Raw genomic sequence first — 72,089 nt, 5'->3', positions numbered from 1 at the left:
CTTCTTGATCTGACTAAGTGACTTCAGGTTCAGTCAGATCAGTTTAACTAGTTAAGACTTGGAGTCGTTAGAGTAATTTCCCCGTTAGAATATTTTTCCCATGGCGGAATTGCCCGTGCCTTCCAAGCGAGGGGAGTCTTCTGGGCCCGGTCTCGGATGGACCGCCCGGGCTAGCCTCTTGTCCCAAAAATCTGCGGGCGAGGCCCCGAGTGTGGATCCCCATCCCGCACGGGAGGCGGCGGATGCCGCTTCCGTCGGCGGCGAGGCAGGGCACCGTAGAGGGGGCACGGACCTCACAACTGGTATAAGGATAAACGAGTTCATGCCAAATCTACAGACTCCTTAGTCGCTTTATTTCTAAGGAGAAGATAATAGCTCCCTTGGCAGTAAGAGAACGTTTGTATCAGGGCATGGCTATGGCCCAGTACCGCTGTCTTATGCGTCTCCCAAGGAGATTTGGATTTCTGAAGCCGAGCTGCTCTATGTACATATTGCAACTTTTATATAAATAAAGAAATGTTTTCTGGAGAAAAATTCCCTGTTGTATAAGTGATTGTTTATGGACGAACTGATAAAGAAAAATTTGTTACCGGACATATGTCATAAATCTCTAATAAGATCATTTATCTTGTTTAAGAAATTATTTTTCGAATCCCTTAAGTCTTAGGATCTCGTGGATGATATCAAAATAAAAATTTAATAATATATCATTTTTTGGCAGAATCATGAGACGAGGAAACCAGACCCTCTCTCTAAAGATGATGAGCTTGTGACCCTGACGTTCGCAAGGCTCTTCATAGAACTCAACCACCAGGACCCTTCAAAGGAGAAGCAGAGAACTTGGGCGAGGTTGTGGAGAAATGGGTGGAAGCTATGGAGGAAGAATATTTTTGACGTCACAGGCTACAACGAGCGAAGCAAAATGGATCTTGCTCCCAGGCTAAAAATAGTGGAAACAGCCAGGGTAGCATGGAGGAACCATTGTGACACCAACCGTCTGGACAGGAATACTCAGTCCTAGAACGACCTTAAAACCTATTTGAGAAAGAGATTTTATCCCCCTGGGTTTTTGGAAACCAAAATGAACGAATTCTCAGAGCTAAAGTAGGGGAGCAAAACCATCGAGGAATATCACGAGGCCTTCGCTCTTCTACTCAAATATTCACCACCTCTAGATGAAGAGCAAATCAGGTGCATTCGGGGAATGAACGAACCCTTGGACACACTGGTCAAGAATACCAAGCCAGTGTCCATGGCAGAAGCTGTCAGAATGGAAAAGGACTTTGCCAAAGCCTTCATCATGAATATCCCGCCAAAGCCAGCTCCCTCATCCTTTAAAAGATTTCAGACACCAGGAAGTTCGTCCAACTTTCCGCCTCCAAAGAGACACCAAGTTACTAACTAGAATGTGGAGACGGGAAGCTTCAAAAATGAAGGAAGACCTTTCCCCCGAAGTACATTCTCAATAACTCCGGCTCTCTCCAAAATGCAAAGGGAAGAGCTTCGAAGCGAGAACAAATGCTTCGGATGTCAGGGATTTGGGCACCAACTCAAGGATTGCCCATCTCCTTCGGTGGGCCAAGGAAGCCAGGGTCCCAGAGTTCAGAGATCAACTCCTTCATATTAGCCCACCCCCGCGCCAGAATCAGGGTAACCCAAGAAGAGTGCCAGCTCAGCCTGTAGCCTTCATGCAACAGTCTCCAAACTCCCTCCCATAATTGGAATAACCAAAGAGAGAGAGTTCCACCTTAGACTGCAGCAGCCAGAGCAGTCACCATAGCTAAGGAAGTAGAGGAAGAGAAAGGACAGATCTTTGCAGCAATAGAGCATCAAGGGAATAACCCCATCAATTCTCAGTCCTCCAGACTCTAGCAGAGTACCAAGGTAAGCAATTCAAGCTTTTAATTGATTCAGGCGGCGCAGTACTCATTCTTTTATTTCCCTAGGATGTCTGCATAAAGTCCTAAATAAAAAATGAGGGAAACCTATGCAAGTGGAATTAGCCAGTGGGGGAAGATTCTTTTCACTCACCTTGAGACTGACCTTATTCAGTTTAGCCTAGATGTGAACGTAATAGAGTACCAATTCAGAGTCCTACCCCTAGGAATATATGATGGAATCCTTGGAATGGATTGGCTCTAAAAGAATCAGGCTGACATTCATTGTCACAAAGGAACCATCTCTTTCCTTAGGAATAAAGTTCAAGGAATTGGAATTTCTGCATCCCCAGTGCTACAATTAGTCAAGGCTTCCAAATTATTAAAAGGGCTTAGAAAGAAGCAAGCTGTGTATGTCGTTAAAATGAATCTAGTAGACATAAAATGCAAGGCTAAAGAACCACAGTGGTGGTTAAGTGAGTATGCAAATGTGTTTTCTGAAGAGCTGTCTGAGATGACTCCATCTCGTGAAGATCATGAGATCGAATTAACCCTCGGAGCTCAGCCCAGTCCCTGAAGCCATAGAACTTAAGGAATAGTTAAGACAACTGTTAGGATAAGGATTCGTCAAACCGAGTGTCTCACCTTGGGGTGCGCCCGTTGTCTTTCAAAAGAAGAAAGATGGAATGTTAAGACTCTTTATTGACTATAGAGAGGACTGAATCAATTAACAATTAAGAATAAGTATCCTATTCCTAGGATTGATGAACTTCTGGATCGGTTAAGTGGGACCCAAATGTTCACTAAGATAGATCTCAAATCTGGGTACTACCAGATCATCAGAATCAAGGAGCAGGACATCGCGCAAAGACAGCATTCAATACTCGCTATGGGCATTATGAGTTCAGAGTCATGCCGTTTGGATTCACTAATGCCCTGGCAACATTCTCAATCGTCTTATGTAAGATATTCTCAGAGAATACTTGGATGATTTTGTTCTTGTCTTCTTTGATGATATCTTGGTATACTCAAAGAATGGTGCAGACCATGAAGATCATGTGCGCAAGGTCCTAGAAATCCTAAGGAAAGACCAACTCTTTGTTGTAACCAACCCTGTCCTTAAATTGCCAGATTTTACCAAACCCTTTGAGGTAGTTACTGATGCCAGTGGGTTTGCCTTAGGTGGTGCTCTGATGCAGGAAGGTCATGCTGTGGCCTATGAATCCAGAAAACTCAGAACACATGAGAGGAATTATGCCATCCATGACTTGGAGTTACTCTTAGTAGTGTATGCTCTGAAGTTGTAGAGACATTATCTTTTGGGACAAAGGTTCACCTTGATGAGACAGATCATCAAAGTCTGAAGTGGATCTTCACCCAAAGGGATCTCAACATGCGTCAAAGGAGATGGATGCAAACCCTACAGGAATTTGATTTTGAAATAAAGTATCGGCTGAGCAGAAAGAAAATGTGGTTGCAGATGCGCTCAATAGAAAAGCCTCCTTGCTTGCAATAACAGTGGTGTCAAATCCATTGATCAATGAAGCAAAGGAGAAAATCTTGCAGGACAAATTCTTTGCCCCTATTGGTACCCTTCTGATGCAAGAAAGCAAGACTCCTCAAGAAATGAGTCGAGCTCTTGGATACAAACTGGATGAAGGATGCATGTATTTTAATAATTGGCTATGTATCCCCAATGATGAGGGAATAAAGGGAAGAATTATGAGAGAAGCCCATGATAGCCTGATAGGAGCTGGAAATCCAGGGTTTATAAAAACCTATATGTCTGTGAAGAAAAGCTTCTTTTAGCCAGGACTCAAAAAGGATGTACTTGATCATGTGTGAAAAATGCTTGATGTGCCAAAGAGTCACGGGGCAGAGAGAGTCGAGATGCCAGTGAAATTGCAGCCTCTAGACATTCCAGAGATGAAGTGGGAATGCATTAGTATGGACTTTGTCACTCGATTACCTTCAGTGCAATCAATTGACAGGCTAACCAAAGTTGCCCATCTGATTCCAGTGAAAGAAACATACTCTGCAGTGGATGTTGCCAGAGTTTTCCTTAAGGAGATCTTTAGATTGCATGGTTTACCCAAGGGGATAGTAAGTGATAGAGATCCCAAATTCACATCGAAATTTTGGACTGCGTTCTTTGAAGCAGTAGGAACTTTCTTGGGTCTCAGCACAGCCTATCACCCCGAAACAGATGGCCAGACGTAAAGGGTGAATCAAGTAATAGAAGACATCTAGAAATTCTGGACTGCGTTCTTTGAAGCAATAAGAACTTTCTTGGATCTCAGCACAGCCTATCACCCCAAAACAGATGGCCAAACGGAAAGGGTGAATCAAGTAATAGAAGACATCCTTCGGTCAGTGGTGGCAGGGAACACAAGAAGTGGTTAAGTCATCTGCATCTGGTCGAGTTTGCTTACAATGCTTCTTATCATCGGAGCATTGGGATGAGTCCTTTCAAAGCTTTGTATGGACAAGATTGCCTTACACCGTTGACTTGGTCTGACCCATTGATCAGAGTTAAAATGTCTAGACAAATGCTTGATGACATGGACTAATAGATGCAATCAATCCGTAAAGATATAAAGGCAACCCAAGACAGACAAAAGCATTATGCAGATAAAAAGAGGTTGGAGAGAGAGTTTGAAGAGTCAGATATGGTCTTCATTCGAGTACGACCAAAAAGAAGTTCCTTATCCTTAGGGAAGTACAAGAAGCTCTCTCCCAGATACTGTGGGCCGTATGCTATCATAAAGAAAGTGGACGATCTAGCCTACAAACTTCTTCTACCTCCCCATCTCAAGGTACATGATGTATTCCATGTCAGTTTGCTTAAGAAGTATGACCTAGCCCGGGTCACATGCTTGATGATGATGAACAATTGATCACTCCGCTCAAGGCCAGATGGTACTCCAACCTAAGGAAATCCTTGACATTCGGGAGAAGATTCTCAGGAGTAGAGTCCTTAGAGAATTCTTAGTAAAGTGAAAGTTCTTCCCTCTATAAGACACCACCTGGGAGAAAGAAGAAGAGTTGGGGAAGGATTACCCCCACTTTGTGAGATGAGGACATCTCGCGTTTTTCAAGTGGGAGAGGATGTAAGATTCCTCCTCAACTTGAATAACTAATAAGCCTCTACTTCAATCCCTTGTAATCGTTCTATGTTTTTGAGTACAAGAAAATATTATTTTTCTTTGTTTGGCCTAGTGAGATAAAAATTTCTAGAGAGTGGTAAATCAATATTAGGATATTTTTGGATAAATAAGTTCTACAAATATATTTTTTTTTTTCCAAAACAGAAAATCAAAATAGATTTTCCAAGGTGCACTTGGAATTAATAAAAAATGATTTAGAAGACCTTAGCCTAAGGGTCAAGATTTTTTAAAAATTTTGGATTAAGGTTCCTATGGACCAATAAGATTAATCCAAGTGTTGGGATAAGATAAATCCAAAGAATAAAAGAAAATACCCAAAAATGAGTAAATGCCCACATAAGATGAAGAGTTGACTAAGTACTAGATTTATTAGTTAAAAATTATGAAGTATCAATAAAAAAATAAGATATTTTAGAGTAATCATTTATTTTTGACACATTGGTAAGGAGAAGGGGGGCCTTCAAGGAGTCACCTATTTCACATGTGTGGATGACTTTTAAAATAAAAAATAATAGGATATTTTTATCTCTCCTCTCCCCTGGATCAAACCAAATAAAAAAGGGAGCTAAACTGGTCCAAATCTTGTCCAAATTCAGCCAAACTGAAGCTGGAAAATTCTAAAACTCAATTGGACTCAATTAGTGGCCTCCCTCACACCTATAAATAGACCCTCATTCTTTTGTATTATCATCTGTGGACTAAACTATGTCGGTATTACTCTAAGATAAGCTTAATTTCTATTATCCTCTACAAATTGATGAGATTGGAGCTTCTCTCTCTCTTCAATCTTCCTTGGAGTCTTCATCAACATACCAAACCAATTGATTGGTTGGGGCCCTCTACTTTGATTAAAGAATCAAGCAATCTAGGAGGTAAAGTGTGGTTTATGGTCTTTTTTTTAAATCTCCAAATGTTTCTCTCTTCTAAACCCCTCTCAATCTTGAGAAGCATTCAATTGAATGGCTTTTTAATACAATTGAAGTTCTTTAATGAATTGTCGTGATAAAACACATAAATCTCTATTTATGCTTAAATTATAATGTTTTTTTTTAAAGAATTTCTCTCTCCCCCAAAGAATGGTCATTCCTATGACCTATTCTATATTCAAATGAAGCTTCTCATGAAGCAATTCTCTAATCTAAAAGTAATTTCTATGCTTGTCAAATTGAGGCCAAATAAGTGGCTTTTAATGCTTTTATGCTATTTAATTCATGGAAAATTTAAGGATCGAGTCCATAATTGGATATTGATCCAATTAATGGTTATTCTATCATATGATATTACTAAACTTTATGTTTTCAAAATAATTGAGAATTATTAGTAATAGCAGCGGAGCTTTGGCAAAATTTTAACACATAAATCATTTTCATTCATAATATGAAAAGAGGACTTCCACCCATATTCTAGGATTAATCATCCTAGATTAATTGAATGATTCTCATTTTATTCATGGAAAATTTGATTTTTATGTTTATGCATAAATAGTGAATTAGGAAAAAGAGAAATTTCTAGTAATCCATTTTTATGTTAAAAGAGTAATCCCCCCATGACAATGGAAATCCATGTATTCCAATGAAGTAAGAGAAAAATTGGGATTCTAAAATAATGTATATTTTATTTAAAAATAAAAGAAGGATTTTAGTTAAATTTATCTTTTCGCATAGATAAGTTTAAATGATGAAAGAGGAATTCCCACCATATTGGAGTTCAAATATTTAAATGAGGAAAGTGTAATTCCTAGTGTAAAGGAATTAATGGAGATTTTTATTTAAATTTTAAGAGGAAATTTAGTTAAATTTATCTTTTTGCATAGATAAGTTTAAATGATGAAAGAGGAATTCCCACCATATTGGAAATCAAATATTTAAATGAGAAAAGTGGAATTTCTAGCTTAATGGAATTAATGGATATTTTTATGTAATTTTTAAGAAGAATTTTAAATAGATTTAATTTATGGAAAGAGGAATTCTAATGATAATTGGATTGCACTCATTAAAATGAGAAAAAGAGGGATTTCAAGTTTATTCAAAAAAAAGGTATGATATTTAGTTAAGAAGAAGAATTTTTATTATAATTATGAAAAGATGGATTTGAATTAAATTTTATTGTCAAAAAATGAATTTCCACCATAATTCTACGTAATGAATTAAGGTTGAGAAATTATGTGATAGAAGGAATATCCTTGGATATTTTAATTGGTAAAACCACTAAATCGATATTTACCCAAATCTACATGTTTATCTGAAGGGAATCCTTGTAGAACTAAACCGAATGAATTTGGTTAGACTACGAGGGGGACGGACAGTAAACCTACTTGTCCACCTCTCGATCTGAATCAAGTAAAAACTTCGTGCCAATTCCAGTTTCTAATCACAAAGAAAAGACTACCGGAACTAAACTAGTTTTTTCTAACGCCGAACCTCACCAAGAATCTAGTTGGACAATCAGACTGAATGATGGGTAGATTACCCTGATGAGAGATTAAGGATCCTCCTTATGAAACTGGGAATTATGGAAAAAGTGTTTTTGAAACCAATCTCAAATTGGAATTTTACTTGCATTGGAACCTTTGTTTTTTTTTTTTAAATTCAAAGGACTTTTTTACGCCAGAATGCTGGAGGAAGCATTTGGCTTATGCTTTTCTAAGAGGAGGTTCGTTAGAAGACCTGGCGGGGGGAGTCGTCAAGGGACGTCGCTTGCGCGGCAAAGCCTGCCGAGGTCTTGACCAGCCTCGGTACGGTTAAAATGGTGCGCTTCCGGTACGATGGGCGAGGACCGACGAAGCGGTCCCTGAGTGAAGTGCTAGGACACCTCAAGAGGATCCTAGAGGGTTCTGACCAGGCGATGCACAAGCTCACGATTGCTAGGACACCCATGCGTAGGTCGAGGAAGATTTTGGATGGACTAAAAGGAAAGATTTTTGGGAACCAAATTTTGATACTGGATCTCGTTGGTTGGCCAGCTAGTCTTTAATGGAGAGTCCAAAGGATGTTATTGTAATACAATGGACTCAGAATTTTGGAAAATGATGATAAAAAATGTTATGATTTCTATTGAAGGATTGTTTCAAAGCCAGTCGAATCTGTTATAAATGGTAATTTCATATTGGGTGTGTACGTGGTATGCCTACCTTTATTTTTGCATGAATCGCCAGCTAGGGGGCCTGAGAACTCTTTTCCTTGGTACCTGAGCAAAAACACAACCAAATCTTTATAAAGGAATCCCACCAATACAGTGGTCGGCCTAACCCATGGTCTTGGAGGGACTGCCCGAGCTAGCCTCTCATCCATCCAACAAGTGAGATCTCGAGTGTGGATCCCCGCCCCGTGCGGGAGGTCGACGCCGCTTTTGCTGCGGCGGCGGCAGGGCACTGCAGAGGGGACAGGGACCTCACAACTGCAGTTGCCTGCATCCAGCAAGCTATCACCACCTATATTACCATTGTCGTCATCCAGGAAAAGCATTTGGCAAGACGGTTACTCTTACACCAACAAAATCACAAAACCAATTTAAACAATAATCACCACTGGCCACTTTGTTTGGGCAAAACTTATGGCACAAAGTTCAAGCATATAAAGATACAAAAGGAAACCTGGTCATCCGCTTCTCTTAGCATGTGCCAAGGCAACCTCCAATAGAACTTGTGCTTCCGGGTCAACCCATAAACTTCCACAGAGATGGCCATACCAAGGGCTCTGTAATCAAAGGGTTCAAGAGAGTTGTACATGTGTTATGGTACTTTAGTGTACCCTTGAGAGTTTCTCTCCAACCTATCTACACCCCATGCTAGAAGCTCTTTCACACATTCACTTGACCCACCTCGGCATGCTCCCAAATCCGAGGCTACTTCAAGATTATCTGAAGGCAGTTAAGATGCCCACTATTTGCAGTGTAGTGCATGCAAGTCCTCGCACGAGATGCATCAAATATGAGGAAATTAGCTCCCCCTTCCACCACAGCTCAATGCAAGCTACTCTTCCATGCTTACAAGCAAACAACAATGGTGTCTGGTTGTAATGATTCAAGGTATCCACCATAGCCCCATTCTCCAAAAGTAGCAAAAGCACATCAGGTTGGCCATGGGAAGTGTAAGGTCCCGGTCTCCACCGCGCAACGGATTCGGGGTACTAGTAGCAACGGAAATAGCACATCGTGCGCGGGGTAGGGGTCTCACACTCGGGGCCTCGCCCACGGATATCCGGACAAGAGACTAATCCGTCGGTTTGTCCAAAACCGAAACCAGAAAAACTTCCTTTACCCGGAAAGCACGGGCGATTCCACTAGGATAACTCTTTACTCTAACGTAGTCAAGATCATTACTGATCACGCTGATCCGACTGCACCTATAAAGATACTCGGTCGGATCAAGGAAGAAACTTGCACTTGGATCATTGGGATCAACGCCCATCAAGAGGCACAACCGTGGATTCCTATCCATAGAACAATTACTATCCGGCATTTACTTTATCTATCGTAATAACAGAAATTGAGTCTCGATTTACGGATCCATCAGTCCAGCCTAACCCCATCCAGTCCCATGGGTTAACCAACCGCCCAACCACTGTAGTGATGGGATCCAATTAAGAATTTGGTTAGGTTTTGTCCCGGGTACCAAGGAAAAGAGTTCCAAGGCCCCCTAGCCGGAAGTTCATGCAAACATAAAACTAGTCACACCACTTACACACCCAATATGAAATTACCTTTTTCTTAGCATCAGCTAACTTTAAAACAATCCTTTAATGAAACCATTATGTCACTGATGACAATCCTCAAAGTCTCTGGTTGAATCCTTATTTTCAGTCATTCATTCAACGGTATACTTATGGCATCATTGGCAACCAGAACGCTCACCACCTGTTCACTCACAGGGGCCTTTTCCATAGTTCCTAGCTCATAGTAACCGGCAATATATTCATATAATAGAATGGAATCTCCGTGGAAGATCAGCAAGATCAACCCACAGATCCATATAAAAGAGCCATGGACTCATCCGTTGAGGACCAGCAAGGTCAATCAACCAGATCCATGCCGGGTTTCAGAAAACAACTCTTACTCCTTGTTCCAATATCTTCCACGACGCACGTGTGGGTATCTTCGGCGACCCAGAGCCTGAGCACCGTATGGTCAGCACCCTCTAGGATCCTTCGTAGGTGACCTAGCGCTTCACTCATAGGCCGCTTCCTTGGTCCCTAATCCACCGTACTACCGGAAGCTCACCATTTAAATCGAACCGAGGCTGGTCAAGACCTCGGCCGACCTTGCTACGCGAGACGTCCTCCATTGACTCTCCGTCAGCAGTTGCAACTTTATCAGTTAGGTCTCCTTGACCTTAATCCACAAGACGGTCAAAATGCTTCCCCAGCATTCTTGACATAAAACATTCATTTACAAACAGTTCACAAAATACAGTTTTAATATCGAACTCTCGTCTTTTCCATTTTATCCTCCTTAGTCCACATTACTTATTCCACATCCCATTCATATGTATTCATCATCATCCATTCACTCATATCGATGACACATTATTTCCCATACACATTCACATTCATTATTCTACATACACATCCATGCATACATCCATTTTCACATCCTCATTCATACATCCACTTCCACATACATACATCCACATCCGTATCTACATCCATACATCCACATCCACATCTACATTCATATCCATACATCCACATCCACATCCACATTCACATTCATATATACACATACACATCCACATCCACATTCACATTCATACATACATATCCGTATCTACATCCATACATCCATATTACATCCATTCTCGCCCTACACATTCCATATACATCTTATCATATCCTATCACATCTCATACACATCTTATCACATCTCATACACCTCTTATCACATCTTATCACTTCCCATACGCATCTTATCACATATTATCACATCTCATACACCTCTTATCACGTCTTATCACATTTCATATCTTTTTATAGAATACAAGAGAATTATTAGATTTGATATAAGATTTCTCTACATTTTTATTTATGCATAAATTCCATTTAAGGAGACTAACACTTTCAAATTAAAAATCAATCTTTTATGCATCTTCCTATGCATAATTTCATTTTAAATAAAAATGACACTTTTGAATTAAAATTCAATCCTTTATGCATCTTCCTATGCATAAATTCAATTTGGATGAGAATTGACATTTTTGAATTAAAAATCCATCTTTTATGCATCTTCCTATGCATAAATTCAATTTGGATGAGAATAACGCTTTTGAATTAAAATCTTATTCTTTTATGCATCTTCCTATGCATAAATTAAATTTAGATGAGAATAACACTTTGAATTAAAAATCAAACTTTTATGCATCTTTTTATGCATAAATTCAATTTGGTAGGAATTACACTTTTAGAATAAAAGAATTTCTCTTATGCATCTAAGTTATGCATAAAATCCATTTATGAAGAAAATCACACTTTTAGTATAAAAAGAATATCTTTTATGCATACCTCTATGCATGAAATCCAATATGATAAAAGTAACACTCTTACAATAAAATAATCAACTTTTATGCATACCTCTATGCATGAAATTCAATTATGATAAAAGTCACATTTTTATAATAAAATAATCAACTTTATGCATACCTCTATGCATGAAATTCAATATAATAAAAGACACACTTTTATAATAAAATAATCAACTTTTATGCATACCTTTATGCATGAAATTCAATTATGATAAAAGTCACACTTTTATAATAAAATAATCAACTTTTATGCATACCTTTATGCATGAAATTCAATATAATAAAAGACACACTTTTATAATAAAATAATCAACTTTTATGTATATCTTTATGCATGAAATTCAATTATGATAAAAGTCACACTTTTATAATAAAATAATCAACTTTTATGCATACCTTCATGCATGAAATTCAATATAATAAAAGACACACTTTTATAATAAAATAATCAACTTTTATGCATAACTTTATGCATGAAATTCAATTATGATAAAAGTCACACTTTTATAATAAAATAATCAACTTTTATGCATACCTTTATGCATGAAATTCAATTAAAATAAAAGACACACTTTTATAATAAAATAATCAACTTTTATGCATACCTTTATACATGAAATTCAAATATGATAAAAGTAACACTTTTGATATAAAAATTTATCCATTATGCATACTTCTATGCATGAAATAAAAATGATAAAAGTAACACTTTTGATATAAAAATTTATCCTTTATGCATACTTCTATGCATGAAAATAAAAATGATAAAAATAACACTTTTGATATAAAAACTTATCCTTTATGCATTCTTCTATGCATGAAAATAAAAATGATAAAAATAACACTTTTGATATAAAAACTTATCCTTTATGCATACTTCTATGCATGAAAATAAAAATTGATAAAAGGAACACTTTTGATATAAAAATTTATCCTTTATGCATACTTCTATGCATGAAAATAAAAATGATAAAAATAACACTTTTGATATAAAAATTTATCCTTTATGCATACTTCTATGCATGAAAATAAAAATTGATAAAAGTAACACTTTTGATATAAAAATTTATCCTTTATGCATACTTCTATGCATGAAAATAAAAATGATAAAAATAAAACTTTTGATATAAAAATTTATCCTTTGTGCATACTTCTATGCATGAAAATAAAAATTGATAAAAGTAACACTTTTGATATAAAAATGTATCCTTTATGCATAATATAAAATTTTAATTTCTCCATGATTACAATGAAATTCTTTTAATTAATCTAGGATGATAATTCCTAGAATATGGTAGGAAGTCCTCTTTTCATACTTTGAATGAAATTATTTTATGTGTAAATTTTTACAAAATTTTGCCATAGCTCCGCTGCTATGAGACTGATAAATCTCAATTATTTTAAAAGATAAAGCTTATCTTTAAGGGAATGATTAGAATGATCCCTAATTGGATCATAACCCATAATGGATTGAATCAAAAATAATCATGAAATACATAAACTAAAAGCATAGAAAAAAAAACCATTAATTTGGTCTCAAGCATAGATTAATCTTGGATTAAGAAAAAGCTTTATTAAAAGCTTCATTTGGATTGAGAATGGGTCATGAGTATGACCATTTCTTGAGTGAGAGAGAGAAATTACATAAAAACCATTAGAATTTAAACATAAATGGAATTTTATGTAATTCTTTACTATCATTAATCAATTAACTTCAATAGCATTCATCAAATTATGTAACTCTTCACTACTATTCATCAAATAACTTCAATAGCATTTAAAAACCATACCAATTAAGCTGCTCAAGCTTGAGAGGGGTTGAGAAGAGAGAAACATTGAGAAATTATAGAAAAGATCAATATTCACTAATTACCTTACAACTTGCTTGATTCTTTGTTCACGGTAGAGGCCCCCAACCAATCAATTGGTTTAGTATGTTGATGGAGCCACCAATGGGGATTGAAGAAAGAGGGAAGTGTCAAAAACTAGTGAATTATTAATGAATTCACAGTTCTTGACTTAGGTGAAGTAGAGTAACAATGCATTAAACATTGTTGAGTTTCAACAAAGGGGAAGGCCTCTATTTATAGGAAAAAGTGAGTTCCTAACCAAACAAACTGATTCTAGAATTTTCCAACTCAGTTTGGTCAATTTTTGACCATTTTTAGGTCAGTTGAGCTAACTTTTTGTAACTAGACTTGAATTAGGAGAGAGGAGAGATGAAATATCTTAATTTTTATGAGTTTAAAACTCATTCAAGCATGTGAAATATGCACCTCCTTTAAAGAACTCCCCTTCCTTACATATGTGTCAAAATGGAATCATTATATCCAAAATATCTCATATTTTTAATATTGCTCATAGTTTTTTACTAATAAACCTTGTACATTTTCAACTCTTCATCTTATGTAAAATATGCACCTCCTTTAAAGAACTCCCCTTCCTTACATATGTGTCAAAATGGAATCATTATACCCAAAATATCTCATATTTTTAATATTGCTCATAGTTTTTTAATAATAAACCTTGTACATTTTCAACTCTTCATCTTATGTGAAATATGCACCTCCTTTAAAGAACTCCCCTTCCTTACATATGTGTCAAAATGGAATCATTATACCCAAAATATCTCATATTTTTAATATTGCTCATAGTTTTTTACTAATAAACCTTGTACATTTTCAACTCTTCATCTTATGTGAGCATTTACTCATTTTTGGATATCTTCTTTTATAAATTGGATTTATCTCCTCCCTACACATGGATTGATGCTATTGGCCCATAGGAACCTTAATTGGACCATAATCCAAAAATTTCTGAAAATCTAGACCCTTAGGCTAAGGTCCTTTATACCCATTTCTAATTAATTCCAATTGCACATTGGAAAGTTCTTTTTGAATTTTCAGGGAAACTTATTTTAATAAGATGAGATAATTTTTTATCCAAAAATATTAAAAATCTGAATATTCTCTCTCTAGAATATTTTCTCTCTCTAGGTTAAAACAGTTAGAAACAAGTCTTTTATATTTCTGAAGAGGGACTGATTATAGGGGAAGATGCTGGACATTTTGAGAGGCTGGGGAGGAATCTTACATTCTCTCCCACTTGAAAAACGCGAGATGTCCTCATCTCGCAAACTGGGGGTAATTTCGCAAGATGCACAAGTATGAGACTAAGAGAAAATTTTTAATTAAGATTAACCACCAAGAAAAGTCTCAAAGAGAGTAAGGGTCAAGACAAGAACAAGATTTAAACTTTATTCATTCTTGGAACATATACAGTAAAGATAGAAGAACTCTTTACACTTCCATAAGCCCGTCCATCATATGATCACAAAAGCAGCACTCACAAGCTGCGCATGTATAAGGTAACTCATCTATGGGAATAATTCTGTTGGTTATTGCCGCACCTATCTCAGTGGTATGAGGTGATCTAACAAAAGGACCTCTGAGAGGCAAGCCAAAAACGGGGTAAAGGCATATCTTCTGATGAGGAAGAAAACACGCCAGTAAGAAGACCCGCTCAGAAAACCCAAGATGTCTTGATCTCATGATGCAGTAGTATCGGGGACCCAAACCCAAGGCTTCAATAACCATGGCCAAGCGGACATTGTTACGAAAGTGCTGCTGACCCCAAGGTGTTACCCTAGTTATGTCTTGATAGGTCCGCCATTTGGTCTGAGCTACAGACGTTCCCAAGTGAGGAAAAAGTGAGCGCTCATACTGTTCTATAAAATCCTTCTTCATAGACTCGCTTGCGTCTTGAAGGTGAGAAATCATCATGGATAAAACTAATTCTTGTTGCCAAGCCATGAAGGAGATTAAGAAAGAAAGGAGATCGATGGAAGTAAGATTACTGTGAGTGACAAGTAAAAGTTACGACTTATATAAAGGAAGGAGCTAGCGTAACCTAGAAGCTAACGGTATCTTGCCAATCACTGAAGTTTTACCGTCTTTCCATGATTTGGTTTTGGCACATATTTCTATAGGAGGCATTAAGAACTGTGAGATGAGGAGATAAAAGAAGTTTGTAGGCTAAGTCACCTACTTTCTTTGGTCCACAATATCTGGGGGATAACTACTTATACTCCCCTAGAGATAAAGAAATTCTTTTGGTCCGTATTCAAATGAAGACCATAACTGCTTCTTTGAATTCTCTGACTGTCCTCTTCTTATCTGTATATTGTTTCTGTAGATCCTGGGCAGCGTTTATATCTTTATGAATTGCCTGCATCTGTTGCTCTAAGTCGCCAAGCATTTGACTGGTCATCTCGACCCTAATCAATGGGTCGGACCTAGTTAATGGAGTTAAGCAATCTTGTCCGAGAGACGGACCCTGATTAGATTGGTATGAAGGAGTTGGTCTCTGAATTTGGGTTCTAGACTTCCCTGTGCCCTTTTTATGGTAGGAGTTAGGCAGTCTTTTAACTGATGGTCAAAACCTTGGCATCCAAAACACTGGTTCTCACTTTTGAACTCATCGTTCTGAATCTTTAAAATAGGTGGGCTCCTGGTAAGGTATTCTGGGGAAAGTGTCTTCCCTTTTTAAACAGAATCTTTCTTTTATTTTAGAGAGGGAATAATTTTAATATCAGAAAGGGAGCTTCTTACTCCTGTATACCTCGAAGGTTGGGGGGAGGAATCTTACAAACTTCTACCCCACTTAAAAAGGTGCGAGATGTTCTCATCTCGCAAAGTAGAGGACAACTCTTTTTCTTAAGATCCAATTTATTCTGGGTTCCTTAGATTCTAGTCAACCCAACATAATACTGGGATAAATATTCCTTATATAGAACTCATCATTAAATAATAATTCATTTAGATCATATCATTCCTACGATAATGGTCCATTAGACCGAAAAATTTTCTTCTGAACATTCCTCCACGGGAATTTCAGTTAAGTAAGTTATCAATTTGTCATCCCTTAACTTGATCTACCGTGACAAGTGTTAACAGTAGCAATTTGACAGCACAATCCACTAATCTCATAGTGATTTATTGAAATCATTATCATCATTCTAGTTATGAGTATCATCACAGAGACTCGTCCCATTCATCCTCATTGAGGTTTCGCTCAGGTTATAATATTTCAACTAAATTTTTCAGAAATCGTCATTTTTCAATCAGAATCCAATTCAATTCATCAATTCTCAATAGAATTAAAAATCATATCAACCACATTCGAATTCATCAATTGGATAGCATTAATGCTTATAATTTCAAGTCTTAGATTTACTCGTATATACTATCGGTAAAGAGCTGCAGTTATACCCTCGGTATATACGGATAGTCATGATACTCAAAACTATAAGGTAAATACCATCATGTCTAGGTCTCAAGCAAGTCAGGGTTCTATACAATTGCGGTACTTCCAATTGAAGTCCTAATTTACCAATTTCAGTTTGAATAACAAATTGTATGAATTATATCACACAATTACAACCTTTTTGTGCGTCTTGATAACTTTTGACATAATTGGCTCCTCAGTTGATCTTATTGGAGTTCGTGTTGAAGCGGAAAAGATGAGATGCTCGAAGGCAAATGCAATCATATCTTGAGACTGGGTGAGGTCGAGAATACCAGATAAATGGGGAGCTTCCATCTATAGAAAAACAATTTCTTTGATTAAAATTTCTTCATTAAAGAAGCTTACGGAATGACAATACATTATGAAAATGCTGTTTCTGAATTCTTATTACTAATTTCAGATAAGAATTTAATTATCTTTATTAGCTTTCAATTTTTCTCTGATACCAACTGTAAGGTCCCGATCTCCACCGCGCAACGGATTCGGGGTACTAGTAGCAATGGAAATAGCACATCGTGCGCGGGGTAGGGGTCTCACACTCCGGGCCTCACCCACGGATATTCGGACAAGAGACTAATCCGTCGGTTTGTCCAAAACCGAAACCGAAAAAACTTCCTTTACCCGAAAAGCACGGGCGATTCCACCAGGATAACTCTTTACTCTAACGTAGTCAAGATCATTACTGATCACGCTGATCCGACTGCACCTATAAAGATACTCGGTTGGATCAAGGAAGAAACTTGCACTTGGATCATTGGGATCAACGCTTTTTTCCCCATCAAGAGACACAGCCGTTGATTCCTATCCATAGAACAATTACTATCCGGGATTTACTTTATCTATCGTAATAACAGAAATTGAGTCTCGATTTACGGATCCATCAATCCAGCCTAACCCCATCCAGTCCCATGGGTTAACCAACCGCCCAACCACTGCAGTGATGGGATCCAATTAAGAATTTGGTTAGGTTTTGTCCCGGGTACCAAGGAAAATAGTTCCAAGGCTCCCTAGCCGGAAGTTCATGCAAACATAAAACTAGTCACACCACTTACACACCCAATATGAAATTACCTTTTTCTTAGCATCAGCTAACTTTAAAACAATCCTTTAATGAAACCATTATGTCATTGATGACAATCCTCAAAGTCTCTGGTTGAATCCTTATTTCCAATCATTCATTCATCGGTATACTTATGGCATCATTGGCAACCAGAACGCTCACCACCTGTTCACTCAGGGGCCTTTTCCATAGTTCCTAGCTCATAGTAACCGGCAATATATTCATATAATAGAATGGAATCTCCGTGGAAGATTAGCAAGATCAACCCACAGATCCATATAAAAGAGCCATGGACTCATCCGTTGAGGACCAGCAAGGTCAATCAACCAGATCCATGCCGGGTTTCAGAAAACAGCTCTTACTCCTTGTTCCAATATCTTCCACGACGCACGTGTGGGTATCTTCGGCGACCCAGAGCCCAAGCACCGTATGGTCAGCACCCTCTAGGATCCCTCGCAGGTGACCTACTGCTTCACTCATAGGCCACTTCCTTGGTCCCTAATCCACCGTACCGGAAGCTCACCATTTAAATCGAACCGAGGCTGGTCAAGACCCCGGCCGACCTTGCTACACGAGACGTCCTCCATTGACTCTCCGTCAGCAATTGCAACTTTATCAGTTAGGTCTCCTTGACCTTAATCCACAAGACGGTCAAAATGCTTCCCCAGCATTCTTGAAATAAAACATTCATTTACAAACAGTTCACAAAATACAGTTTCTATATCGAACTCTCGTCTTTTCCATTTTATCCTCCTTAGTCCACATTACTTATTCCACATCCCATTCATATGTATTCATCATCATCCATTCACTCATATCGATGACACATTATTTCCCATACACATTCACATTCATTATTCTACATACACATCCATGCATACATCCATTTTCATATCCTCATTCATACATCCACTTCCACATACATACATCCACATCCGTATCTACATCCATACATCCACATCCACATCTACATTCATATCCATACATCCACATCCACATCCACATTCACATTCATACATACACATACACATCCACATCCACATTCACATTCATACATACATATCCGTATCTACATCCATACATCCATTCTCGCCCTACACATTCCATATACATCTTATCATATCCTATCACATCTCATACACATCTTATCACATCTCATACACCTCTTATCTGTAAAATTCCTCCCCAGCCTCTCAAAATGTCCAGCATCTTCCCCTGTAATCAATCCCTCTTCAGAAATATAAAAGACTTGTTTCTAACTGTTTTAACCTAGAGAGAGAAAATATTCTAGAGAGAGAATATTCAGATTTTTAATATTTTTGGATAGAAAATTATCTCATCTTATTAAAATAAGTTCCCTTGAAACAGAAATTCAAAAAGAACTTTCCAATGTGCAATTGGAATTAATTGGAAATGGGTATAAAGGACCTTGGTCCTTAACCTAAGGGTCTAGATTTTCAGAAATTTTTGGATTATGGTCCCATTAAGGTTCCTATGGGCCAATAGCATCAATCCATGTGTAGGGAAGAGATAAATCCAATTTGTAAAATACGATACCCAAAAATGAGTAAATGCTCACATAAGATGAAGAGTTGAAAATGTACAAGGTTTATTAGTAAAAAACTATGAGCAATATTAAAAATATGAGATATTTTGGGTATAATGACACATATGTAAGGAAGGGGAGTTCTTTAAAGGAGGTGCATATTTCACATAAGATGAAGAGTTGAAATTGTACAAGGTCTATTAGTAAAAAACTATGAGCAATATTAAAATGATTCCATTATGACACATATGTAAGGAAGGGGAATTCTTTAAAGGAGGTGCATATTTCACATAAGATGAAGAGTTGAAAATGTACAAGGTTTATTAGTAAAAAAACTATGAGCAATATTAAAATGATTCCATTATGACACATATGTAAGGAAGGGGAGTTCTTTAAAGGAGGTGCATATTTCACATGCTTGAATGAGTTTTAAACTCATAAAAATAGAGATATTTCATCTCTCCTCTCTCCTCATTCAAGTCTAGTTCCAAAAAGTTAGCTTAACTGACCTAAAGATGGTCAAAAATTGACCAAACTGATTTGGAAAATTCTAGAATCAATTTGTTTGGTTAGGAGCTCAATTTTTCCTATAAATAGAAGCCTCCCCCTTGTTGAAAAATATATAGTGTTTATGCATCGTTACTCTACTCCAACTAAGCCAAGAACTGTGAATTCATTAATAATTCACTAGTTTTTGGAGCTTCCCTCTTTTTTCAATCCCCATTAGTGGCTCCATCAACATACTTAACCAATTGATTGGTTGGGGGCCTCTACCGTGAACAAAGAATCAAGTAATTTGTAAGGTAATTAGTGAATATTGATCTTTTCTATAATTTCTCAATGTTTCTCTCTTCTCAACCCCTCTCAAGCTTGAGAAGCTTAATTGGTATGGTTTTTTAAATGCTATTGAAGTTAATTGGTGAATAGTAGTGAAGAGTTACATAATTTAATAAATGCTATTGAAGTTAATTTCCATTTATGTTTAAATTCTAATGGTTTTTATGTAATATCTCTCTCTCACTCAAGAAATGATCATACTCATGACCCATTCTCAATCCAAATCAAGCTTTTCATAAAGCTTTTCCTTAACCCAAGATTAAGCTATGCTTAGGCCAAATTAATGGCTTTTTTCTATGCTTTTAGTTTATGTATATTGATGATTCAATCCATTATGGATTGATGATCCAATTAGGGATCATTCTATTTATTTCCTTAATGATAAGCTTTATCTCTTAGAAAATTTGAGATTTATCAGTCATAGCAGCGGAGCTATGGCAAAATTTTTATAAAAATTATGCATAAAATAATTTCATTCAAAGCATGAAAAGAGGACTTCCTACCATATTCTAGGAATTATCATCCTAGATTAATTGAAAGATATTCATTGTAATCATAGAGAAATTGATTTATGCATAATTGATTTTCATGCATAGAGCTATGCATAAAAGATTATTATTTTAACATAAAAGTGTTACTTTTATCATATTTGGATTTCATGCATAGAGGTATGCATAAAAGATTATTATTTTAACATAAAAGTGTTACTTTTATCATATTTGGATTTCATGCATAGAGGTATGCATAAAAGATTATTATTTTAACATAAAAGTGTTACTTTTATCAAATTTTAATTTTCATGCATAGAAGTATGCATAAAGGATATTTTTTTATATTAAAAGTGTTACTTTTATCATTTTTAATTTTCATGCATAGAAGTATGCATAAAAGATAATTCTTTTATATTAAAAGTGTTACTTTTATCAAATTTTAATTTTCATGCATAGAAGTATGCATAAAGGATAATTTTTTTATATTAAAAGTGTTACTTTTATCATTTTTAATTTTCATGCATAGAAGTATGTATAAAAGATAATTTTTTTGTATTAAAAGTGTTACTTTTATCATTTTTAATTTTCATGCATAGAAGTATGCATAAAGGATAAATTTTTTATATCAAAAGTGTTACTTTTATCATTTTTAATTTTCATACATAGAAGTATGCATAAAAGATAATTTTTTTATATTAAAAGTGTTACTTTTATCATTTTTAATTTTCATGCATAGAAGTATGCATAAAAGATAATTTTTTTATATTAAAAGTGTTACTTTTATCATTTTTAATTTTCATGCATAGAAGTATGCATAAAGGATAAATTTTTTATATCAAAAGTGTTACTTTTATCATTTTTAATTTTCATGCAAAGAAGTATGCATAAAAGATAAATTTTTTATATTAAAAGTGTTACTTTTATCATTTTTTTTCATGCATAGAAGTATGCATAATGGATAAATTTTTATATAAAAAGTGTTACTTTTATCATTTTTATTTTCATGCATAGAGGTATGCATAAAAGATTATTATTTTAACATAAAAGTGTTACTTTTATCACAATTGAATTTCATGTATAGAGGTATGCATAAAAGTTAATTATTTTATTATAAAAGTGTTACTTATATCACAATTGAATTTCATGCATAGAAGTATGCATAAGAGTTGATTATTTTATTATAAAAGTGTTACTTTTATCATATTTGGATTTCATGCATAGAAGTATGCATAAAAGATATTCTTTTTATACTAAAAGTGTGATTTTCATCATAAAGGGATTTTATGCATAACTTAGATGCATAAGAGAAATTCTTTTATTCTAAAAGTGTAATTCCTACCAAATTGAATTTATGCATAGGAAGATGCATAAAAGATTGATTCAAAAGTGTCATTCTCATCTAAATTGAATTCATGCATAGGAAGATGCATGAAAGATTGAATTTTAATTCAAAAGTGTCATTTTCATTTAAAATGAATTTATGCATAGGAAGATGCATAAAAGATTGATTTTTACTTTGAGAGTATTAATCTCCTTAAATGGAATTTATGCATAAATAAATGTGTAAAGAAATCTTATATCAAATATAAGAATTCTCTTGTATTCTATAAATAGAAATGAGATGTGATAGGATGTGATAAGAAATGTATAAGATGTGATAAGAGGTGATAAGATGCTTATGAAATAAGTTAGGAGGTGATAAGATGAATTAAGATGTGTATGGGATGAGGTAAGAAGTGTAGGTGATAGGATAAGATGTATATGGGTTGTGATAGGGCGAGAATGGATGTGATGTAAAAGATTAGATATGAAGGCATATGGGGTTATATGAATGGGAATGTGGAAATGGATGTATGTATGTGGATGTGTGGATGTGGAGATGGGAGTGTGGATGTATGAATGTGAAAATGGATGTATGCATGAAGATGTATATGCATAGATGTGAATATGGATGTATATGCATAGATATGCATGTGGATGTATAGATGTGAATGGGAATGTGGATGTGGATGTGAATGGGAATGTGGATGTGGATGTATGTGAATGTGGATGTAGATGTGGATGTATAGATGTGAATGTGGAATGTGGATGTGGATGTATGTATGTATGTGGATGTAGATGTGGATGTATAGATGTGAATGGGAATGTAGATGTATAGATGTGAATGTGGATGTGGATGTGGATGTGGATGTATGTATGTATGTGGATGTAGATGTGGATGTATAGATGTGAATGGAAATGTGGATGTGGATGTATAGATGTGAATGGGAATATGGATGTGGATGTATGTGAATGTGGATGTAGATGTATGGAAATGTGGATGTGGATGTATGTGAATGTGGATGTAGATGTGGATGTATAGATGTGAATATATGATATGTGATGTGAAGGAATCTGAAGTGAAGAGATGGAAAATGATGTGATTAGATGAGTACATATATAAATGGATGTGGATATGGATATGGATGTGGATGTGGATGTGGATGTGAATATATGATATGTGATGTGAAGGAATCTGAAGTGAAGAGATGGAAAATGATGTGATTGGATGAGTACATATATAAATGGAATGTGGAATAAGTAATGTGGATTAATGAGGGATAATGTGGAAAAATGAGAGTTAATATAGAAACTGTATTTGTAAACTGTTGTAAATGTTGTTTGTAAATGGCTGTTTTATGTCAAGAATGCTGGGAAAGCATTTTGACCGTCTTGTGATTAAGGTCGTGGAGACCTAACTGATAAAGTTGCAACTGCTGACGGAGAGTCAATGGAGGACGTCTCGCGTAGCAAGGTCGGGCGAGGTCTTGACCAGCCTCGGTTGGATTAAAATGGTGAGCTTCCGGTAGTACGGTGGATGAGGGACCAAGGAAGCGGCCTATGAGTGAAGCGCTAGGTCACCTGCGAAGGATCCTAGAGGGTGCTGACCATACGGTGCTCGGGCTCTGGGTCGCCCAGGATACCCACACGTGCGTCGAGGAAGATATTGGAACAAGGAGTAAGAGTTTTTTTGTGAAACCGGGCATGGACCTGGTTGATTGACCTTGCTGGTCTTCAATGGATGAGTCCATGGCTCTTTATATGGATCTGTTGGTTGATCTTGTTGATCTTCAACGAGAGTCCATCTTGATTTTTATAAGTGATTATATTGTCGAGTATTATGGGCTAGGAACTATTGAAAAGGCCCCTGTGTGGACAGGTGGTGAGCGTTCTAGTTGCCAATGATGCCATAGATACTCTGATGAAGGAATGATGGGAAATTATGAATCAACCGGATAAATTGGAAGATTGTGATCAGTGGTACTATGGTTTCATTAAAGGATTGTTTTAAAGTTAGCTGATGTTAAGAAAAAGGCAATTTCATATTGGGTGTGTAAGTGGTGTGGCTAGTTTTTTGTTTGCATGAACTTCCGGCTAGGGGGCCTTGGAACTCTTTTCCTTGGTACCCGGGACAAACCTAACCAAATTCCAAATTGGATCCCATCACTACAGTGGTTGGGCGGTTGGCTAACCCATGGGATCGGATGGAGTTAGGCTGGACTGATGGATCCATAAATCGAGACTCAATTTCTGTTATTACGATAGATAAAGTAATTGTTGGATAGGAATCAACGGCGGCTGTGCCTCTTGATGGGAAAAAAAGCGTTCATCCCAATGATCCAAGTGCAAGTTTCTTCCTTGATCCGACCGAGTATCTTTATAGGTGCAGTCGGATCAGCGTGATCAGTAATGATCTTGACTACGTTAGAGTACAAAGTTATCTTGGTGGAATCGTCCGTGCTTTCCGGGTAAGGGAAGTTTTTCCGGGTTCGATTTTGGAAAAACCGACGGATTAGTCTCTTGTCCGGATATCCGTGGTGGACGAGGCCCCGAGTGTGGGTCCCTGCCCCACGCATGAAGTGCTACTTCCGCTGCTAGTACCCGGAATCCGTCGCATGGTGGGGATAGGGATCTCACAGTTGGTATCAGAGCTTTTTGGTTAATAAGGATCAAACGAGAAGCCAAATATATCAAAAATTTATCAAGAATAAAAAAGGTTGTAATTGTGTGATATAATTCATACAAATTGATATTCAATCTGAAAATTCATAAATTAGTAATTGGGTCTTCAAATGGAAGTACCGCAATTATATGGAACCCTGACTTGCTTGAGGCCTAGACATGATGGTATTTACCTTATAGTTCCAAGTATTATGATGACCCGTATATACCGAGGGTATAACTACAACTCTTTACCGGCAATATATACGAGTAAATCCAAGACTTGAAATTATAAGCGTTAATGCTATCCAGATGATGATTTCGAATGTGGTTGAGATGATTTTAATTTTGTTTGAGAACGGATGAATTGATTTGGATTCTGATTGAAAAATGATGATTTCTGAAATTTAGTTAAAATATAATAACCTGAGCAAAACTACAATGAGGATGAATGGGATGAGTCCCTGTGATGATAAATGATGATAATGATTTCAGCAAATCACTATGAGATTAGTGGATTGTGCTGTCAAATTGCTACTGTTAACACTTGACCGTTAGATCAAGTTAAGGGATGACAAATTGAGAACTTACTTGACTGAAATTCCCGTGGAGGAATGTTCAGAAGGAAATTTTTCGGTCTAATGGACCTTTATCATGTTAAAGATATGAATGATATGATCTGAATGAATTGTTATTTAATGATGAGTTCTAAGGGATATTTATCCCAGTACTCTGTTGGGTTGACAAGAATATAAGGAACCCCAGAATAAAATTGGATCTTAAGAAAGAGAGTTGTCCTCTACCTTGCAAGATGAGGACATCTCGCACTTTTTTAAGTGGGGTAGAATGTAAGATTCCTCCCCCATCCTTCGAGGTATACAGAAGTAAGAATCTCCCTTTCTGATCTTATAATTATTCTCTCTCTAAAATAAAAGAAAGATTCTGTTTAAAAAAGGAAGAACCTTCTCCCTGAATACTTCTCAAGAGTCCCACCTGTTTTAAGGATTCAGAACAATGAGTTCAGAAGTGAGAATCGATGTTTTGGATATCAAGGTTTTGGTCTTCATTCGAGTACGGCCCAAAAGAAGTTCTTTATCTCTTGGGAAGTATAAGAAGTTATCTCCCACATATTGTGGACCAAAGAAAGTAGGTGATTTAGCTTACGAACTTCTTTTATCTCCTCATCTCAAAGTTCTGAATGTCTTCTATAGAAAAATGTGCCAAACCCAAATCATGGAAAGACGGTAAAACTTCAGTGGGACAAGTTACCGTTGGCTTTTAAGTTACGCTAGCTCCTTCCTTTATATAAGTCGTAACTTTTACTTGTCATTCACAATAATCTTACTCCCATCGATCTCCTTTCTTTCTTAATCTCCTTCATGGCTTGGCAACAAGAATTAGTTTTATCTATAATGATTCCTCACCTTCAAGACGCAAGTGAGTCTGTGAAGAAGGATTTTATAGAACAGTATGAGCACTCACTTTTCCCTCACTTGGGAACTTTTGTAGCTCAGACCAAATGGCGGACCTATCAAGACATAACTAGGGTAACACCCTGGGGTCAGCAGCACTTTCGTAACAATGTCCGCTTAGCCATGGTTATTGAAGATTTGGGTTTGGGTTCCCGACACTACTGCGTCATGAGATCAAGGCATCTTGGGTTTTCTGAGCGGGTCTTCTTACTGGCGTGTTTTCTTCCTCATGAGAAGATATGCCTTTACCCCGTTTTTGGCTTGCCTCTCAGAGGTCCTTTTGTTAGATCACCTCATACCACTGAGATAGATGCGGCAATAGCCAACAGAATTATTCCCATAGATGAGTTACCTTATATGCTGCTTTTGTGATCATATGATGGACGGGCTTATGGAAGTGTAAAGAGTTCTTCTATCTTTACTGTATATGTTCCAAGAATGAATAAAGGTTAAATCTTGTTCTTGTCTTGAATCTTACTCTCTTTAAGACTTTTTGAATTGGTGATTAATCTTAATTAAAAAATTTCTCTCAGTCTCATACTTGTGCATCTTACGAAATTACCCCCAGTTTGCGAGATGAGGGCATCTCGCGTTTTTCAAGTGGGAGAGAATGTAAGATTCCTCCCCAGCCTCTCAAAATGTCCAGCATCTTCCCCTGTAATCAATCCCTCTTCAGAAATATAAAAGACTTTTTTCTAACTGTTTTAACCTAGAGAGAGAAAATATTCTAGAGAGAGAATATTCAGATTTTTAATATTTTTGGATAGAAAATTATCTCATCTTATTAAAATAAGTTCCCCTGAAACAGAAACTCAAGAAGAACTTTCCAATGTGCAATTGGAATTAATTGGAAATGGGTATAAAGGACCTTAGCCTAAGGGTCTAGATTTTCAGAAATTTTTGGATTATGGTCCCATTAAGGTTCCTATGGGCCAATAGCATCAATCCATGTGTAGGGAAGAGATAAATCCAATTTGTAAAAGAAGATACCCAAAAATGAGTAAATGCTCACATAAGATGAAGAGTTGAAAATGTACAAGGTTTATTAGTAAAAAACTATGAGCAATATTAAAAATATGAGATATTTTGGGTATAATGACACATATGTAAGGAAGGGGAGTTCTTTAAAGGAGGTGCATATTTCACATAAGATGAAGAGTTGAAAATGTACAAGGTTTATTAGTAAAAAACTATGAGCAATATTAAAATGATTCCATTATGACACATATGTAAGGAAGGGGAATTCTTTAAAGGAGGTGCATATTTCACATAAGATGAAGAGTTGAAAATGTACAAGGTTTATTAGTAAAAAAACTATGAGCAGTATTGAAATGATTCCATTATGACACATATGTAAGGAAGGGGAGTTCTTTAAAGGAGGTGCATATTTCACATGCTTGAATGAGTTTTAAACTCATAAAAATAGAGATATTTCATCTCTCCTCTCTCCTCATTCAAGTCTAGTTCCAAAAAGTTAGCTTAACTGACCTAAAAATGGTCAAAAATTGACCAAACTGATTTGGAAAATTCTAGAATCAGTTTGTTTCGTTAGGAGCTCAATTTTTCCTATAAATAGAAGCCTCCCCCTTGTTGAAAAATATATAGTGTTTATGCATCGTTACTCTACTCCAACTAAGCCAAGAACTGTGAATTCATTAATAATTCACTAGTTTTTGGAGCTTCCCTCTTTTTTCAATCCCCATTAGTGGCTCCATCAACATACTTAACCAATTGATTGGTTGGGGGCCTCAACCGTGAACAAAGAATCAAGTAATTTGTAAGATAATTAGTGAATATTGATCTTTTATTTTAACATAAAAGTGTTACTTTTATCATATTTGGATTTCATGCATAGAGGTATGCATAAAAGATTATTATTTTAACATAAAAGTGTTACTTTTATCAAATTTTAATTTTCATGCATAGAAGTATGCATAAAGGATAATTTTTTTATAGTAAAAGTGTTACTTTTATCATTTTTAATTTTCATGCATAGAAGTATGCATAAAAGATAATTTTTTTATATTAAAAGTGTTACTTTTATCAAATTTTAATTTTCATACATAGAAGTATGCATAAATGATAATTTTTTTATATTAAAAGTGTTACTTTTATCATTTTTAATTTTCATGCATAGAAGTATGCATAAAAGATAATTTTTTTATATTAAAAGTGTTACTTTTATCATGTTTAATTTTCATGCATAGAAGTATGAATAAGTAATGTGGATTAATGAGGGATAATGTGGAAAAATGAGAGTTATTATAGAAACTGTATTTGTAAACTGTTGTAAATGCTGTTTGTAAATGGTTGTTTTATGTCAAGAATGCTGGGAAAGCATTTTGACCGTCTTGTGATTAAGGTCGTGGAGACCTAACTGATAAAGTTGCAACTGCTGACGGAGAGTCAATGGAGGACGTCTCGCGTAGCAAGGTCGGGCGAGGTCTTGACCAGCCTCGGTTCGATTAAAATGGTGAGCTTTCGGTAGTACGGTGGATGAGGGACCAAGGAAGCGGCCTATGAGTGAAGCGCTAGGTCACCTGTGAAGGATCCTAGAGGGTGTTGACCATACGGTGCTCGGGCTCTGGGTCGCCCAGGATACCCACGCGTTGTCGTGCCACAACACGTCTATGGTGTGAAACCATGCATGTGAGGCTATTAAATGCGAATCTAGATGCATGGATTAAGTGCCTGTGTACATGTGGGATGTATGGCGTGTGGAGGGTTTTGCTTTTGAGGGTGTCGCCAGGTGTACAGGTGAAATGGTTTGGTGTTGAGCTTGTTACAAGCCTGTCCGGTGAGAGGTCAGCTGGGGATGGTTTCAGCTGCTCCGTCGTCTGAATTTGTGGGCGCGTCCAAATACAATGGGCACTCGTGAGTCAGTATTTGAAGGCATGAGGCATGGGCAATTAAAGATGATGAGGCCAATATGCCTTGACATGGTGTGAAAAGAAGGTACGGTGGCCATTATTGAAATTCTAAAATATATATATGGTATAATACAAACATGGCTACAAAAAGGAATGGCCACGTAGCAGCCAATGGAGCCGCCAGCATGAAGTTCTCGAAGGTGGTCGCCAAAGCGAGGGAAGAGTGGCCAGCTGCACTTGGAGAAATCGGGAAGGTGTGAGTCGCCAGGGGGAGAAGCCGAAGAGAAAAGCGGCTAGAAAGAGCCACCGTGTTGATTGCAGAGAGGAGGGGCCTCGAGCGTAGCAGGAGGCTACAGAGAAGGCTCTGAGTGCTTTGTGCAGTGGCTGGAGCAGCCGCAGGTGACTCTACTGGGCGGGAGCCGCATGCTATATGCAGAGGAGAGCAGAGGATGCAAAAGGGTCGGGCATGGACAGTTTAGGCAACCTTTGCATAAGTGAGGGTGATGGGGTGGTTAGCAGACGCCTCGTAGAGCAGAGTAGCGGGAAAGCAAGTAGACGCGAACTGCCTTGGGAGGAAGGTCGCGCACAGTTGCAGATATAAAGGAAAGGCATTATATATATATATATATATATATATTCAGCTGCCGAGCAGAGTCTACAGCAGCTGGCGAAGAAGAGGTAGCCGTGTGGTGCTGCTGCGTGCGTGCGAGCAGAGTCTACAGCAGCTGGCGAAGAAGGGGGTGATGCTTCTGGGGGGAACAAGGGACCAGAGGGGTGAGAAATAAGCAGGCGACTGGCTGGTGTAAAGGCCAACAGTGGAGCCTCCCAGGTGAAGTGACTGATGATGTAGGGTCATCGTGTAAAGGCAACGAGTTGGAGCCCCACGTGTTCTGGTGTGAAGGCTGCAGAGAAGAGCAGCGATGGGCTGCTGAACAGGGGAATGAAGGCATTAGGGATGCATGGGCAGCTGCTGTGCATGGTGCTGTAGGGATACTACTCTGGCCAGAGGAGTCAGCCGTCAACAAAGACAACGAATCGATTTTTGTGGGGCCAGATATTTTACACGAGATGAAGATGCTGCTGCTGATCATGAGGTCACAACGTTATGGTTTTTCTTGGGCTTTGGAACCATAAGATGGTTGGTTTGGTCATGTATATGAGGTGTTTATGTTGGGTTTGATTTTATAGTTTTGTTGGATGTTGAGCCACTGATCCTCCATGATGGTCATGTGTATCTTTCATGTGAATACCATGAGGTGACTTTCTGGAATGCAAATCCATATGAGATGAGACAAGCCATGTTAATGTCAGTTTATTATATGTATCATGTGTCCAATATTGGCTTTGAGGATGCACATGTATAGTTGGGTACTCGATCTTGATGGTATCAGTTTCTGCTTGTGATGCCCCTTGAAGTCTAACCACTTACTCTCACAGCCAGAAGCCTCGCGCTTTCCCAGCGACACTGCCCATGTCACGACAGCTTTGGTGAACCCGACGTGAAACCGCTGGGGTGAGAGTACGTAGAGATGGCTAGCAAAATGGAGCATTTATATGCAGAGATGAAAGAGCTTGAAGAGCGATTCAGGAAGATTGAAGAGGAAAAGCGAAATCAGGAAGCAGTGGAAATTGCAGTGCAATTGGTGTATGACAAGGTCAATATATTTGATGGTTACGATCCAGAAAGCTATCTAAGGTGTTACAAGACAGAGATGAAGAATCAAGGGGTTCCAGAAAACATGATGATTGCATCTTTTGCATGCCTTGTAAGTCCTGATTTAAAAGATGAAGTGCTGGAACTAGCAGAGTATCACTCCAAACGATGGAGTGATTTTGCAGATGCACTTATTTATGCGAGTTCCAGGTATAATGTGAGCTGTGATAGTGTTCCAGCAACAATCAGAGCCAATTTAGAAGCGGTTGTTGATGCATGTCTTATGGAGGATAATCAATTGCTATTCAAGGCTGATACAGAGATTGTGGAGGCTGTTTATGCTAAATTGGGACTGCAAAAAGCCATTAGTGAGCAACAAGGCCTTCACAGTGCAAAAAGGGATGCTTTGCTACAGCCTCATAAAGATGCAATGGGTGAACTCTACAAGTATAATCTGTCTTCCTTGTTTGAGGGTGCAGACATACAGGGTCCTATGATCATACCAAATGATGTGTGTATGCCTATGCTTGAGGAAACACTTGATTCAAAGAGCTTCAGGACAGGTGTTTCGAAGGGTATTCCTCAGGTGTCGTATCATATGTGTGAAGAACAGCAGGAACCAATGCTTCTTGCTGAAAGCATGATTGCAGAGTTTGAAGATCTAAGACAAGAAGAAGATGCTATCATTACTGCATTCTTATCTGGTTATGATGCTTATAAGAAGGATGATGTACATGAATATGCAAATGGGCCACAAGTATGTGTGATTGATTTAGAGGGGGTGAGTGATATGGGTGATTCCAACAGTGATGTTGCTTCTGAAGCTGGTTGCCAAGGTTCTTTGGATTTGGGTTATTCTGGAATGCTAACAGGGTGTTCCAACAATAAACAGGGTGATGCTATGTCATCAGTGTCAGGGTTACCTTGCAACCACATTTGTGAGCAACAATCTCGAGCTTGGAAGCCTGTTTATGATGATGATTTGGAGAAGGAAATTGAATCTGTCTTTTTGGATCATGCAGGGTTCAATGACATACAGATTCAAGGGTACTTGGGTGAGGGACCCATAATTCTAAACCCATCTGCAGACAGGTATCAAGAAATACTGGGAGATAACATGCATGATATGCAAAGTGTGGTCACAGAGCCTCATGAGGCTGCATATGAGCAACCAAATGGATATAGCTATGGGGGTATGAATGTTCATGATAATCAACATGTGGGATTGCAAGATGATAATGGCTTCAATGTGATTGATCCTGGATTGGATGCTATCTTAGATGATGCATTGGATGATTTCATGGTATATAATAGATCCCTATCAGCCTTGGGCTCTTCTATGCTTGATGCTAGTCAACTGTTGGTTGCAAGTGAGGATGTGCAGGTGTTATGTAAGCCAAATGATTGTGATGAGATTGATTCAGATCTGGAGGCTATTCTCGATGATGCCTTGTTGGATTTTGTATGTGTTGATGCTTTTCCGTCTTTGGATGAGAAGAATGAATGTTTATTAGTGGGTGAGCTGGATCCGGGCATAGTAGATTTGGTTGGGATGTTACCAAGTGTGTGTTCCATGGTGTTAATGCAATTGTTACTTGGTGTGGCCATACAATATGTGGTGCAAAGGCTTCAAACATGGCCTGAGGAAAATTTTGAAGCAAATCATTTTGAAGAGCATCCCACTTTGAATGATGAGGATAATTATGCATATGCAGAGAATCTAAGTGAGGATAGGGCTTCATATGAGCAAAGAATATGCCACATATGCCAAAAGCGATTGGTATTTGATCCAGGTGGGAAAGCAGAATCATTCAGATGTGATTGCTAAGATACAGGACCTGTGTGGCACATACCAGAGGATGTGCAGGTTTAGAGGGGGTGGATGTCGTGCCACAGCACGTCTATGGTGTGAAACCATGCATGTGAGGCTATTAAATGCAAATCTAGATGCATGGATTAAGTGCCTGTGTACATGTGGGATGTATGGCGTGTGGAGGGTTTTGCTTTTGAGGGTGTCGCCAGGTGTACAGGTGAAATGGTTTAGTGTTGAGCTTGTTACAAGCCTGTCCGGTGAGAGGTCAGTTGGGGATGGTTTCAGCTGCTCCGTCGTCTGAATTTGTGGGCGCGTCCAAATACAATGGGCACTCGTGAGTCAGTATTTGAAGGCATGAGGCATGGGCAATTAAAGATGATGAGGCCAATATGCCTTGACATGGTGTGAAAAGAAGGTACGGTGGCCATTATTGAAATTCTAAAATATATATATGGTATAATACAAACATGGCTACAAAAAGGAATGGCCACGTAGCAGCCAATGGAGCCGCCAGCATGAAGTTCTCGAAGGTGGTCGCCAAAGCGAGGGAAGAGTGGCCAGCTGCACTTGGAGAAATCGGGAAGGTGTGAGTCGCCAGGGGGAGAAGCCGAAGAGAAAAGTGGCCAGAAAGAGCCACCGTGTTGATTGCAGAGAGGAGGGGCCTCGAGCGTAGCAGGAGGCTGCAGAGAAGGCTCTGAGTGCTTTGTGCAGTGGCTGGAGCAGCCGCAGGTGACTCTACTGGGCGGGAGCCGCATGCTATATGCAGAGGAGAGCAGAGGATGCAAAAGGGTCGGGCATGGACAGTTTAGGCAACCTTTGCAGAAGTGAGGGTGATGGGGTGGTTAGTAGACGCCTCGTAGAGCAGAGTAGCGGGAAAGCAAGTGTGAGATCCCCCTGTTCCCACCGAGCAACGGATTCGGGTACTAGCAGCGGAAGTAGCACTTCTCGCACGGGACAGGGGTCCCACATTCGGGGCCTCGTCCACGGATATCCGGACAAGAGACTAATCCGTCGGTTTTTCCAAAACCGAACCCGGAAAAACTTCCCTTACCCGGAAAGCACGGGCGATTCCACCAGGATAATTTTTTTACTCTAACATAGTCAAGATCATTACTGATCACGCTGATCCAACTGCACCTATAAAGATACTCGGTCGGATCAAGGAAGAAACTTGCACTTGGATCATTGGGATCAACGCTTTTTTCCCCATCAAGAGGCACAGCCGTTGATTCCTATCCATAGAACAATTACTATCCGGGACTTACTTCATCTATCGTAATAACAGAAATTGAGTCTCGGTTTACGGATCCATCAGTCCAGCCTAACCCCATCCGATCCCATGGGTTAGCCAACCGCCCAACCACTGTAGTGATGGGATCCAATTTGGAATTTGGTTAGGTTTTGTCCCGGGTACCAAGGAAAAGAGTTCCAAGGCCCCCTAGCCGGAAGTTCATGCAAACATAAAACTAGTCACACCACTTACACACCCAATATGAAAATTGCCTTTTTCTTAGCATCAGCTAACTTTAAAACAATCCTTTAATGAAACCATAGTACCACTGATCACAATCTTCCAATTTATCCAGTTGATTCATAATTTCCCATCATTCCTTCATCAGAGTATCTATGGCATCATTGGCAACTAGAACGCTCACCACCTGTCCACATAGAGGCCGTTTCCATAGTTCCTAGCCCATAATACTCGGCAATATAATCACTTATCAAGATGGACTCTCGTTGAAGATCAGCAAGATCAACCAACAGATCCATATAAAAGAGCCATGGACTCATCCGTTGAGGACCAGCAAGGTCAGTCAACCAGATCCATGCCCGGTTTCACAAAACAACTCTTACTCCTTGTTCCAATATCTTCCTCGACGCACGCGTGGGTATCCTAGGCGACCCAGAGCCGGAGCACCGTATGGTCAGCACCCTCTAGGATCCTTCGCAGGTGACCTAGCGCTTCACTCATAGGCCGCTTCCTTGGTCCCTCATCCACCGTACCGGAAGCTCACCATTTTAATCGAACCGAGGCTGGTCAAGACCTCGGTCGACCTTGCTACGCGAGACGTCCTCCATTGACTCTCCGTCAGCAGTTGCAACTTTATCAGTTAGGTCTCCACGACCTTAATCACAAGACGGTCAAAATGCTTCCCCAGCATTCTTGACATAAAACAGCCATTTACAAACAGCATTTACAAACAGTTTACAAATACAGTTTTCTATATTAACTCTCATTTTTCCACATTATCCCTCATTAATCCACATTACTTATTCCACATTCCATGTATATGTGTACTCATCCAATCACCTCCTTTTCCATCTCTTCACTTCAGATTCCTTCACATCACATATCATATATTCACATCCATATCCACATCCATACATCCACATCCACATCCACATTCACATCCATACATCCACATCTACATGCTTATCTCCATTTTCACATCCTCATTTATACATCCACATCCCATATCCACATTCATACATACACATCCATATCCACATCCACATCCACATCCACATTCACATCCACGCATCCACATCTACATGCTTACCTCCATTTTTACATCCTCATTTATACATCCACATCCCATATCCACATTCATACATACACATCCATACATCCACATCTACATCCACATACATACATACATCCACATCCACATTCCACATTCACATCTATACATCCACATCTACATTCACATTCACATACATCCACATCCACATTCCCATACATCCACATCTATACATCCACATTCCACATTCACATCTACATTCACATTCGCATACATCCACATCTACATTCACATTCACATACATCCACATCCACATTCCACATTCACATCTATACATCCACATCTACATTCACATTCACATACATCCACATCCACATTCCCATACATCCACATCTATACATCCACATTCCACATTCACATCTACATTCACATTCACATACATGCATCCACATCTACATGCTTACCTCCATTTTCACATCCTCATTTACATCTATGCATATACATCTTCATGCATATATCCATTTTCATGTTCATACATCCACACTCCCATCTCCATATCCACACATCCACATACATACATCCATTTTCACATTCCCATTTATATAACCCCATATACCTTCACATCTAATCTTTTACATCACATCCATTCTCGCCCTATCACAACCCATATACATCTTATCCTATCACATACACTTCTTACCTCATCCCCCCATACACATCTTAATTCATCTTATGACATCCTAACTTATTTCATAAGCATCTTATCACCTCTTATCACACCTCTTATCACATCCTATCACTTTCCATACGCATCTTATCAATTCTTATCACATCTCATACACCTCTTATCACATCTTATCACATTTCATATCTTTTTTTAAAAAAAGAGAATTCTTTTATTTGATATAAGATTTCTCTACACATTTATTTATACATAAATTCCATTTAAGGAGACTAACACTTTCGAAATTAAAATCAATCTTTTATGCATCTTCTTATGCATGATTTCAATTTGGTAGGGAATTATACTTTTAGAATAAAAGAATTTCTCTTATGCATCTAAGTTAAGCATAAAATCCATTTATGAGAAAAATCATACTTTTAGTATAAAAAGAATATCTTTTATGCATACCTATATGCATGAAATCCAATATGATAAAAGTAACACTTTTGATATAAAAATTTTTCCTTTATGCATACTTCTATGCATGAAAATTAAAAATGATAAAAGTAACACTTTTGATATAAAAATTTATCCATTATGCATACTTCTATGCATGAAAATAAAAATGGTAAAAATAACACTTTTGATATAAAAATTTATCCTTTATGCATACTTCTATGCATGAAAGTAAAAATGATAAAAGTAACACTTTTGATATAAAAATTTATCCATTATGCATACTTCTATGCATGAAAATAAAAATGGTAAAAATAACACTTTTGATATAAAATTTTATCCTTTATGCATAATATTAAAATTCAATTTCTCCATGATTATAATGAAATTCTTTCAATTAATCTAGGATGATGATTCCTAGAATATGGTAGGAAGTCCTCTTTTTATGCTTTGAATGAAAATTTTTTATGCATAATTTTTATAAAAATTTTGCCATAGCTCCGCTGCTATGACTGATAAATCTCAATTTTTCTAAGGGATAAAGCTTATCATTAAGGAAATAATTAAAATGATTCTCTAATTGGATCCTTAATCCATAATGGATTGAATCATCAATATACATAAACTAAAAACATAAGAAAAAGCCATTAATTTAGCCTCAAGCATAGCTTAATCTTGGGTTAAGGAAAAGCTTTATGAAAAGCTTGATTTGGATTGAGAATGGGTCATGAGTATGACCATTTCTTGAGTGAGAGAGAGAATTTACATAAGAATCATTAGAATTTAAACATAAATGAAAATTAACTTCAATAGCATTTATTAAATTATGTAACTCTTCACTACTATTCAAACTTCAATAGCATTTAAAAAAAATCATACCAATTAAACTTCTCAAGCTTGAGAGGGGTTGAGAAGAGAGAAACATTGAGAAATTATAGAAAGATGAATATTCACTAATTACCTTACAACTTGCTTGATTCTTTGTTCACGGTAGAGGCCCCCAACCAATCAATTGGTTAAGTATGTTGATGGAGCCACTAATGGGGATTGAAGAAAGAGGGAAGCTCCAAAAACTAGTGAATTATTAAATGAATTCACAGTTTCTGGCTTAGGTGGAGTAGAGTAACGATGCATAAACACTATATATTTTTCAACAAGGGGGAGGCTTCTATTTATAGGAAAAATTGAGCTCCTAACCAAACAAACTGATTCTAGAATTTTCTAAATCAGTTTGGTCAATATTTGACCATTTTTAGGTCAATTAAGCTAACTTTTTGGAACTAGACTTAAATGAGGAGAGAGGAGAGATGAAATATCTCAATTTTTATGAGTTTAAAACTCATTCAAGCATGTGAAATATGCACCTCCTTTAAAGAACTCCCCTTCCTTACATATGTCATATTTTTAATATTGCTCATAGTTTTTTACTAATAAACCTTGTACATTTTCAACTCTTCATCTTATGTGAAATATGCACCTCCTTTAAAGAACTCCCCTTCCTTACATATGTCATACTTTTAATATTGCTCATAATTTTTTACTAATAAACCTTGTACATTTTCAACTCTTCATCTTATGTGAAATATGCACCTCCTTTAAAGAACTCCTCTTCCTTACATATGTCATACTTTTAATATTGCTCATAATTTTTTACTAATAAACCTTGTACATTTTCAACTCTTCATCTTATGTGAAATATGCACCTCCTTTAAAGAACTCCTCTTCCTTACATATGTCATACTTTTAATATTGCTCATAATTTTTTACTAATAAACCTTGTACATTTTCAACTCTTCATCTTATGTGAGCATTTACTCATTTTTGGGTATCTTCTTTTTCAAATTGGATTTATCTCCTCCCTACACATGGATTGATGCTATTGGCCCATAGGAACCTTAATTGGACCATAATCCAAAAATTTCTGAAAATCTAGACCCTTAGACTAAGGTCCTTTATACACATTTCCAATTAATTCCAATTGCACATTGGAAAGTTCTTTTTGAATTTCTGTTTCAGGGAAACTTATTTTAATAAGATGAGATAATTTTCTATCCAAAAATATTAAAAATCTGAATATTCTCTCTCTAGAATATTTTCTCTCTCTAGGTTAAAACAGTTAGAAACAAGTCTTTTATATTTCTGAAGAGGGATTGATTATAGAAGAAGATACTAGACATCAAAAAGGGGTTTGGGGGAGGAATCTTACATTCTACCCCACTTAAAAAACGCGAGATGTCCTCATCTCGCAACTTGTGATAATTTTGCAAGATTCACGAATATGAGACTTAGAGAAAAATTTTAATCAAGATTAACCACCAAGATAAGTCTTAAAGAGAGCAAGATTCAAAATACGAACAAGATTTAAACTTTATTCATTCTCGGAACTTATACAGTAAAGATAGAGGAACTCTTTACACTTCCATAAGCCCGTCCATCATATGGTCACAAAAGCAGTCCTCACAAGCTGCACAAGTATAAGGTAACTCATCTATGGGAATGATTCTGTGGGTTATTACTGCGCCTATCTCAGTGGTATGAGGTGTTCTAACAAAAGGACCTCTGAGAGGCAAGCCAAAAACGGGGTAAAGGCATATCTTCTCATGAGGAAGAAAACACGCCAGTAAGAAGACCCGCTCAGAAAACCCAGGATGTCTTGATCTCATGACGCAGTAGTATCGGGGACCCAAACCCAAAGCTTCAATAACCATGGCCAAGCGGACATTGTTACGGAAGTGCTGCTGACCCCAGGGTGTTACCCTAGTTATGTCTTGATAGGTCCGCCATTTGGTCTGCGCTACAGAAGTTCCCAAGTGAGGGAAAAGTGAGCGCTTATACTGTTCTATAAAATCCTTCTTCACAGACTCACTTGCGTCTTGAAGGTGAGGAATCATTATGGATAAAACTAATTCTTGTTGCCAAGCCATGAAGGAGATTAGGAAGAAAGGAGATCGATGGGAGTAAGATTACTGTGAGCGACAAGTAAAAGTTACGACTTATATAAAGGAAGGAGCTAGCGTAACTTAGAAGCCAACGGTAGCTTGCCACTGAAGTTTTACCGTCTTTCCATGATTTGGGTTTGGCACAATTTTCTATAGAAGGCATTAAGAACTTTGAGATGAGGAGATAAAAGAAGCTCGTAAGCTAAGTCACTTACTTTCTTTGAAGTCACATAAGGCTCACAATATCTGGGGGATGACTTCTTAAACTCCCCAATAGATAAAGAACTTCTTTTGTGCCGTATTCGAATGAAGACCAAAACCTTGGTATCCAAAACACCGATTTTCACTTCTGAACTCATTGTTCTGAATCCTTAAAACAGCGTGACTCCTGAGAAGTATTCTAGGGAAAGGGTCTTCCTTTTTTTTAAACAGAATCTTTCTTTTATTTTTGAGAGGGAATAATTTTAAGATCGAAAAGGGAGATTCTTACTCCTGTATGCCTCGAAGGCTGGGGAGGAATCTTACATTCTACCCCACTTAAAAAAGTGTGAGATGTCCTCATCTCACCAAGTAGAGGACAACTCTTTTTCTTAAGATCCAATTTATTCTAGGGTTCCTTATATTCTGGTCAACCCAACAAAATACGGGGATAAATATCCCTTATATAGAACTCATCATTAAATAAATTCATTTCAGATCATATCATTCATATCTTTAACACGATAATGGTCCATCAGATCGAAATTTTTTCTTTTTGAACATTCCTCCACGGGAATTTCAGTCAAGCAAGTTTTCAATTTGTCATCCCTTAACTTGATATACCGAGTCAAGTGTTAACAGTAGTACTTTGACAGCACAATCCACTAATCTCATAGTGATTTGTTGAAATCATTATCATCATTTATCATTACAGGGACTCGTCCCATTCATCCTCATTGCGGTTTTGGTCAAGTTATTATATTTCAACTAAATTTTAAAAATCATCATTTTTCAATCAGAATCCCAATCAATTCATCAGTTCTCAAACAGAATTAAAATCATATCAACCACATTCAAATTCATCATCTGGATAGCATTAACGCTTATAATTTCAAGTCTTAGATTTACTCGTATATACTGTCAGTAAAGAGCTGCAGTTATACTCTCGGTATATACGGATAGTCACGGCCCTTGGAATTATAAGGTAAATACCATCATGTCTAGGCCTCAAGCAAGTCAAGGATTCTATATAATTGCGGTACTTGCATCTGAAGACCCAATTACCAATTTACGAATTTCAATTTGAATATCAAATTGTATGAATTATATCACACAATTACAACCTTTTTGTGTTTCTTGATAAATTTCTGACCTATTTGTCTTCTCAATTGATCTTTATCAACCAAATGCTCTGATACCAACTGTGAGATCCCCCTGTTCCCACCGAGCAACGGATTCGGGTACTAGCAGCGGAAGTAGCACTTCTCGCACGGGACAGGGGTCCCACATTCGGGGCCTCGTCCACGGATATCCGGACAAGAGACTAATCCGTCGGTTTTTCCAAAACCGAACCCGGAAAAACTTCCCTTACCCGGAAAGCACGGGCGATTCCACCAGGATAATTTTTTTACTCTAACGTAGTCAAGATCATTACTGATCACGCTGATCCAACTGCACCTATAAAGATACTCGGTCGGATCAAGGAAGAAACTTGCACTTGGATCATTGGGATCAACGCTTTTTTCCCCATCAAGAGGCACAGCCGTTGATTCCTATCCATAGAACAATTACTATCCGGGACTTACTTCATCTATCGTAATAACAGAAATTGAGTCTCGGTTTACGGATCCATCAGTCCAGCCTAACCCCATCCGATCCCATGGGTTAGCCAACCGCCCAACCACTGTAGTGATGGGATCCAATTTGGAATTTGGTTAGGTTTTGTCCCGGGTACCAAGGAAAAGAGTTCCAAGGCCCCCTAGCCGGAAGTTCATGCAAACATAAAACTAGTCACACCACTTACACACCCAATATGAAAATTGCCTTTTTCTTAGCATCAGCTAACTTTAAAACAATCCTTTAATGAAACCATAGTACCACTGATCACAATCTTCCAATTTATCCAGTTGATTCATAATTTCCCATCATTCCTTCATCAGAGTATCTATGGCATCATTGGCAACTAGAACGCTCACCACCTGTCCACATAGAGGCCGTTTCCATAGTTCCTAGCCCATAATACTCGGCAATATAATCACTTATCAAGATGGACTCTCGTTGAAGATCAGCAAGATCAACCAACAGATCCATATAAAAGAGCCATGGACTCATCCGTTGAGGACCAGCAAGGTCAGTCAACCAGATCCATGCCCGGTTTCACAAAACAACTCTTACTCCTTGTTCCAATATCTTCCTCGACGCACGCGTGGGTATCCTAGGCGACCCAGAGCCGGAGCACCGTATGGTCAGCACCCTCTAGGATCCTTCGCAGGTGACCTAGCGCTTCACTCATAGGCCGCTTCCTTGGTCCCTCATCCACCGTACCGGAAGCTCACCATTTTAATCGAACCGAGGCTGGTCAAGACCTCGGTCGACCTTGCTACGCGAGACGTCCTCCATTGACTCTCCGTCAGCAGTTGCAACTTTATCAGTTAGGTCTCCACGACCTTAATCACAAGACGGTCAAAATGCTTCCCCAGCATTCTTGACATAAAACAGCCATTTACAAACAGCATTTACAAACAGTTTACAAATACAGTTTCTATATTAACTCTCATTTTTCCACATTATCCCTCATTAATCCACATTACTTATTCCACATTCCATGTATATGTGTACTCATCCAATCACCTCCTTTTCCATCTCTTCACTTCAGATTCCTTCACATCACATATCATATATTCACATCCATATCCACATCCATACATCCACATCCACATCCACATTCACATCCATACATCCACATCTACATGCTTATCTCCATTTTCACATCCTCATTTATACATCCACATCCCATATCCACATTCATACATACACATCCATATCCACATCCACATCCACATCCACATTCACATCCACGCATCCACATCTACATGCTTACCTCCATTTTCACATCCTCATTTATACATCCACATCCCATATCCACATTCATACATACACATCCATACATCCACATCTACATCCACATACATACATACATCCACATCCACATTCCACATTCACATCTATACATCCACATCTACATTCACATTCACATACATCCACATCCACATTCCCATACATCCACATCTATACATCCACATTCCACATTCACATCTACATTCACATTCGCATACATCCACATCTACATTCACATTCACATACATCCACATCCACATTCCACATTCACATCTATACATCCACATCTACATTCACATTCACATACATCCACATCCACATTCCCATACATCCACATCTATACATCCACATTCCACATTCACATCTACATTCACATTCACATACATGCATCCACATCTACATGCTTACCTCCATTTTCACATCCTCATTTACATCTATGCATATACATCTTCATGCATATATCCATTTTCATGTTCATACATCCACACTCCCATCTCCATATCCACACATCCACATACATACATCCATTTTCACATTCCCATTTATATAACCCCATATACCTTCACATCTAATCTTTTACATCACATCCATTCTCGCCCTATCACAACCCATATACATCTTATCCTATCACATACACTTCTTACCTCATCCCCCCATACACATCTTAATTCATCTTATGACATCCTAACTTATTTCATAAGCATCTTATCACCTCTTATCACACCTCTTATCACATCCTATCACTTTCCATACGCATCTTATCAATTCTTATCACATCTCATACACCTCTTATCACATCTTATCACATTTCATATCTTTTTTTTAAAAAAGAGAATTCTTTTATTTGATATAAGATTTCTCTACACATTTATTTATACATAAATTCCATTTAAGGAGACTAACACTTTCGAAATTAAAATCAATCTTTTATGCATCTTCTTATGCATGATTTCAATTTGGTAGGGAATTATACTTTTAGAATAAAAGAATTTCTCTTATGCATCTAAGTTAAGCATAAAATCCATTTATGAGAAAAATCATACTTTTAGTATAAAAAGAATATCTTTTATGCATACCTATATGCATGAAATCCAATATGATAAAAGTAACACTTTTGATATAAAAATTTTTCCTTTATGCATACTTCTATGCATGAAAATTAAAAATGATAAAAGTAACACTTTTGATATAAAAATTTATCCATTATGCATACTTCTATGCATGAAAATAAAAATGGTAAAAATAACACTTTTGATATAAAAATTTATCCTTTATGCATACTTCTATGCATGAAAGTAAAAATGATAAAAGTAACACTTTTGATATAAAAATTTATCCATTATGCATACTTCTATGCATGAAAATAAAAATGGTAAAAATAACACTTTTGATATAAAATTTTATCCTTTATGCATAATATTAAAATTCAATTTCTCCATGATTATAATGAAATTCTTTCAATTAATCTAGGATGATGATTCCTAGAATATGGTAGGAAGTCCTCTTTTTATGCTTTGAATGAAAATTTTTTATGCATAATTTTTATAAAAATTTTGCCATAGCTCCGCTGCTATGACTGATAAATCTCAATTTTTCTAAGGGATAAAGCTTATCATTAAGGAAATAATTAAAATGATTCTCTAATTGGATCCTTAATCCATAATGGATTGAATCATCAATATACATAAACTAAAAACATAAGAAAAAGCCATTAATTTGGCCTCAAGCATAGCTTAATCTTGGGTTAAGGAAAAGCTTTATGAAAAGCTTGATTTGGATTGAGAATGGGTCATGAGTATGACCATTTCTTGAGTGAGAGAGAGAATTTACATAAGAATCATTAGAATTTAAACATAAATGAAAATTAACTTCAATAGCATTTATTAAATTATGTAACTCTTCACTACTATTCAAACTTCAATAGCATTTAAAAAAAACCATACCAATTAAACTTCTCAAGCTTGAGAGGGGTTGAGAAGAGAGAAACATTGAGAAATTATAGAAAGATGAATATTCACTAATTACCTTACAACTTGCTTGATTCTTTGTTCACGGTAGAGGCCCCCAACCAATCAATTGGTTAAGTATGTTGATGGAGCCACTAATGGGGATTGAAGAAAGAGGGAAGCTCCAAAAACTAGTGAATTATTAAATGAATTCACAGTTTCTGGCTTAGGTGGAGTAGAGTAACGATGCATAAACACTATATATTTTTCAACAAGGGGGAGGCTTCTATTTATAGGAAAAATTGAGCTCCTAACCAAACAAACTGATTCTAGAATTTTCTAAATCAGTTTGGTCAATATTTGACCATTTTTAGGTCAGTTAAGCTAACTTTTTGGAACTAGACTTAAATGAGGAGAGAGGAGAGATGAAATATCTCAATTTTTATGAGTTTAAAACTCATTCAAGCATGTGAAATATGCACCTCCTTTAAAGAACTCCCCTTCCTTACATATGTCATATTTTTAATATTGCTCATAGTTTTTTACTAATAAACCTTGTACATTTTCAACTCTTCATCTTATGTGAAATATGCACCTCCTTTAAAGAACTCCCCTTCCTTACATATGTCATACTTTTAATATTGCTCATAATTTTTTACTAATAAACCTTGTACATTTTCAACTCTTCATCTTATGTGAAATATGCACCTCCTTTAAAGAACTCCTCTTCCTTACATATGTCATACTTTTAATATTGCTCATAATTTTTTACTAATAAACCTTGTACATTTTCAACTCTTCATCTTATGTGAAATATGCACCTCCTTTAAAGAACTCCTCTTCCTTACATATGTCATACTTTTAATATTGCTCATAATTTTTTACTAATAAACCTTGTACATTTTCAACTCTTCATCTTATGTGAGCATTTACTCATTTTTGGGTATCTTCTTTTTCAAATTGGATTTATCTCCTCCCTACACATGGATTGATGCTATTGGCCCATAGGAACCTTAATTGGACCATAATCCAAAAATTTCTGAAAATCTAGACCCTTAGACTAAGGTCCTTTATACACATTTCCAATTAATTCCAATTGCACATTGGAAAGTTCTTTTTGAATTTCTGTTTCAGGGAAACTTATTTTAATAAGATGAGATAATTTTCTATCCAAAAATATTAAAAATCTGAATATTCTCTCTCTAGAATATTTTCTCTCTCTAGGTTAAAACAGTTAGAAACAAGTCTTTTATATTTCTGAAGAGGGATTGATTATAGAAGAAGATACTAGACATCAAAAAGGGGTTTGGGGGAGGAATCTTACAGCAAGTAGACGCGAACTGCCTTGGGAGGAAGGTCGCGCACAGTTGCAGATATAAAGGAAAGGCATTTTATATATATATATATGTATATTCAGCTGCCGAGCAGAGTCTACAGCAGCTGGCGAAGAAGAGGTAGCCGTGTGGTGCTGCTGCGTGCGTGCGAGCAGAGTCTACAGCAGCTGGCGAAGAAGGGGGCGATGCTTCTGGGGGGAACAAGGGACCAGAGGGGTGAGAAATAAGCAGGCGACTGGCTGGTGTAAAGGCCAACAGTGGAGCCTCCCAGGTGAAGTGACTGATGATGTAGGGTCATCGTGTAAAGGCAACAAGTTGGAGCCCCACGTGTTCTGGTGTGAAGGCTGCAGAGAAGAGCAGCGATGGGCTACTGAACAGGGGAATGAAGGCATTAGGGATGCATGGGCAGCTGCTGTGCATGGTGCTGTAGGGATACTACTCTGGCCAGAGGAGTCAGCCGTCAACAAAGACAACGAATCGATTTTTGTGGGGCCAGATATTTTACACGAGATGAAGATGCTGCTGCTGATCATGAGGTCACAACGTTATGGTTTTTCTTGGGCTTTGGAACCATAAGATGGTTGGTTTGGTCATGTATATGAGGTGTTTATGTTGGGTTTGATTTTATAGTTTTGTTGGATGTTGAGCCACTGATCCTCCATGATGGTCATGTGTATCTTTCATGTGAATACCATGAGGTGACTTTCTGGAATGCAAATCCATATGAGATGAGACAAGCCATGTTAATGTCAGTTTATTATATGTATCATGTGTCCAATATTGGCTTTGAGGATGCACATGTATAGTTGGGTACTCGATCTTGATGGTATCAGTTTCTGCTTGTGATGCCCCTTGAAGTCTAACCACTTACTCTCACAGCCAGAAGCCTCGCGCTTTCCCAGCGACACTGCCCACGTCACGACAGCGTGCGTCGAGGAAGATATTGGAACAAGGAGTAAGAGTTGTTTTGTGAAACCGGGCATGGATCTGGTTGATTGACCTTGCTGGTCTTCAATGGATGAGTCCATGGCTCTTTATATGGATCTGTTGGTTGATCTTGCTGATCTTCAACGAGAGTCCATCTTGATTTTTATAAGTGATTATATTATCGAGTATTATGGGCTAGGAACTATTGAAAAGGCCCCTGTGTGGACAGGTGGTGAGCGTTCTAGTTGCCAATGATGCCATAGATACTTTGATGAAGGAATGATGGGAAATTATGAATCAATCGGATAAATTGGAAGATTGTGATCAGTGGTACTTTGGTTTCATTAAAGGATTGTTTTAAAGTTAGTTGATGTTAAGAAAAAGGCAATTTCATATTGGGTGTGTAAGTGGTGTGGCTAGTTTTATGTTTGCATGAACTTCCGGCTAGGGGGCCTTGGAACTCGTTTCCTTGGTACCCAGGACAAACCTAACCAAATTCCAAATTGGATCCCATCACTACACTGGTTGGATTGGAAATGGGTATAAAGGATCTTAGCCTAAGGGTCTAGATTTTCAGAAATTTTTGGATTATGGTCCCATTAAGGTTTCTATGGGCCAATAGCATCAATCCATGTGTAGGGAAGAGATAAATCCAATTTGTAAAAGAAGATACCCAAAAATGAGTAAATGCTCACATAAGATGAAGAGTTGAAAATGTACAAGGTTTATTAGTAAAAAACTATGAGTAATATTAAAAATATGAGATATTTTGGGTATAATGACACATATGTAAGGAAGGGGAGTTCTTTAAAGGAGGTTCATATTTCACATAAGATGAAGAGTTGAAAACGTACAAGGTTTATTAGTAAAAAACTATGAGCAATATTAAAATGATTCCATTATGACACATATGTAAGGAAGGGGAATTCTTTAAAGGAGGTGCATATTTCACATAAGATGAAGAGTTGAAAATGTACAAGGTTTATTAGTAAAAAAACTATGAGCAATATTAAAATGATTCCATTATGACACATATGTAAGGAAGGGAAGTTCTTTAAAGGAGGTGCATATTTCACATGCTTGAATGAGTTTTAAACTCATAAAAATAGAGATATTTCATCTCTCCTCTCTCCTCATTCAAGTCTAGTTCCAAAAAGTTAGCTTAACTGAACTAAAAATGATCAAAAATTGACCAAACTGATTTGGAAAATTCTAGAATCAATTTGTTTGGTTATGAGCTTAATTTTTCCTATAAATAGAAGCCTCCCCATTGAAAAATATATAGTGTTTATGCATCGTTACTCTACTCCAACTAAGCCAAGAACTGTGAATTCATTAATAATTCACTAGTTTTTGGAGCTTCCCTCTTTTTTCAATCCCCATTAGTGGCTCCATCAACATACTTAACCAATTGATTGATTGGGGGCCTCTACCGTGAACAAAGAATCAAGTAATTTGTAAGGTAATTAGTGAATATTGATCTTTTCTATAATTTCTCAATGTTTCTCTCTTCTCAACCCCTCTCAAGCTTGAGAAGCTTAATTGGTATGGTTTTTTAAATGCTATTGAAGTTAATTGGTGAATAGTAGTGAAGAGTTACATAATTTAATAAATGCTATTGAAGTTAATTTCCATTTATGTTTAAATTCTAATGGTTTTTATGTAATATCTCTCTCTTACTCAAGAAATGGTCATACTCATGACCCATTATCAATCCAAATCAAGCTTTTCATAAAGCTTTTCCTTAACCCAAGATTAAGCTATGCTTGAGGCCAAATTAATGGCTTTTTTCTATGCTTTTAGTTTATGTATATTGATGATTCAATCCATTATGGATTGATGATCCAATTAGGGATCATTCTATTTATTTCCTTAATGATAAGCTTTATCTCTTAGAAAATTTGAGATTTATCAGTCATAGCAGCGGAGCTATGGCAAAATTTTTATAAAAATTATGCATAAAATAATTTCATTCAAAGCATGAAAAGAGGACTTCCTACCATATTCTAGGAATTACCATCCTAGATTAATTGAAAGATATTCATCATAGAGAAATTGATTTATGCATAATTGATTTTCATGCATAGAGCTATGCATAAAAGATTATTATTTTAACATAAAAGTGTTACTTTTATCATATTTGGATTTCATGCATAGAGGTATGCATAAAAGATTATTATTTTAACATAAAAGTGTTACTTTTATCAAATTTTAATTTTCATGCATAGAAGTATGCATAAAGGATAATTTTTTTATATTAAAAGTGTTACTTTTATCATTTTTAATTTTCATGCATAGAAGTATGCATAAAAGATACTTTTTTTATATTAAAAGTGTTACTTTTATCAAATTTTAATTTTCATGCATAGAAGTATGCATAAAGGATAATTTTTTTATATTAAAAGTGTTACTTTTATCATTTTTAATTTTCATGCATAGAAGTATGCATAAAAGATAATTTTTTTATATTAAAAGTGTTACTTTTATCATTTTTAATTTTCATGCATAGAAGTATGCATAAAGGATAAATTTTTTATATCAAAAGTGTTACTTTTATCATTTTTAATTTTCATGCATAGAAGTATGCATAAAAGATAAATTTTTTATATTAAAAGTGTTACTTTTATCATTTTTAATTTTCATGCATAGAAGTATGCATAAAAGATAATTTTTTTATATTAAAAGTGTTACTTTTATCATTTTTAATTTTAATGCATAGAAGTATGCATAAAGGATAGATTTTTTATATCAAAAGTGTTACTTTTATCATTTTTAATTTTCGTGCATAGAAGTATGCATAAAAGATATTTTTTATATTAAAAGTGTTACTTTTATCATTTTTATTTTCATGCATAGAAGTATGCATAATGGATAAATTTTTATATAAAAAGTGTTACTTTTATCATTTGTATTTTCATGCATAGAGGTATGCATAAAAGATTATTATTTTAACATAAAAGTGTTACTTTTATCACAATTGAACTTCATGCATAGAGGTATGCATAAAAGTTGATTATTTTATTATAAAAGTGTTACTTATATCACAATTGAATTTCATGCATAGAAGTATGCATAAGAGTTGATTATTTTATTATAAAAGTGTTACTTTTATCATATTTGGATTTCATGCATAGAAGTATGCATAAAAGATATTCTTTTTATACTAAAAGTGTGATTTTCATCATAAAGGGATTTTATGCATAACTTAGATGCATAAGAGAAATTCTTTTATTCTAAAAGTGTAATTCCTACCAAATTGAATTTATGCATAGGAAGATGCATAAAAGATTGATTCAAAAGTGTTATTCTCATCTAAATTGAATTCATGCATAGGAAGATGCATGAAAGATTGAATTTTAATTCAAAAGTGTCATTTTCATTTAAAATGAATTTATGCATAGGAAGATGCATAAAAGATTGATTTTTACTTCGAAAGTATTAATCTCCTTAAATGGAATTTATGCATAAATAAATGTGTAAATAAATCTTATATCAAATATAAGAATTCTCTTGTATTCTATAAATAGAAATGAGATGTGATAGGATGTGATAAGAAATGTATAAGATGTGATAAGAGGTGATAAGATGCTTATGAAATAAGTTAGGAGGTGATAAGATGAATTAAGATGTGTACGGGATGAGGTAAGAAGTGTAGGTGATAGGATAAGATGTATATGGGTTGTGATAAAGCGAGAATGGATGTGATGTAAAAGATTAGATGTGAAGGCATATGGGGTTATATGAATGGGAATGTGGAAATAGATGTATGTATGTGGATGTGTGGATGTGGAGATGGGAGTGTGGATGTATGAATGTGAAAATGGATGTATGCATGAAGATGTATATGCATAGATGTGAATATGGATGTATATGCATAGATATGAATGTGGATGTATAGATGTGAATGGGAATGTGGATGTGGATGTGAATGGGAATGTGGATGTGGATGTATGTGAATGTGGATGTAGATGTGGATGTATAGATGTAAATGTGGAATGTGGATGTGGATGTATGTATGTATGTGGATGTATAGATGTGAATGGGAATGTGGATGTGGATGTGGATGTATGTATGTATGTGGATGTAGATGTGGATGTATAGATGTGAATGGGAATGTGGATGTGGATGTATAGATGTGAATGGGAATATGGATGTGGATATATGTGAATGTGGATGTAGATGTATGGAAATGTGGATGTGGATGTATGTGAATGTGGATGTAGATGTGGATGTATAGATGTGAATATATGATATGTGATGTGAAGGAATCTGAAGTGAAGAGATGGAAAATGATGTGATTAGATGAGTACATATATAAATGGATGTGGATATGGATATGGATGTGGATGTGGATATGGATGTGAATATATGATATGTGATGTGAAGGAATTTGAAGTGAAGAGATGGAAAATGATGTGATTGGATGAGTACATATATAAATGGAATGTGGAATAAGTAATGTGGATTAATGAGGGATAATGTGAAAAAATGAGAGTTGATATAGAAACTGTATTTGTAAACTGTTGTAAATGCTGTTTGTAAATGGTTGTTTTATGTCAAGAATGCTGGGAAAGCATTTTGACCGTCTTGTGATTAAGGTCGTGGAGACCTAACTGATAAAGTTGCAACTGCTGACGGAGAGTCAATGGAGGACGTCTCGCGTAGCAAGGTCGGCCGAGGTCTTGACCAGCCTTGGTTCGATTAAAATGGTGAGCTTCCGGTAGTACGGTGGATGAGGGACCAAGGAAGCAGCCTATGAGTGAAGCGCTAGGTCACCTGCGAAGGATCCTAGAGGGTGCTGACCATACAGTGCTCGGGCTCTGGGTCGCCTAGGATACCCACGCGTGCATCGAGGAGGATATTGGAACAAGGAGTAAGAGTTGTTTTGTGAAACCGGGCATGGATCTGGTTGATTGACCTTGCTGGTCTTCAATGGATGAGTCCATGGCTCTTCATATGGATTTGTTGGTTGATCTTGCTGATCTTCAACGAGAGTCCATCTTGATTTTTATAAGTGATTATATTGTCGAGTATTATGGACTAGGAACTATTGAAAAGGCCCCTGTGTGGACAGGTGGTGAGCGTTCTAGTTGCCAATGATGCCATAGATACTCTGATGAAGGAATGATGGGAAATTATGAATCAACCGGATAAATTGGAAGATTGTGATCAGTGGTACTATGGTTTCATTAAAGGATTGTTTTAAAGTTAGCTGATGCTAAGAAAAAGGCAATTTCATATTGGGTGTGTAAGTGGTGTGGCTAGTTTTGTGTTTGCATGAACTTCCGGCTAGGGGGCCTTGGAACTCTTTTCCTTGGTACCCGGGACAAACCTAACCAAATTCCAAATTGGATTCCATCACTTCAGTGGTTGGGCGGTTGGCTAACCGATGGGGTTAGGCTGGACTGATGGATCCGTAAATTGAGACTCAATTTCTGTTATTACGATAGATAAAGTAAATCCCGGATAGTAATTGTTCTATGGATAGGAATCAACGGCTGTGCCTCTTGATGGGGAAAAAAGCGTTGATCCCAATGATCCAAGTGCAAGTTTCTTCCTTGATCCGACCGAGTATCTTTATAGGTGCAGTCGGATCAGCGTGATCAGTAATGATCTTGACTACGTTAGAGTACAAAGTTATCTTGGTGGAATCGCCCGTGCTTTCCGGGTAAGGGAAGTTTTTCCGGGTTTGGTTTTGGAAAAACTGACGGATTAGTCTCTTGTCCGGATATCCGTGGACGAGGCCCCGAGTGTGGGGCCCTGCCCCGCGCATGAAGTGCTACTTCCGCTGCTAGTACCCCGAATCCGTCGCATGGTGGGGATAGGGATCTCAAATTATCACATCTTATCACTTACGCATCTTATCACTTTCCATACGCATCTTGTCACATATTATCACATCTCATACACCTCTTATCACGTCTTATCACATTTCATATCTTTTTATAGAATACAAGAGAATTCTTATATTTGATATAAGATTTCTCTACATTTTTATTTATGCATAAATTCCATTTAAGGAGACTAACACTTTCGAATTAAAAATCAATCTTTTATGCATCTTCCTATGCATAATTTCATTTTAAATGAAAATGACACTTTTGAATTAAAATTCAATCTTTTATGCATCTTCCTATGCATAAATTCAATTTGGATGAGAATTGACATTTTTGAATTAAAAATCCATCTTTTATGCATCTTCCTATGCATAAATTCAATTTGGATGAGAATAACGCTTTTGAATTGAAATCTTATTCTTTTATGCATCTTCCTATGCATAAATTAAATTTAGATGAGAATGACACTTTGAATTAAAAATCAAACTTTTATGCATCTTCTTATGCATAAATTCAATTTGGTAGGAATTACACTTTTAGAATAAAAGAATTTCTCTTATGCATCTAAGTTATGCATAAAATCCATTTATGATGAAAATCACACTTTTAGTATAAAAAGAATATCTTTTATGCATATCTCTATGCATGAAATCCAATATGATAAAAGTAACACTCTTACAATAAAATAATCAACTTTTATGCATACCTCTATGCATGAAATTCAATTATGATAAAAGTCACACTTTTATAATAAAATAATCAACTTTATGCATACCTCTATGCATGAAATTCAATATAATAAAAGACACACTTTTATAATAAAATAATCAACTTTTATGCATACCTTTATGCATGAAATTCAATTATGATAAAAGTTGCACTTTTATAATAAAATATTCAACTTTTATGCATACCTTTATGCATGAAATTCAATATAATAAAAGACACACTTTTATAATAAAATAATCAACTTTTATGCATACCTTTATGCATGAAATTCAATTATGATAAAAGTCACACTTATATAATAAAATAATCAACTTTTATGCATACCTTCATGCATGAAATTCAATATAATAAAAGACACACTTTTATAATAAAATAATCAACTTTTATGCATACCTTTCTGCATGAAATTCAATTATGATAAAAGTCACACTTTTATAATAAAATAATCAACTTTTATGCATACCTTTATGCATGAAATTCAATTATAATAAAAGACACACTTTTATAATAAAATAATCAACTTTTATGCATACCTTTATGCATGAAATTCAAATATGATAAAAGTAACACTTTTGATATAAAAATTTATCCATTATGCATACTTCTATGCATGAAATAAAAATGATAAAAGTAACACTTTTGATATAAAAATTTATCCTTTATGCATACTTCTATGCATGAAAATAAAAATGATAAAAATAACACTTTTGATATAAAATTTATCCTTTATGCATACTTCTATGCATGAAAAGAAAAATTATAAAAATAACACTTTTGATATAAAAACTTATCCTTTATGCATACTTCTATGCATGAAAATAAAAATTGATAAAAGTAACACTTTTGATATAAAAATTTATCCTTTATGCATACTTCTATGCATGAAAATAAAAATGATAAAAATAACACTTTTGATATAAAAACTTATCCTTTATGCATACTTCTATGTATGAAAATAAAAATTGATAAAAGTAACATTTTTGATATAAAAATTTATCCTTTATGCATACTTCTATGCATGAAAATAAAAATGATAAAAATAACACTTTTGATATAAAAATTTATCCTTTATGCATACTTCTATGCATGAAAATAAAAATTGATAAAAGTAACACTTTTGATATAAAAATTTATCCTTTATGCATACTTCTATGCATGAAAATAAAAATGATAAAAATAACACTTTTGATATAAAAATTTATCCTTTGTGCATACTTCTATGCATGAAAATAAAATTTCATAAAAGTAACACTTTTGATATAAAAATTTATCCTTAATGCATAATATAAAAATTAAATTTCTCCATGATTACAATGAAATTCTTTTAATTAATCTAGGATGATAATTCCTAGAATATGGTAGGAAGTCCTCTTTTCATACTTTGAATGAAATTATTTTATGTGTAAAGTTTTACAAAATTTTGCCATAGCTCCGCTGCTATGACTGATAAATCTCAATTATTTTAAAAGATAAAGCTTATCTTTAAGGAAATGATTAGAATGATCCCTAATTGGATCATAACCCATAATGGATTGAATTAAAAATAATCATGAAATACATAAACTAAAAGCATAGAAAAAAAAACCATTAATTTGGTCTCAAGTATAGATTAATCTTGGATTAAGAAAAAGCTTTATAAAAAGCTTCATTTGGATTGAGAATGGGTCATGAGTATGACCATTTCTTGAGTGAGAGAGAGAAGTTACATAAAAACCATTAGAATTTAAACATAAATGGAAATTTATGTAATTCTTTACTATCATTAATCAATTAACTTCAATAGTATTCATCAAATTATGTAACTCTTCACTAATATTCATCAATTAACTTCAATAGTATTTAAAAACCATACCAATTAAGCTTCTCAAGCTTGAGAGGGGTTGAGAAGAGAGAAACATTGAGAAATTATAGAAAAGATCAATATTCACTAATTACCTTATAAATTGCTTGATTCTTTGTTCACGGTAGAGGCCCCCAACCAATCAATTGGTTTAGTATGTTGATGGAGCCACCAATGGGGATTGAAGAAAGAAGGAAGTGTGAAAAACTAGTGAATTATTAATGAATTCACAGTTCTTGGCTTAGGTGAAGTAGAGTAATAATGCATTAAACATTGTTGAGTTTCAACAAAGGGGAAGGCCTCTATTTATAGGAAAAAGTGAGTTCCTAACCAAACAAACTAATTCTATAATTTTTCAACTCAGTTTGGTCAATTTTTGACCATTTTTAGGTCAGTTGAGCTAACTTTTTGTAACTAGACTTGAATTAGGAGAGAGGAGAGATGAAATATCTCAATTTTTATGAGTTTAAAACTCATTCAAGCAGCCACTGCTATCACAACTCTCACCGTTGCCATCTTGGCAACTGGGCTGAAAGTTTCCTTATAATCAATGCCATATGTCTGCGCATATCCTTTGGCTACCAATCTAGCCTTGTACCTGTTTATGCTTCCATCACTGTTATGTTTAACTTTCTACACCCACTTGCATCCAATGGCTTTCTTGCCTCCAGGCAATTGCACTAAATCCCAGGTTTCATTTCCATATAGTGCATCCATCTCCTCATCCATAGCTTTCTCCCAACACACATTTCCAATAGCCTCATCAATGCATGTGGGCTCTACAACCTGCACAACCTTTGCCATATATGCATAGTGATGTGCCACATAACCATCATATGTAAATCTCTGCAGCACAGGGGTCTTCACTCTCCCTGATCTTCGCAGCTTTTCATTCATGGCTTCGATAATAGCCTTCTTTACACCAGGTGTTCTCATAGCTGGGATCCCAAGCTCCTCATCAAGGCTCATATCTGAGCCACTAGACTCTCCACCATCAACATGAGAATGCCCTGCAGAAATGTCAGGCATACCAAGGGGCTCAACCACTTTCTCTTTTCCTTTACGTGATGTACTAACCACATTTGCAGGACTGGTATTATGACGCAGGCTGCCACTCCATGGTCTATCAATAGACCCACTAGATGAGGACTCTCCTGGTCCACTCAAAGACTGTGATTGCTGACCTGCATTCTGTGCAACCACACTTCCACTCACATCAGCCCCAACAGCTTCTTTTTCAGCAGCATACAAGCTGCTCATCTCATCAAAGACAACATCCCTGCTTACCCTCAACTCACGTGTAGCAGGGTTATAACACCTGTATCCCTTTTGCTCAAGGGAGTATCCAATAAACACACATTTTTTAGCTTTTGGATCCAGCTTAGTTCTCAGCTCATCTGGCACATGCACATGCACATATGCAATGCATCCAAAGACTTTCAGATGAGACAAATCTAGTTTTCTGTCGATAAACCTCTCCTCTGGAGTTACATCATGTATGGCTGCAGTTGGATTCCTGTTCATGATGTATACTGCTGTAGAAACAGCCTCAGCCCAATAGCTATGTGGCATATTCTTCTCTTCCATCAATGCTCGCGCAATCTCAGCAATGTGCTTGCTTTTTCGCTTAGCAACTCCATTTTGCTGCGGAGTGTATCTGCATGTAAACTGTCTCCGAATACCATTCTTCTTCAAAAATTCAAAGAACTCATTGGAGTACTCTCCCCCTCCATCTGACCTTAGGCACTTTACATATTTCCCTGTTTGCTTTTCAACCAAAACTCTGAAATTCTGAAAGTGAGTGAACACCTCACTCTTCTCCTTCATGAAATATACCCACACTTTTCTTGTGTGGTCTCATCAATAAAAGTCACATAGTACCTGCAGCCTTCCATAGATATGGTCTTCGTAGGACCCCATACATCTGAATGCACAACATCTAGTGCATTTCTGCTCACATATCTGTTACGTGGAAACACATGCTTTGTTTGCTTCCCAAATTGGCATGCTTCACATATTTTCTGCATACCTTCCACTTTAAATTTTGGCAGCCCTGTCACAATTCCTTTTGTCTGCATAGACTTCAATCTCTGCACATTTACATGTCCAATCCTTTTATGCCAAATGTTTGTGTCTGCAACAATTCCTGAACCATTTGCAAACATCGCTCGCAGCACTCATTTCAGGCATGTCTACATTCAATGTAAACATTCTGCCCCCTCTGTTGCCTTTTGCAACCAACCTGCACTTGTCTTTGAAGTCTTCGACATAACAACCATCAGGGTTAAACCGAACCTGCAAACCCTGCTCAATCATCTTGCCAACTGAAACCAGATTCTTTGTTATATTCGGTACATGAAGTACATCTGCAAGGTACTTCACTTTGCCATCATGCATAGACAATGGCACATCTCCAACATGGGCAATTGGATGAGCAGTGTCATCCCCTGTTTCCACAAAACCTGGTCTCTCCGGGTTTTTCATCTCCTTGAACCACTCCCCATGACTTGTCATGTGGTTCGAAGCGCCTGAATCCACATACCATACATTATCTTTTTGTGTTGTATCAACATTTTCAGACATGGCATTCACGACATGCTGCATAACAAACAACCTTTCATTATCCTCATTATTTCTGCTTGAGGATGCATAGTTGTTTTGCTGCACTTTCCCATTTTGCATGTCAGCCTACTTTTTATAACATTCTGCCTGCACATGTCCAGGCTTACCACAGTAATAGCATTCACGTGCATCATTATACTGCCTTTGCCAATTTCCACGGCCTCTTTGACTCCCCCTGCCTCTGAATTTGCCTCTTCCACCTGCGTGTTGTTGTTGTTGTTGTTGATTCTGGGACTGTTATTGTTGTTGCTGCTGCTCTGCTGGCCATAATTCTAATTACCTGTTCAGCCACCTCCTTGACCGCGTCCACGGCCTCCTCTACCTCGTCCTCTTCCTGAACTCGTGTAGAAGGCCTGTTGCTCTGAAACTATTTTTGCTTTGTGAAGACTGTTGGTCTTCACAAAGCACCCAAGCTCTTCTCTTCGATAATCAGCATAGACACCAAATCTGTAAAGTTGGGAATGTTTTCCCGAGTCTGAAGAATAGACGTCTTGAACGCCTTGTATTGTGGCCCGAGACCACGTAGACAGACTTCCACCTTGTCATCATCATCTACTACTGACACACCAATAGATGCAAGGGATTCCACAATACCCTTTATCTTCAGCACATAGTCATTCACAGACATGCTCTTTTTCTCCACAGTATGAAGTTCATTCTTCAACTGTATCTTACGTGCCTTGGTATTTGTTTCATAGAGCTTTACCAAGGTGTCCCATGCCTCCTTGGGGGACTTGGTATCTTGAATGTGCCCAATCATGGTGTCCTGTATACTAATGGAGAGCCAATACATAACCTTCCTGGCTCCTTGGTTCCAGTCTTTAAACTCCTTCACATCTGCAGCAGTCTTATATCCGGTATCTCGGGTGCCTCTTCATGCTTACCTTCTATGTAGTCCCAATAGCCTTTTCCCATCAAGAAATTTGTCAACCTAAACCTCCAAGCATGGAAGTTATTCTTATCAAGCTTCTCAGCCACAATCTTGGTTATCCCATCATTTGACATCTTGCCAAACACACAATTTTACCAGAAACAGCACTCTGGTTTTTCTGCACAAACTGCTGTATTTTCTACAGCAGTACTATAGTACTTTCAAATGTCACAACCACTGACTTAAATGTGCATACATACACCCAATGGCAACTGTAGACCTCTTTGCAGCACCCAGAGTGTCTGCACAGTCAATCTGTCTTCCTGCAGTTCTTAAAACAGAGTTCTGCAGAGAATCGATGACTTACCCGCAGTGCTCGAAATCGCCTGCTTTCTGAAAAACGGAGGTCCAGACGCGCCCGAAACGCGTTTTCGGCCCAAAAAATTTTGTCTGATTGGACTTTATAGTTGCCCTATAGCTTTACTCCTGCGAAGAAAGCTCCTCAATCAGAGATCGTTTGCCGGTGCCTCCCGTAGAGCTCCCGACAAGGGTGTAGTCACCAACACAAATAGGGAAGAGTAGTTGAAGCTCTTACCCTCGTACCGCTTCCTGTGGTTCTCTTGCTTGCTCAGCCCTTAGCACGAACGAGGCTCTGATACCATGAAAAGATGCAGGGCTTCATGGATTTAACACCCCTTTCCCTTTTGCCAAGGTAGGGTGAGATCCTCTTTGAGCACCATCTCCCTTTTCTTGATGGAAGATCTTCCCTCTACCCACATGAGAGTTGGGGCTTCGAGGAGGAGGACAACGAAGGAAGAGTTAAGGCGAGAACTCTCTTGTCTATGTACCACATTGTGATAGAGAGGAAATTATCTCTGATAGAACATTCTTTGGGAGAGGAGATTCTGGCTAGTAGCACATTCTCTCTTGTGTACCACATTCTCCTTGGAGAGGACATTCTCTTGTAGCATATTCTCTGTTGTATCACATTCTCTGTTGGAGCACAGTCTCTCTTGTATCATTCTTTTCGGCATTTTGGTATACAATGTTACACTATTGTGGTGTTTTGTCTATCTCTTTGTGTGAGCAAGGTGAGTGATGAGTTGTCAGTGGTGGGTGTGGTGTGAGTGAGAGGCCTATAGTAGGGATATTGTGGTGCTAGGTGGGTTGGAGATAACGGGAGAAAGTGTAGAGCATAGGTCTTGCATGTCTAGCCCCAGTGAGGTCAACTCATCCTTGGCCGGTATACTTCCCTGAGAGGATCTATGCTTCCTTTCCCCCAACCTTAGTGTTTGTGTTGGTAGTCTATGTTGAGATATCGAGCTCCAGTGAGGCGGTGGACACTGATGACCCGCCTGGGGGATAGGCCCCACACTTACACCATTGGCATGGTTGGTGAGATCTTGGGTGATATGCGGCCAGTGGGATGACAGGCTGTGTGACAGCCATTCTAGAGACTCGCATAGTTATAGCGCCAACTCATTTAGTCGGGTTCGCACTATAGAGAACCCGTGTATGTATTTGGTTGAGTACCTTTCATATTGTGTGTACTCTTATTCTTGTATATGGTGTGTTGAGTGTTGAGTGAAGTAGAAGAAGATGTTCAGCCTCTCACCTTGTGTGTTCTCCATTTACATCGTAAGTGCCAGTGCTAGTGCCCATGGTTTAGAGATGTCAGAAGGTACTAACAATGATGGTAATTGGAGATGTCAGAGGGCACCAGAGGTAACGGTGGTTGGAGGAGGTCGGAGGGAATAGACGGTGATGATATTCAAAGGTGAACGGAGGGCATCAGTAGTGATGGCGGTCAAAGGAGGGCACTAGTGGTTGGAGTGATCGGAGGTGTAGGAGGGCACCGGCAATGACGGCGGCAGTTGGAGTAGAGGTGATGGTGGGAGTCTCTTGGTGGAGTGTGGAGGACTTGGCTTCCTGTCCACAAGCACCATTAGATGAATGGATTCCCTTGAAGAAGGCTTGCTAAGAGGAGAAAAAGCCTGCCTATGCTGCCCGATGGAAGGTGTCCATGGTGTGGCACTGAGAGGTTGAGGGTGAAGCGGACGAGACTTCTTCGGGGCTGGTTGGTGAAGCTAAGGGGAGGGATTGGTGACTTGGGGTTTTGGGAATAGAGTGGAGAAAGGTGTCCTCTAGGAACTATAAAGTCTTGTGAAGATCCTCCTCTTCAATTGGCAGTAGATAGTAGATAGATTTGTGGTGCCTTTTCCACTTTAATGTAGGAATGGTGGTTCTTGGAGGGGGGCATAGTAGAGGAAGGTTGGGGTTTAGGGATGGTATTTCTTTCCTATTGATGGGGACAGGCTAGGGTAACTCCTTCCATCCTATGACATGATACAAGACTTTGGTGAGAAGGGTGAAGGCTACTACCAGCTTGCCTTACGAGTTTGAATAGATAGCATGAAGCTCTTTGTGCAAGTATTTCAACCAATTCACGAGCACAGCCTGATGGAATGTAGCAAGAGTGGGGAGGTTACATTGGTTAAAACACTCCACCCACCACCAACGCGTTATGAGGGCTCTTGGTGATGGCCTCTATAACAACACCACACACCACACAAGTGAGAGACATACATATGCAAGATGTTAAGGCTCAAAAATCATCTGGTGTAAGAGCATATAAAATACCAAGTGATAACATGAGTCTGTGAAACAAGGGAAGCCTAAACCAAGTCACATTTGACATACATATCAGTCAAACAAGTGCGAACAATAATATCTTTTCCAGTAAAATTTTCTTAAAAATCTCAACGTATATATGTTGCACCTTAAAAGAAACCCTTATATCCTCGCAAACTTTCATACACAATAAACAAAAGTTACTACATTATGAGGCAACCTCTCTAGTTGTATCTGCTAAAAATAATTAATTGTTTCATCTCACCAAACCCTTGTTCATCTCATAACATGTGATTAGTACAATCCACAAGACTACATCTTGAGGTAGCAACTCCTCAAACACATCACCGGCTTCCACAAGTAAGACACATTTGGCATAAAAATCCACCAAAGGGATACCTCTCCAAGCCTTCTTGAGGCAATCTTAGCGTGTAATGCTTGGCCCTCACCTATGGCTCCAACATAGCCACAAGCTTTCAAGGTGCAAACTATTGTAAAGCATTAGGACTAAAGCCTTATATGTGCATTTGTTTGACACGGTTCAATGCTTGGTAACAATATCCGTGCTCACTATATCCCACAATTATAGCAGTTCAAAAAACCAATCCTATTTTGACAACTTTAGCATGCAATTCTTTGCCTTGTCTCGAATCTTTAACCCTTGGTCATCCATTCCATGTTCACCGCACCAACTATGATGAATAAGAGAGGGTGGGGGAGCCTCACAACCCCAACACCAAGACATAGACACACTGTCACATTGTCCAACTCTTTGAGAAGACCAAAACACACATAGGTGAACAATGACTTGCTCTCTCATTATGCATAGGGAGTGCATAGACTCTATACATAAAGCTTTATGCATAGTCTCTATCATAAAGCTTGTGCATAGGCTCTATGTATAAAGCTTGTGCATAGGCTCTATGTATAAAGCTTATGGAAGCTTTATGCATAACTCTTATGCATAGGCTTGCATAGGCTTTATGCGTAAGCTTTATGCATAGTCTTGCAGCATAAATCTTATACATAGGCTCTATGCATAAGCTTTATATGTATAGGCAAATCTTTATGCATAGGCTCTATGTGTAGGCTCTATGCATAAAGCTTATGCATAGGCTCTAGGAAAAGCTTTATACGTAGGATCTATACATAAATCTTTACGCATAGGGTCTATGCATAAGGCTTATGCATAGAGCCTATGCATAAAGCTTATGCATAGGCTTTCATAAAGCTTATGCATAAAGCCTATGCATAGGCTTACATAGGCTTTACATGCGCATGATATCATAGGATAGAGCCAATTGTTTTTAAAAGATTGGGTTTACTAGAAGTGTTTTTGATGCTAACTTATATGTTATAAAAAGGCATTGCAAGATTTCTTCAATTATCATGTATGTGGATGACTTAAACATCATAAGTGACAATGAAGAAATGATATAGAAGACAATGGATATGCTGAGCCGTGAGTTTGAGATGACAAACTTGGGTCTTATGCAGGGGCTCTATGCCATAGGATTTATGCATATGCTCTATGTATAAATCCTATGCATAGGCTCTTTGCCTAAAGCTTATGCATGACCTTGCATAAAGCCTATGCATAAAGATTCCATAAAGCTTATGCGTAGGCTTGCATAAAGCTTGCATAGGCTTTATGCATAAGTTTTATGCATAGGCTCTCATAAATCTCTATATGTAAAGCTTTATGTATAGATCTCTATGCGTAAAGCTTTATGCATTATAGGATTTATGCATAAAGCTTAGGCTCTATGCATAAATCTTATGCAAAGGTCTTATGCTTAAAGCCTTGTGTATAAAGCTTATGCATAGAAGACAAATTTAGGAATCTTGGGAATTATTCGAGTCCCATTTCTTATAGGATTGGTTGGAAACTCGGTATTTTTGTGTAGTTTGAGCTAACATCTATTTATTGGTGCACTCTTTGTGCCACTAGATTATATCTTGACACAACTATTTGGCGTATTTGTTTATAGTTGTATAGATACATACATCAATGCAAGAATATTGGAAGGACAAGGGAAACATGACACTAAACTTAATTGAGATTATACAACACCTTTCATATGAAGAAGATAATGTTAAATACTATCTCCACTTTCAGACATTGAAGTAAAAACATGGGCTTTATTTAATTTGCCAAAAGAATTCTAAATATCACTTAAAAAGGAACAGGCTTAGAAATGAGAGATCTCTAAAGGGTGTGGTGTTAGAGACAATAAAACAAAAAGTAAATCTCAATAACAGTAATAATGTGCTAAGTTTACGATTGATCCAGAGATAAAAACCCATCTTAGACACTATATCAAGATTATAAATCATGATATATATACTCAAATTTGAGGGACATTGAAGTAAAAACATGGGATAATAATGCCAAAGAACACTTGGAAAAGGAACCTTAGAATTGAGGGATCTCCAAAAGAGTGTGGTGTTTAGAAACACCAAAAGCAATCAAATTTCAATGAGATTGTTACATTCAAGTTTACAATTCATCCGAAGACAAAAACCCTTCGTAGACACTTTGTCAAGATAATAGTGTTTGAGTACAAATTGTATCTCAAACATAGCGTTTTCTCATGTATTGCTCCAATACATACAAAGTTTCTCTATCATAAGCTGCTTCATTTACTAAACTGTTGCAAGTATACTCCCGTTTGTTCTTTGCATAAATCCAACCAAGTAACCATGCGCTGATTGTTGCCTCCAAAAAACTTTGAAGCTCCTCTATATTTTGATTCACATCTTTGGAAAAATCAAGTAGGTTTTGGGCATATTCCACATTACATTGTAGAGGGTATCATAAAAAATTAGCGTGTTATTTCCATCCAGGTCATGAAAAATTCTCCATGCTACATCCAAGTTTTTGTGGTATACAAATCGATATCCAATTAGAAGATCCGTCTTTTGACATGCTGCCTGCCCTGCTACGACCTTAAACTTTTGATGGTGCCGAGGAAAGCACAACTCAAGAATGCGTCGAGTCCTTTGTAGTCTATTAGTACTCCAGATCCATACCTCAAACCATTGCATACAAAAATCACGAAAAGTGAATGCATCTTTGCGAATCAAATGCCAAACACTTGTATTCTCTTCCACAAGATGCATATGTTTGGCCCAGTCTGGACATACATCACCATGTTGTATCTCAATGGTCTTAATAAGTAAAACACCATTGAGTTCAAGTATCAATACTCTTCTTTGTTTCCTTATTGTATCTAGGGGTGGTGGAACTCTTTTGCTTCTAGGTACATGAGTCACCAATGATTGGTGCCACCTCAATAGTAAGTTTTCTGTACACTTGAAATCAAAGCTATATGCTTCAACATCCTGTTGAAAACAAAATGTATGGTTAATGGACATTCAAAATTTTAAATAAATATATTATGTGCCAACAATATAAATTCATCCATGATATGGATGGTCTTAAACCTTCATAGACAAATGCTCCAATACCTCAGAAGTTCAACCAAAAAAATAAAAGAGCGAGTATATTGTCAATGCTAAATTTCATCAAATTTATTGAATATGATGTATAAAAGATTTTCACTGTTGAGATAATTGGGTCTATCCAAATTAAATTATAATATTCATAGCCTTACACCTTGACAAGGCAATATCTTCAATAAAAAACAAACACATCAAATAGTGTAAAGATTTGGCTCGTATAATCCAAAAATTAAACCCATCTAAGCACATTGTTTTGGCCAAAGCCTAAGTCTATCTTATGGTCTTTTAGTACAAAATGGCTCCAAACATTCTGCACCCAACAAGTCTTGATATTTGTGCACATCCCATACTTCAAACTGCATGTTTAGACCTCAGCAATGGTTTCCTTTGACCTGCAGCTACAACTAGTATGGGTTAGGTTGGAATTTTTTTGTGATATGTAAATGTAAATGTCACTCAATGTTTAATGAAACCAGACATTATCCTACCCATAAGCTCAAGTAAGCCTTTTGCAGCCTTGATATGTATGCTTTTACTGTAACTCCACTTATGAGATGACCACTATCATATCCCAAGCGAGTAGCATAAGCAATAGCGTGTTGATCACTCAAAATCCTTATTTTGTAACACACTTTTAACAAGCTTAGCTGGTCTTTGGATATTAATGGTACTCCAGCTTTGGATGCCAACATTGCTAGATCCTTGCTTATGGATTCTACTTCTCTTTTTTTCCCTCTTGATTGGACATACTTTAGCTTATCACCAATGGTAAGTGTGAAGATGCACAAGATGAGTTTTCCACTTCATCTGAATATTCGTCGAGCTCTTCTCACAAAAATTGAGAGGTGAATTAGAGCCATTCTTCTAGTACATCTTGAAAATCGATAAATAAATTATGACCATGTGTGATAGGAGATTGACCTAGCCGATTAAGCAAAATAATAGAACTAATGTCATTTGTATTATTTAGATTTAAAAGGTAGGGTAGAAGGTCATTGTTGCACAGTACGTAGCCGTGCCCTCTTTGAAAACTTTCAAGGAAGAGACAGTTGTCTTTTGGATTAACACATCCCTTGAAAGGGCTATCATCAATAAGCAATGTATTCTTCTTATTGTAAATATCTTGGCACTGATTCCAAACCTTGAGTAAAGGTTTAAACATAGCCCCAACAGTAGGCTTATCTGGCCTATACACTTTTCAAAGATTATGGATATAACATTCTTCTTGTCCCCACACCATAAAGAAATGATATTTCTTATGTGCATACTGTTCAAGAGTGTTTACATAGGCACAAACATTCTTGTGTAGCATGGTGGACCAAATACCAACATGAAAGTACTGGCAAATCTCATCCAAAAATTCAAAACACCCGGGGCGAGTAACAACTGTGGTGCGACCAATATCAATTCGAATACAATTTGTTTGTGGATGCCTCTTCTCTTCCTTGTTGAGTAAAACTCCATTAATATCAAGTATAAATGCATGTCTCTTTATGGTGATTGCACGAGGAATATTTTATGCATACGATACAGAAGGATGATAACACTTTAATGTGTTTACATACTTAACAATGTGTTTACAAGTGATCCTATATTATCAATGAGAGCTAATTACAACAAAACATCCACAAGTTTACTTTCGTTTCATGCTCCCATACTCATCTATGATGATGGCTCCTAGACTTGATTGCATTTCCCTATTTGATTGGTGAAGATTGAAATACTAATCTATCTCCATCTCTCTCAAAAGAATATAAACTTCCTAGAGGTCTACTCTTTTGTGTATCGGAACGTAGCTCCTCAACACGTTGCTCTATTTCTTGCGCACTTTAGAAGCAGTTGTACCTACAAAAACAACTCTCGCTGAGAAACATGCTTTTTAACACACAAAATTGCTGAATAAATCATCTTAAATAACATCCTATTGAAAAAGATCTACCTTTAGTTTTCTTGGCACCTTCTACCGCCGCAGAGTCCTTGATTTCAACTATTCTCTCTTTATTCGTAGCATATGTAGCCGTCAATTTCTTCAACACCCTCTGCCACCACAGAGTCCTTGATTTCAACTATTTTTCCTTTATTCGTAGCATATGTAGCCTCATCAATTTGTTCAACACTCTTCTTGTCTCTCCTTGGTTACACCACTCTTGCAAAAGGACGGGTGACCATCTAAAAGAGCACATCACTTTGATTCTAATGCCATTGCTTACAAATGATCTTTGCATAAAGCAATACATCGTCTCTTCTTTAGCAAGCTCTCCTCTAGCACAACTCCACCACAATATATCTCTACAACATAGCTGTGTTCAGGACAAAACCTTGTGATGAGACCATCAATAAAGCCTTTGTCGATGAATTCTCTATTTTGGCCACTAGAGCCTGAGATGAATACATTTTTTGTGAGAACCTTATCAATGGCCTCAAACTTGTCAACCTTGCCGATGAATAACATTTGCAATCTCAACTATTCCAGATGTTCAGGCATCATCTTTTTGTGTGTGGATCATGCCAAATTCATAGTGCACCTTTGTTGACTGGCTAGAAATCCCTTCGATAAGCATTCCAATGGTGATGAAATCAACAAAACACACAAGAATATATTCATATTGTGAGTGTAGTGTGTTCAAAGCAAGTGCCAACTTGGAGAAAAGTTCTGACGAGAGCTGCTCCTTTGTACCATGTATATCCATGATGTAGGTCCATGATTGCCAGTTGAAATGGTACATGCTCTTCACAACAGAAGGCTATAATATTTGTCATATCAAAACCCACCTCCCTAATTGTCCAAGGAATAGACTCTTGTTGAGATACAATACCCATAGATGCTCTATATAGGTGATTGAGTAAAGTTACTACACTTTTTGGAAGTGAAGGATTTTTTTTGAACGATTGAGAGAGTCCTTAACAAAGGGGACTGGCTGTAGCTCCTTAATTGATTATACTCATACTCCCCTAGCTTATATGTCTCACACACCTATTCCTAAGTCATCTTTTCCCTTGTCAGATCAAAATAGAAGGCGGTTATTGCATCTTTGAGCACTCCATCTGTTTTTAGCTTCCAAGCCATCTCCTCCATATCCATTCTTTGATGGGTTTACTTTCCCTTCTTAAGCAATATTCTATTGTCAAGAAGTGTTGTTTGAATGTCCAGAACTTCACTCTTTTGAAGGCCTAAAATGCACCTAAACAACGTTGGGCCTAGCGTGACTGTTCTTGGTGCTTGCTGAATTTGCCCACTCTTCAAAGTTGGAAGTTTGGGATTTTGATCAAGACCTTTAGTTTGAGTTTCGCCCTTTGTATTTGGTAGCAAGCCTTTTGCATATAGCCTCATGATCTTAACCCAATTCTTCCATACATCATCATCACATAGAAGCAAGTGTAAATCATTTTTGACAAAATTCTTATGTAGTGTGTGCTCCGTGGTCTCCACAAAGGCCTGCAAAGTTGCAAAGTAAGAAGTTAGCCCCCTTACTATAGATATCACAAAATATTAGGAGGAATCATGCATCTATGGGTTTTCAATCATTTGGAGCTTATGCTCAAACTTGAGTTTGAGCCTCACTTGCTAATGCTAAACTAGTATACAATGGTGATGCTTGATCTTAGGTTTGAGCGTCACCTCCGTATGCAAATCTAGCACTTGCAAGTGAGGCTTTAACTTAAGCTCGAGCCACAATTAGATATGCAAGTGCTACACCATCACAGAGAGGTGAGACTTGAAGTTCAATTTTAAACCAAACTATTAAGTTTATGCAATTTGAGAAGAAGCCTCACATGCATCTTTCTTATGCTACTGCTACACTTGAAACTATAGATCCGTAAAAGATATTATGAAAAGTAAATAAGAAGTAATGTATGTCTATGATTTACCAAGATATAGCAAAGAATCAAAAGAGTACCTTCCAAGACTCGTCCATCTTGGGTTGATTGACACCAAGCAAAGGTTTACTAGGACGACCGTTTGCATGCCATTGTGCTCGAGCTTGTAGAAGTTGATCGAGGAATGGCTCCTTTTGCATTGACTTTGCAAAACAGATAAATTTGCATCCTGGGAAATGTCACGAGAAATCTTGGGCACGGGTAATTTACAATTATCTTTGATCTCCTAAACCTAAATTGCTAACATAATTGAGGGGTCACTTTAGCCATATTTAGAGCCTACAAGCTTTTTGCAGCACTAATGGAGTGTTGACCAGAGATAATCCATATATTCAACTTTATGAATATCTTCTTTTGCGAGTTTATCAAGGGGTTGTTTCGTAGCACGATTACAGGGCATCAAAATTGCAAGTATCTCCTCTTGCTTTGGGTCCTCAATAAAGTCTTGGGTCAAAATACGAACCCAATTCTTATTTAACCTTCTATACACATAGTTTGAAGGAGCAGGATAACATTTCATCACATCAATGCTGAAGACCTCATTTAGACCAAAGGGATAATATCCCTTCTTTATTTCTAATGAGATCATTGCTTTGCTGCCCTTGTTTGGAGTCTCAACCTCCATTAGCGGATGCATCTATCTCCTTTGAACCACTTGCTGGTTTTGTCCTTTGTCTCTTTGAAGAGATTTCTTGAACCTTTGTAGAGTGCTTTGCCTTTCTCTTCTTTGCAAGTTCTTGCTCCTCTTCTTGCACCTGAGAGCCTGCCATGTCTTCAGCTGGCTATTGTGCTTACATCAAGGACTTTTGTTTTGTCACCCTCCTTTTTATTTTTTGAAGAAGTTGCACCAGCATTTCTAGATGCTTCAAGTGCACTCTTCACTATGGCCCTACCTTTTTTCTCCACAATTTTCCTAACTTGAGTGGTTGTTGTCTCCTTTTCAGGTATGGACTTTTTTCGTGAATCCAAAGCCTTCTTTGCATGCCTCATTCCTTTCACCAGGTCCTCCACATTATCCACCCCTGAGTCTTCTTGATTGGAAAAGTCAATGATCTTCAGTTATAGCTTTACAATAGAATTATCCTTTCCTAGTTTACTGCCAGTCATGTCTGCTGGGTGAAAAGTGTCCAATGGTAAGCAAAACTTATTTTCTTTTGTAATTTCTCCTTCTGGCAATACATTGCATGTGAAGCATGGGTTTGCTCTTGCATCCACATCATCCCTTAGCGCCTACCACAATCCCCATATCTCCATATGATGTATCACCTAGAGACAGAAACAAATGGACTCCTTTGAAGTTTGCACTAGCATCGTAGCTATCCACAAACCATTTTACTCCTTCTTTGTTACTCAATTAAAAGCTTTTATCCACCTTAATTCTAGGAGTGACACTTTTAGCTTGAGTTGTTGTTTTGAGAGCATCCAGAGTAAAGATTGGTGCACCATGTGGTTGCGAGGTAGCGGGTGCTCTGCTAGCTTCCATTCTTGTGAAGCACAAAAAAAGTATCAAAACCTTAGAAAAAAATGGATTTAAATACTACATATCAAATCAAAACCTATCAAACTTAAGAAACTTAATGCATGCTACAATTATTGATGCTTCACTGGTAAGCTCATCAACTCCACAATAAGATCAACAAGCCAGGGCACTTTTCTCCCACTGGGTTTTTCCCCTCGGCTATGTTTGGTGATTGGTACCAATAACAAATTTTATTCTTTTCTTTTCTTTTCTTGTTTGTTAATAAGACATTTTGCAGAGATCTCAGCTAAACAAGAGCATACAAACACGCCCCAATAGTCCACCTACCGTGCACACAAATTAGGAAGGGGGGGAGACATGCAATGCCTACAAAGAGCAAAGAGAAGCAATCTGCACAACATCAGCAATGCATCAATGCAAACGCACAATATCAACGAGCACTATAATAGGTGTATTCAAATCAAAATCTTTTGTTCTTTATGTGCTTTTCACTTTTGCATATATTGTTTGCATGTTCACACACAGTTGGCTGGTTTAAGTTTTAAATTAGTTGTTACCATGTGGTGAGTGATTTCTAGATTCTTAGAGGACTTAGTAGAAGGTATTTCTATTTGAAGACGGTGTAGGATATATGCCCATGGAGTATGCCAAGTTCTTATGCTCTCGAAGTATATTAGTTATCCCTAGTGGTAGCTACCTCTTAGGTATGGGCTAGGTGCTACGAGATTAATAAAAAATTTACGAAAATCATGCCCTAAAAATATATATACAAGTGAATCGAGACATGACGTGTCCACAGCCATGTGGAATGCTTGGTAGGACCTTGGGTTGTCTTAGCACCTTGGGGGCCGATGCCTTGGTTTCCATGGGGGTGAACGTCTAAAAGATTAAGAAGAAGAACTTCAAGGACTCTATCGCCTTGATAGATGCTGGTAGGACTCTGGGGTAGATTATGGGCCCTCGAGACCGATGCTCTCATCTTCATGGGGTACTCCTTATGTCAAAAAGAAAGAAAAGGGTCTATCACCCTTGAGATACTTAGCGGCCTTTAGATTCTCTTGGCGGAGGTCTCTTGGCCATTGCTTGGGTCTCATTGGGATGGAACCTTCCTCTTTATCATCTTTTACACACACACACACATACCAAAAAAAAAAAGAAGAAAGAAAGAAAGAAAGAAAGAAAGGTCCAATCACCATTGCTCATATTTAGGAGTAGGGTTGCCACTTAGGAATAACTTAAACACTTGTAGGACATTGAGACTGCGGTCATAACCTGCGGTGTACAAGCACACTTGCCTTTGCATAGAACTATCTACCACTTAGTCTCATTTTGACTAGTCTTTACTCACTTCTTTTAGCACTCTTTAAAACTCTAATCGGCCATTCACTTGCATGCTCACGTGTGAGATTGTCATTGCTAGTTTTTTTTTCAATAAAAGGCTTTACTTGTCTTCCATTGTTTTTTGCAGCTTTTGCTTCTACCGCGCCCGAGGACGTGCGCGATGTAGGAAGGGGGGAATGTTCCACGGGAACACTCACGGGAACACGGATTATGGAAGGAGGCCGAAAGCAATTAATTTGGAGAGAGCGGGATTGTAGCCATGGAACATAAAGACGCACATAATTTTTCCATATTTTTGTGTCGAAGTGCAATGTAAATCATTTTAGGCCAATGTGGGTTCTAAATGAGAGTTCTAAGTGTATTAAGCAAGGCTCACTTATGGGGTTGTCCGCCCATGTGTGAAAGAGGCCTAGGGTTAGGGTTAGTGACATCTCTACAAAAGAGATGTTAGCTAAAGAAAGTGGACGTTTTTGGGCCATTCTCATAAGCTATTGAGTGAAGCTCTTGAGCTCTCAAGCTATGGCAACTCTCTAACTCTCTCTCTATTGTACTCTAATGAGCATCAAGCTCCAATGAGTATAGCTCCACTTCTTTCTCTTAATCTGTTTTAGCATCATTGAAGTAGATTAATCTATGATTAGTTGAATGCTTCTTTCTTTCTCTTGTGCATGCTGCATGCTTATATTGTGTGTGTGTGTAGTCTCCATTGATGCAAGCTCTTGCCCACTTCATTGGCAATGAGTTATTCATGGATAGACTCTATGAGCTTGTGGGTTTGTGAATGTTATATTCTATGCTTGCTTAAGCTTGTGGGTTAGTAGATGCACACTTATGGGTTTGCAGGCATTAGAGAAAGCTAAGATTTAATCAATGTTTGAATGGGATTAAGAGATTGCCATGCATTGCTTGTTCTCTTGATTA

This window comes from Cibotium barometz, chromosome 25 (genome assembly GCF_041138505.1).
Source record: "Cibotium barometz isolate CiBa-2024 chromosome 25, ASM4113850v1, whole genome shotgun sequence".
NCBI classification, from domain to species: domain Eukaryota; kingdom Viridiplantae; phylum Streptophyta; class Polypodiopsida; order Cyatheales; family Cibotiaceae; genus Cibotium; species Cibotium barometz.
The sequence above is the reverse complement of the archived record's forward strand: the minus strand, read 5'-3'. Positions refer to the sequence as shown.